The following is a 72,089-nucleotide window of genomic DNA, read 5'->3' on the forward strand; positions in this document are numbered from 1 at the left end:
CGTTGTTAAGTAAAAAGTTTCTCACGTTCTCATCCTTTTTTTTCGCATGCCGACAACAAACAACAAAAGTTTAGCATGAAAATCAAAGAAAAATCGAAAAGTAATAATTATATCGATACACGGCGACGTTGTTGGTGTCAGAGTGATATAATAATGAAAAATTAGGAAGAAGAAAATTTACAAGGAAAAAAAAAGTTTCTTGATTGACTCGCCGCCTACCTACGAAAAAACAACAACAAAAACGAAACATGATTAAAGTAGCAACGTAGAACGACAGAGAGAAAAAGATGGAGAAGAAAATGGATGCGGATAAAAGTGAAGCAACCACGTTATTATACCTTGGTTAGTATTTATCGTTTCTCTAAAAAAAAATTTTTGTTTCAAAATTGATGATTCAAACGGTGATTCAGAGGCAAGGCACGACTTTTTTGTTTACGAATTCCGCGTGTTTCGAACATAATTGAATTTTACGCGTTTTAAATATAAACAAAAAGATTCAAATGTGTGATTAAAGTAAACAAATTGATTTTCCAGACGAATTCATTGTGTGTCGAGTTTCTGGGGTGGATTAAATCACGCAAACGATCTTTTGAAATATTTGTACTTAAAAAATTGGAACGGAAAATTCGATTGAGAAAAGTCGATGACATGAAAATTTTAATTAAAAATTTTTTTTCAATTAATTATATTGAGGAGTTGGTTCGAGAATTTTAATTTTTTGCGAAAAACGAGCTTAAACTCAGAAAAAAATAAATTAAATATTTTTTAAAAATTTGAATGAATGAAAATAAAGAGTTATGAGAAAATAAAAAAAAATTAAAATTAAATTAAAATTTAATAAAAATTTTGACCTATTTCATAAGAAATTATTTAAAATAATTATCTTTAAATCAATTTTGCATTAAATTTCAAGTTAAATCCTCTCCCTAATTTTCAAATATTTTTTAAATATTTTTTTTGGTTAATTTTTTTTAGCCTGCTGATTATAAATGAGAAAATTTTTAAGTTTTAAATATCTTCAAAAAAATTTTCTGAATAAAAATTTTGGTTTTTGAGAATTTAATGAACTATTTTCAAATAAAATTAACATTTAAATCCCTATTTCAAGTCAATTTTTTTTTATACTGTGAATGGGCAGAATTTTTTATTATTTTTCGACATGTCTTCGATTGAAATGAGGGTTAGTGTTCTCGATTAGGCTTGTCATCCTGAACAAAAAATATTCGGCTTTTTCAAACAAATTTTGCTTAATGAGTCCTTAAAAATCTGATTTTTTGTCAATTTTTCTATAAATCGAAACCAAAACGAAATTCTTATCAATATAAAATAACACCTAAATGACCTTTAAATCCATAAACAAACATTTCGACACAATTTTTGTCCCATTTTTCAAGTTAAGACTCCATAAATTTGAATAAACGTCACAATTGAACCTTAAAATATCATTTCTCGAACCTTCATTATGCGAGAAAAAAAAATGAAAAATTCGATCTAATGACAAATTCCTCTCAGCACTTTATGAATTTAATAATAATGATGATGTTCTACCTGCTGTTGCCTCACAAATAACTCTTCTTTCTCATTTTTTTTTTTATTTTCATGAAGTCATGAAACAAAGCCTCCCTTTTCGTTTCTTTTCTTTTACGACCCTTTTGAATACAAATTTATCTGTTTTTAATTATGTGTTTCAATTTCCTCCGTCTTCCTTTCTCTTCTTGTCTTGTCTGTTTTTATTTGTATTCATTATCCGTTCTTGCTTCAGCGTTCGCGTGTTTTTTTTTTCTTTTTCGTACAAACAAAGAGGCAAACAAACAAACACAACACATGTACACCTAATTTTTCATTTTAATTTTCCCCTTCTTCAAGCAGCGTCGCTTCTTTTGTTTTTTTTTGCTGCTTTCACTCCTCAGCATCCGAATGTACTTATTCTAATTTCATCGTTTTTTCTTTCTCATTCATATATTATTGTAAACTTAACATAGAGCGAGATGTCTGTAAATGGGGCTGCGAACAACAAAAACCTGTCGCGAACAAAAAAATTATACACTAAAATGGCTCACTTTATCATTTTTTATTTTTCCTGTGTTGAGTTTTTGGATTACCTTTTGAGTTATATTTGAATGTCGTGGCATTTATACCCCTTTTTGCGTTTTTTTACAGAAAAAAAAAATTTTTTTAACGTCTGTCTGGTTGAAATTTTTTTAAAATAAAAAAAAATTAAAAATAAAAAAAAAATTTTAAAATGTGCATTGGGTTAAAAATTAAAATTGTGCTTTGGAATAAAAATTTTAAAAATAAACAAATTTGGGATAAAAATATGATAAAAAAATTTAATTTGAATTAATTTTTTATTAAATTGTCATTTTTTTCATTTAAAATAAAAAAAAAATTATAATGTGCATTGGGTCAAAAATTTAAATTGTGCTTTGGGATAAAAATTTTTCTTTAAATCTTAAAATATGATAAAAAAAATAATTTTTTATTAAATTGTCATTTTTTTAAATTAAAATTGAAAGAAATTTTAAAATGTGCATTGGGTCAAAAATTTAAATTGGCCTTTGTGATGAAATTTTCTCTCATAAATTGAAGTTTTGCACAAAAATTGAAAACTTAGATAATCATAATTTAAAAAAATAAAAAAAATTAAAAATATTCTTAAAAATTTTGATTTAAAATTAAAATAAATTCTGAGAAAAATATTCAAAATGCGCCTTGGGCTTTTTCCACAACGATAACTTTCTACAAATTTTTTCCCCGTGTTTTTCACGACAAATTTAGTAAAACAACAGCGTTTTATTACTCGCGAATTTTTTTGTATCGAAGAAAAAAGGCGGAAAATGACATGACGCGGTGTGTTGCGAAGAATTAAACGCTACACATTTGAATGTTTTTGCACTAAAGACGGATTATTCGCCTCCTTGACAGCCATAAAGATATTAAGAGCTCGTTTTTTCTTCTTCTTCAGTCTCTTTTTGTTCTTTCGCAATTTTTTTATTGCTTTTTCCGCACATTTTTTGCTTTAATACGGCACTCTTTAATGTCATTTTGTGCCTTTTACGAGCGGTTTTGTCGGTCAACCGAACATTTTAATCAAAGGACAGTAAACAACTAACAACACAGGTAAATTAAAAACGGATTACAGAAGAAAAAAGTTTTGACCGCAATTTTTTCTGCCATCGTGTGTGTGTGGTATGTGTTCAATTTGTTTACGGTTCAACTAATAATGATGACCGTAAATGACTTAACTACGAGTGTATTATCATAAGCTATTCTTCCTCCGATACGAATAGAGAGGCAAAAAAAAAGGGAAAAAGGTCCGTTTTTTGTTACATTTCTACATCCCACGACGACTTCCTGTGAACTTTTTGTCATAAACAAATTTGATGCGACGTTTCCATCCATAAAATTATTCAAATATCACGAGAGCGGAAACAAAATCTCCTCATATGCGGAAAAATTTCTCCGTTTCTCCGCTCCAAACACGAAAAATAACGAAAAACTTTTCCCTCTAAAGGTATTTTCTTGAATGAATATAATAAAATTATTATCATCTCAAGACGTGTGCCGTGTTTGCTTTCTTGCGAAACACACGCGGAAAAAGTGTCACACCGAAGTAGACAGCAAAAATATTGTTTGCTCGTAGCTCCATGTCGTCTTCGTAATATGATTATTGTCATTGCTTTTAAAACGGCACAACGAGAAATTCTCATGATGATGTCATATCGCGTTTCCAGTCTCGCTGTTGTTATCATCCAACCAATTTGTTAGACACATCAAAAAAATATAAAAAAAAGCAAAAAGGGGGCTTGTCAGTTGCATAACGCTCATCTGACATGTCGTGACAAAGTAATTTTGGGTGAAAATAAACCTTGAAGAGGCTTAACCGTATTATTTTTCGGCCTCTCGTGGGAGTTTTGAGTGATGTCAAGTTCTGATGCGCCGCGTTGAGGGACCATGGCGACACGTTTTTATGGAAAATTTGGGTTTTAGCGAAGGATTTTATCAGAAAAAGGCGTTTTTGGTTGAAAAAGATTCAATTTTGACAGAAATTTAAAGAAATTGTATGAAAATTCGTCTTTTTGGATCAGAAAATTAAATTAAAAATAATTTTTTGAGCTTTTTAGACAAAAGACAAGAATTTAAAATTCAATTTTCGCTTTTAATTTTTGAAAAGTATTAAATTTTTCGTTTCAGTAGACTTCAAAAAGAGTAATTTATGAATTTTATTTTAATTCAAAAGATAAAAAATGAATATTTAATGCAATTTTAATATTTTTGAAAATTAAAGCTCTTCATAAAATATTAATTTCTTTTATTTTTAACGCATTTAACAGAGCAATTTTTAAATTAAAAAGAAAATTGAAGATTTTGTCATTAATTTTTGTTATTTCTTGACAGAAAATATTTTGAAACTTAAAATTATGGAATTTTTCTTTAAATTTACAATTTTAAAATTTTTCACTGAATGATTTTTGACCCAATTTCTTAATTTTTTTCTTCACAGATTGATTTTTTGACATTTTTTATCCTTTGAGAAAAAAACTAAAGACAATTTCTGCTAATTTTCGTTATTTTCGAAAATAAATTCTATTTTATGAGACCTGAAGCTCGTCACAGAACAATTTTTAGTCAAATTATCAATCAAAAAAATCCTAAAGGCAATTTCAATCAATTTTCCTCTTTTCAAATGAAGCTCAAAGTCAAATCTCTGTCAAACGAACCTCTATTGCTCCGTTTTGAATATTCAAAAACATATTTTTTGCTCTACCGCACACATTTATATCAATTTTTTTAGTAATTTTATATTTTCGCCCCAAAGGAAGCATTCGAACGCGTACACACGACGCGCCATACAAACAATGTTGACCTTATTAAAATCCTCTATCCACTCTGTCGATGTCGTGAACGTCATAATATCGATGAAAATGATGATGGCACAGTGTCCTACATTCTCTCTCGTTCTCCCCACGCTCGTAGCCCGAAAAAAGCAACATATTTGTTTCTTGTCGCATCCCTCCAGCAAAACAAACGAACGAAGCGCAAAAAAAAGAGAATATTTTAAAAATTCCCAAATGTGCTGTTTAACTCGGAATCGAGGCACAACACAAACATTTTGCGCTTCAGCCGCATCAGCGTTATTATTTTTAATGCATCGACGTTGGTCTGAGCTTTCATGTAAAACGGCGATGTGTGGACTCTTTTTAATGCTAATGAATAAAAAAAAAATTTTAATGCAAAATACGGTTTGCTCATGCAAATGATATCATAATCATGTCACTTTTTAGTCGACGTCGTCGTCGCATGTCGATGTTACAAAATAATCAAATTGTGTTTTTATCGTTACATCACGCCGCGGCGTACACGAGCGGGCGACAGTTATTATTACATAAAAAAAGGTAAATTAATTTTTAAATATCTCTCTCGCATCAGAGCCTGTTTCATGTCCTGTTATTATTTGTCGCGCGCTGCGAGTGTGGGTTTACATGTGCGTGTAATTAATTAATGAAGTTACAAATTTTCCATTTTATTGGAAATTATTGAGTTTTGCTTCATTATTGTCGATATTTTTTCACTCGTGAAATGAATTGTGTCACGGAAAATTAAGAGAAAATTATAAAATGTTGTCATTGAATTTCCACAGAGGACATTTAACAATTTTATTTACATGATTTTTTAATATTTTTTTCAACCCAATGCATATTTTTATGTTTTTTACCCAATGAAAATTTTTAATTTTCAAAAAATTTTATTTTTAATACTAAAATTCTTATTTTTTTAATTTTTATTTCAATATTTTGAAATTTCGCCCCAATGCACATTTTATATTTTTGACCTATCGTACAAATTAAATTTTTCGTCCCAATGAACATTTTTAATATGAATAATTAAAATTATTTCTCAAAGTCCTCAGACAATTTATAAATTTTCATCCCATTTTACATTAAAAATTTTTAGAATTTTATTTCTTTTTAAGTTTTTAACTCGAATTTTATTTTAAATTTTCAATATTTTAGGTGAATGCAAATTTTTGACCCATTTCGAAAATTTATTTAATTTATTTTTAATTTTAAAATTTTATTTAAAATTTTAATTTTAAAATTTTATTTATTTTTTTTTTATTTGATTTTAATTTATTTTAATTTAATTAATTAATCAATTTATTAATTTTTTTTATAATTTTATTTTTAAAATTTTTATTTATTTTTTAACCCATTTTGAAAATTTATTTTTAACTTTAAAATTTTATTTATTTAATTATTTTTATTTGATTTTAATTTATTTTAATTTAATTAATTAATTAATTTATTTTTTTTTAATTTTTATTTTTAAAATTTTTATTTATTTATTTTTTTTTCAATATCTTTAAGAATTAATAAAAACAAAAAATTTTCAAAGTGCGATAAAATAAAAAGTAGAACGTCGCCCATTCACACTTGACTTCCGCGCCGCTATCTTCCAGACAATTATTTAAAATTAAAATAATGATGATGATAATGACATAATTTCTCTTCTACTCTTTTTAGTTTTGTTTTGTTTTATCTTTCGACTCGTGCTCATGTCGGATCTTTCATTTTATGTCAACAACAACTCTCCTCTTTTCGTCTCTTCTTTGTGCGTTATTTACATTTTTTCATGCCACTGGAGGCATTTTCCATTCCAAAAACGCCAGACGCTTCGAAAAAACACACAAATTACACAATTTTTCATTATTTTTTATGCATGAACGACTTCAACACGAGCAATGCCAAAAATAAAAAAAAAACATAAACGTGCACAGTACGAACAAAAACCGCAATAAAACTTAATTTTAATCCCTTGAATGTACGAGCTGAGCTATCGTATGCATTAATATGACATTTGCTGGACAAGCTACGAGCTAATTTTACTTTTTTTTTTTGTTTCGCGATGAGATGAAACAGAGAGGAAAGAGAAAAAAAAAAGATAATTCGTCATGTTTTTGTGTGTCAATGACATTTTTGAAGCTTTAAATTTTTTTTTACAATTCTTTAAAATAAAAAGAAGTAAAAAAAAATATCCAGTTGAAAAATGACTAACAAAAAATAAAATTCAAGTGAAATCATTTGAGAAATGAAAAATGTATTAAATGAGGGAAAAAAACGAACTGCACACAAAAAAAAACATAATTTTTTGATGAATTTCATTCAAATTTTGTACGAATAAAATATTCATAATGAATGCTGAAGAAACGATGTTTTTCGGTGTGTTTTTTTGTCCGTTTCATTAGAGCAGAAGTAGTATGGATGTTTTTTTATGACCCTCAAATAAAAATATTTCATTTTTATTGACAAACGACGGAACGTTTGATTTAGCACATGGCATGTTTTTGTGATCTTCTTCAAATTTCTCGAATAAAAAGAAGATTTTGTACAAACCAGATGTTTATTTAAAAGAAGTTTCGCAAATTTTAGGGAAATTTTCCCAAAAATTCACCTTTTTTAAGAAGAATTTATCTAACTAAGCTATTTTAGAGCACTTTTCGTGTCGTTCCCTAAACATTTCCTAACGCACTAAGTGCAGAAACCCTTAAAAACTAAAGAGGATCACAAATCCTGTTACGAAAAAAAAAACTTATGATTAATTCCCTGTACGAAAAGTGCTCAATTATGAAATATCTGACTTATTTTCTAAAGATTTTAGATCTTACCAAACAATTTCCGATTTCCGTGTCATATTTGTCTCCTTCCAAGTCCTTTACGAAGCACGGCTGTAAAAAAATACCTCCTTACGACTCGAAAAAATCGTAAGGAGTTGAGTTTTAATAATGTTTTTCACAATTTAATAACTTACCGAACTTTTTTCACTCCAAATCCAAGTTTTCCTTGATTTTTCAGCTATTTTTCGCCAATTTTCTTCCTTCTAATTGTCTCTGCTCCCAAATGCCTCGTGTTAAAAATGGCGCGTTCTGATCTGACATTTCATTAGTTCCATCTTTCGCCGCAAGAGTGCTGAAATTTGACAGAAAAGTTGAATTAGCAAAGGAAAATTCATAAAACCGAAATTCAAATTTCTTGTTTTTTTAAGAAAAGAAAAATTTATTGCTGCAAATGCCCCGAAAACGAAAAACTTTTAATCAAAAGTTCTTAATTTTGATGCAAATTACCTCATGAACTTCATGCTCATCATCATCTTCATTATTCATTTTTATATTTTTTTGAAAATTTTCATCATCATCATCTCTCATGACGGCACATTCATCATAAAATCAGGAAATGTTAGACAATTTACCACACACGAAGCCACAAAATGTACCGAAGAATTTTTTTTCATGCAAAATAAAACATTAAAATTTAATCATATAATTTTTTAAGCTCTTGCATCGGAAAAAGTTTCATATTACGCTTCGATTCATGGACCAACTCACAAGAGATATCAAATATTTCCGTTTTCCGCGTACGTGATCGGTTCGTCGATAAGAGCTGCGCTTAATGAGATCCCAACGAGAATTCCATGCGGTTTGTGGAAAAATTCCATGTAACTTTTTAAGTTTGTTTTATGGCCAAAAACGTGACACTGTGAAGAAAAAAATTTAGTTTGGACCGAACATCTGGCATTGGCGCGCGAAACATCTTCAAGTGACGACAAAATAATCCTCCTTTGCAAATATTTACTGTTGACACAAATATTTACCGAATAATTAGACGAAATTATCTCCTTTCTTTGTCTCGTGAGCTTTGAAAATTCTTAATGGGACTCATTCCATCCAAGTCAACTAAGTGACATGGCAAAGCTGCGAAAAGGAAGAAAAAAATCAACTTTTGAATCATTCATAAATAATACAATAACAAAACAAAACAACCAACAGCAAAAAAAAAGTTGAGGCAGACAAGGAAACGAGAACTCGAGAAAATAAATGATAAAAAAACTTTTTTTTTGTTGTTTGTTTGTGTGAGATGTTTGTTTTGTTTTGTGTTCGTTGTAAAAGCCTGTTTTCAGATTTTGCGAACATTTTAGGTCATTTCAATTTTTTTCAAGCATTTTATTCCTCGTCTTTAAATCTAAAGAAATAAATAAAAATAAATTAAATAAAAAAAAATTAATTATTTAAAAAAAAAAAAATTTTCAAATTAAATTTTAACTAAAATAAAATAATTTTTTTAAAAAAAATTTTAATAAAATTTAAAATTTTAAGACACAATATAAAAAAATTATTTTAAATAAAATTTTTAAAAATTAAAAAAATATTTTATTATTACTTTAATTATTATTAAATTATTATTTTTTATTTATCAAAATTAATTAATAAAAAATAAAATTTTTAATAAAAAAAATTATTAAAATAAAAATTAATTTTAAACAAAATTTAAAAAATTTTTTCTATATTAATTTTTATTTAATTTTTTATTTAATTAAATTTTAAAATTTTTAAACAAAATTTTAAAAAATTATTTAGGAATTTTTATTTAATATTTTTTTTTTTTTTACTTGAAAAAAAAAATATTTTAATATTTTTAATTTTAAAAGATAAGAAAAATTATTTTCAAACTTTTAAAGGACGAAATGTAAAAAAAAAATTGAAATAAATTTAATAAGTCTTACGTAAAAAAATTTCACCCATGTCAACGAATCGAAATTGTATTAAATGAACGATGATTGATGACTTTGTCAATTTCCACTCGCAAAGTCAACGTAATTGTCTCAATTACTCGCTCCAACTAACTTGCTGCCGTGTTAAACGAGAACTTTCTGTCAAAAAAAGAAAAATACGAAAAATATAAATTGCTCTTAATAAATAAATATTTTATCAAAAAAGCAGTTATTACGTCAACGATACTGCTAAGTAGTCGACAAAACCTTTTTAATATTTATTTCTCCTTAAAATGCTAAAAAAGGGATCGCATTGCATGTAAGACACCGGATAAATCGGCAACATTTTTCAGTTTTTCAGACAATTAATCTTCTTTTGCCGAGCCACATACAAAATTTAAAGGCTTTACGAGAAACACGTGTTCAAACGATACGCTTTTGGGTCCCGAAAAAAAATTTTCTTTGATAGACAAGACATTTATGAATAAATGAATGAAGAAAAAAAAACGGATACGGAAGGAAAACGTAAGATGTGAACGTAAGAAGATTGATTAGTTGGGAGATACTTACAACTCAAAGTCTCATTAAATTGTCAAAGAATCCCATTTTTTTCGGCATAATGTTCAGTTAATGAGGTTCTAACCGCATCGTATTACTTTCCATTCAATAAAAATAAAAAAAATGAGAGAAAATGGAAAAAAAATGAAAACCCATCAAAAACAAATAATTTTTTATGAAAATTAAAATAACACGAAAAATAATGGAAAATGAATGAAAATGGCCACAATAAAATTGAAAAGAATGAAAAAGAGAAAAAAAAACAAAGAATCAAAATGAAATTCAATGCCTCGAAGTTTTTGCGGTCCCATGTTTCGTTGTGTTTTGTCTCGAGCCTTATGCGCGTGCTTCGATTCGGGAGCTAAAAAGGAAAAGGAGTGATAGAATCTGACGTGAAATGAACGAGTAGCATTTTAATGCGTTCAGTTAGAATTTTTCTCACAGTTTTATCTTTTTTTTTTGGCTTATGTGCTTTTAAGAGCAAAAATTTGAAAATTTTGAGGTTAGTTTTAAAAGATCAAGGATTTTTTTAAATTTTTCATGGCATAGTCTTCATTTAAATGATTTTCAGAGCATTTTTAGGCAACTAATATCCTTTTTTATTGATATTTCCATAAAAATTTATTAAAATATTGTTTTGAAAATTTCGCGCTGATCAGCTGATCGTATGTTGACATTTCGTTTTATGAAATTTTGAGGTTAGAAATTTTTTTGTTTACAATTTTTAGGGAGTTTCAGCAACTCAAACATTAAAAATCCGTCAAAAATCTTATAAAATCCGATAAAAAATTTACGCCAACGATTTTTCGTTTAAGCTTCTACTCATTTATTTACGTTTGTTTTGCATTCCACGCACATTCATAAATCTCTGATAAAATGCGCCCACGTTCGTTCTTCTCTTCTCTATCTCATCATCAAGATATTTTTTTCCGTTCTTTTTTTTTGCTTTTTTTGAATACATTCAAACATATTCGCAGCATTTGTCATGAATTTACCTACAAAATGAAAAAAAAAACGTAAAACTTTTTTTTTGCTGGAGAATGCATCAAGGCAACAAAAAAGGGACCCATCATCGTCATGACATGAGAAGAAACGTTGATTCAATTTTGTGTGTAATGAAAACATTTTTATTTATTTCGGAATTGAGACAGATAACACAAGAATTTTTTCCGTGCTGCGCTAAAATGGATGTCATCTTCCTTGTTTATTTTATTTATTTTTTGTGTCTCTTGTGAATATTTTTTTTTTTGTGTAAATAGAAAACAAGACAAACATTTATTGATATATTGTCTCAAGCTCAGCTTTTTATCCCTTATCCTTTTTGTTTGGATTAAATTTCGCAAAAAAAAAATTGAAATAGGGGAACAAGGCGTCTCCATTTCGAACCGCATATTGTCATCATCATCAAAGATCATAAAAACATTATTTTATTACTTTCTCTCCCTTTTTTTTCTTTTTGTTCTGAATAACCGCCGCCGCACACATCGTAAAATACAGAAGCTTCTACTTTATTACTAAATTAAAAGGTCACTTTTTGTTCGCCATGACAGCGAAGAAATTTTTTTAAAAAAGCGCTATTAAGAGACATTTTTATAGATTTTTAGATAAAAAAGAAGAGATAACGTCCATTAATGAATAGAATGGAAGAAAAAACTCTCGCACGCTCTTCAATGAATGAAAATAAATGATAAAAAAAATAAATTCAATTTATTTTATTTATTGGAAAATAATGAAATTTACACAAAAATAAACGTGTTACCGTAAACCGCACAAAAAAAAATTACACGAGCCACACGCAAAAATGGGGACCAACAAGGTAGGAAGATAAAAAAAAGTTAATTCCACAGATTTTACCAACAACTGTCAGTCACTCAATTAAATATGTCGCATTTCGCTTCGTTTTGCTCGGTTTTGTAATTTTATGGTGAACAGGGACGTGCTTTTCGTATTTTGTGGAATAGATTTTTACATCAAATTTTTAGTTTGATAAAAATTTCAAAATTTTTTAACAAAAATATGAAAATTTTGTTAAAGTAAGATGCTTGGTTTGAATTAATTGGAAAAAATTAAAAAAATAAATTTTTTAAAAATTAAAATTTTTTTAATAATTTAATTTTTTTTCTCGAATTATTTTCGAATTTTATTTTTTTTTAATTAAAATTTTTTTTTTTTTTAAAATTTAAAAACAATTTTTTTTTAAATTAAAATTTCTTTAAAAATAATTTTTTTTAAATTAAATTCTTTAAAAATATATTTTTTTTTTAATAATTTTTTAATTTAAAATATATGAAAATTTTGCAGAAGTAAAATGCTTGGTTTAATTTAATTGGAATAAAAATTAAAATTATATTTTTTTTAAATTAAATTTTTTCGATTTTTTTTTTTTTAATTAAAATTTGTTAAAAATAATTTATTTAATATAATTTTTTTTTTAAATATTTTTTTTTTAATTTATTTATTTATTTTAATATTTAAAAAAATAATTACTTAATTTTTACCTTGAAAAAATAATTTTTTTTATCCTTGCTGCGATGAATTTCAACCATTTTTAACATCTCTGCTTTTGACCAATTTAATTTTTTTTGCACTGTAAACTGTAAAATGCATCCCGTTAGACGTAAAACATCATTTTATGCCATTTTGTAAACGCCCTGCAAGTAATTCATTATCGCACATCGTGGGTAGTGCGAAAATGTGTGTCGCCGCGCAAAAAGCACGCACAAATCAAATTAAAAATACTTTTCCATGTTGCCATCGAAACGCGTGTGTTGATCTTCGTCACGTTAAAAAATATCAATTAATGAACATTTTTATCAACTTCGTGTTGAGTGCTGACTGCTGAACAATAAAAAAATAAAAATGTCGCAGTTAATTAACGAACGTTGTTGTTGTTGTTGTGTGGCACGACGACGACGACAATAATCATAAAAAAAGTAGCGATAATAAAAGCTTTTAATCACTGAAGAAGTTAATGCGAACAAGATTAGCAATTATAAGAGTAAGTAATATTAATAATAAAAGGGATCGGAATTAATGGACTGAGCGGCGAGCTACTTACGTTCCTTTAATTAATGGCTTGTTAAATTAAAGAGTTTCGGAATCCAGACATAAATTAATGAAATTTATATTCTACGCCTCTCAAATCTTCCCTTCGTAACTTTTTTTTTCTTGCATCCCGCACTCACACGTGTTTCGTTGCACTGCAAAAAAAAAAGAAAAATAAGAAAAAATTATAAAAATAGCAACTACTACCAACAAGGACAAAAGTAATTTCCAACTTATTCCATTTCCAACGTTGGTTTGGTCGGTTTATTGAGAGAGAAAGAGAGTTGTTATCCGCCTACACGACAAACGGCGAACAAAGAAAGGCAAAAAAAAATACAAATAATAAACAATCATCAGAGTTATTCTCAGTCACTGTCTTGTTCTTTTTCTTCTTCATGTGACTTGTAAGTTGCTCTTGTAGAAAAGTAGCAAAAAAAATCATATTAGTTGAGTTAGGGATTGTTTATTAACACTCTCGGAGCTCAAGATAGTTTTTATTTTTTGTTGTTTTGTTAAAGAAAATGTCACAACTTTTCCTTCATGTTATTTTTTCCGAATAGATCTGTGAAAAAAAATATTTAATAAATTTTTCAAACTTACTCTCAAGTTTTTGCTTCAAAATTCATTAATTTATTGTTTTTCCTATCAATTATTTTATTAGTAAAAATTATTATTTAATTAAAAATGGCGCAATGATCAGCTGATCATGTTTTGACATTTCATTAGTTCCATCTTTTTTCGCAAGAGGGCCTTTTTTGATAAATTTTTAACTTTTTGTAATTTTTTTTTTTCATTTTCTTCAATATTTTAGGTATTTATCAATAAAAAAATCTAATTTAAAGTACTGAAATTCCTTAACATTAACATGAATCAAAATTTGAAAATTAATTTTAATTTTTTTTTTAATTAATTAAAAAATAATTTAAAATTAATTTATAAATTAATTTATATTTAATTTAATGTATTTATTTAATTTTTTTAAAATAATAATTAATTAGTTTATAAATAATAATTTAAATATAAAAATTTATAAATTAAATTAATTTAAATACTTTAGATATTTATTAAACAAAAATCCTATTTGAAGGACCTTCTGAAGTTTATTTTAAAAAAAATAAATAAAAATCGAAAATTTCGAAAATTAATTTATGAAATAAATTAAATATTTATATAATAAAATTTATAAAAATTAATTAAATTAAAATAAAATAATTTATTGAATAAATAAATTTTATTAATTAATTTTTAAAAATTTAAAATTTACTGTTTTTTGTTTTTAAACAATTATAAATTTTTAATTAAAAAAAAAAAATTTTTTTTTAATATCAAATTAATTAATTTAATTTAATTATTTTTTTTAAATTTCATTTAATTTGTTTTAAAAATAAATGTCAAAAAATCATAAACATTCAAAATGTTATTGAAAAAATTAATTTTGCCTTATTTTCTCACAAAACAACAACTTTCAAACCATTTTCCGCAATTGTCGGGTCACATATGCAAGAATTCCGAGATATAACAAGCCTACTTAAATCTAACGCCCAACGAAAGAAACAAAGAAAGGCAGTACTATCTTCATTGCAAAGTTAATATAAACGCTTCCTTTCGTTTAAAATTTTATTTTTACACAAGTCATGACAACTATCATAGTTTTGTCTCTTACTTTCTTTCTTTACAAGCAACTTTTGTATGGTTTGTCGGTTTGTCGCATCGTGCTGTGTTGCTGTTATCTTATCCATTTTTGTTATGGAGACAAGGACGTGCATCGTCATGAAAAGTTAAAAGAGAGCAAAGAAAAAAAAGTTTCATTTTCAAAATTGATTCGAAATGAAGGAAATAAAGCAAAGAAAAAAAAACTGTCTGGATCAACCAGCGACACCCTAAAAGTTAAGGAAATGATTGTCTGGCAGGAAAACGAACGCAAGTAACGTCGAATGATAAAAATAATGGAATCGTGTCGTGTCTTTCTTCAGCACGGAACGAACGAAGCGAACGGATAAAGTAGTCAATAAAGTACATACAGCGCCATAATAATAATATTTCTCGAGGAGAAATGAATTGAAAGCCTTTCGTATACGTCGTGCGTCGGGCATAATAACAATACAATAACACAAAATAGCTGATTCCATAAGAGAAATTTACAGACTGTTATCTTCAGTTTTATTACCATCGTTCGTAGTTTTCGCTCTGCCTTGTTTGCCTCCGTCGATGTCGGCTTATGTAATACTACGAGCGATTATTACGTGTGTGCGTTGCATCTCCTGCGCTTCGTTTTCTGCATCAGAACAAAATTGATAGTGTCAACGTGTGTGAGTGAACGACGTACTGAAGGAAAAAAAAAGAGGAAACACGAGGAAATGTTCAGAATTGTGAATATAGGTGACCCACTTTTGTTACTTGCCTTTAGTTTTTAAAGTACTTGTCTTTTATAAGGGTTGTTAAATGGCTTTTTTGTCGTTTTTGTGGTTGAAAAATGCTTGACTGCGACTTGAGAGCACAAAGATATTCGAGACTTTTTGACATTTTGAAAGTTTTAACAGCGAATTTGAGTCGATTGAGGATGAAATTGAAGAGAAAACTTTTCACTATAATTTTTAAACAATTTTTTTTACTGTTTGCTGTTGAGATTTTTATTTTTTTTTTAGTGAAAATTGATAATTTTTGAATTATTTCAAGCAACTAATGTTGTTAAAAAATTGAAATTGTAGACAAAAAATTTTTAACGGATTTTTTTTTTGAATTGACAGATGTCAAATTTTATAATTTTTCAAGTATTAATTTTTTTTTAGTGAATGTTGATAAATTTGATTTGATTTTATGCAAATTTAATGTAAAATTATGCAAAAAAATTTCATAAAAATTTTTAACGGATTTTTTTTTTGAATTGACAGATGTCAAATTTTATAATTTTTTATCTATTTTATGGCCAATTTCAAACTTTTTGTTTAAAAAAATTTCATAAAATGCAAAAATGAACTATTTTTTCTTTAAAAAAACTTTAAAACAGTTCAATCTTCAAATAAAAAGTCATGAAAATTGTTCATAAAGTTCAATTGAGGTTATGTTTCTTTAAAAATTTAATATTTTTCTTTGCATTTTTCCTCCAAGCACGACAAAATGCATTAAAACTCATCGTTCTTTGCATATTTTTCTAAACTTTACATAATTTCAACATCACTCGAACGTCGTCTGACACAAAAAATATGCAAATTTTCCTTTTGTGTGAATTTTTCCTTCTCTGCTCAAACAACTTACTTTAATAAATAAAAACGTTAACGTCTCTTAGTTACCTTTTTTTTCCTTCCATTCTTTACTTTTTTTTACCTTCTTTAATTTTTCATTCCTTTCGTTTTCCTCTCCGTAAAATGTTGTCTTGGAGACAATTTCCTCATCTTTGCACAAAAAATTTTCGAGTAATTTTTAATGACTTACTTATCAAATCAAAATCAAGCAACGAGAGAGAGATAAAAAAAATCACGAGTTCATTACGTTGACAATGTCCAAATTTTTCACGCATCCGGAGATTTTCTGTCTCGTCAGCAGCAGCACGTTATTCGATCGATCAAATTGATTTGTCAATTCATCTTGTTTTGTTTTTGTTTTTGTCTCACACTGTCTGCGAGTTTTGTTGGAATTTTTTCAAAAGTCATTGACAAGTTGTGTAATTTTTGTTTGTTCAGATGAGATGAGGATGAGAATGACTTTCATTAAATTCTGATATCTGAATTTTCGCTCCTCGTAAATAATAGGAACAAAAATGATGAACAACAAATTTGATAACACAAAAAAAAAACTCATGAATATATATGGCAGAAATCATTACATAAGGTCCAATGCTTTTATCCTCTTATTACTGAATAAACAAGGTATGAGGCAAGGGCAATTTAGGAAAATGTTTCAAATTTCATTTAAGTTTTTTCTTTAATTTTTTTAAAATTTCTTATAAAAAAATTTTAAATCGAATCTAATATTTGTATTAAAATTTTAATATTTATATTAAAATAAAATTTTTGATAATTTGAATTAGCAAAAATGCGATTCTCAAATTTCGGTTTAAAATTTTTTTATAAGAATTTTAAGAAAAAAAATTATTTTTATTAATTTATTATTTAATTTTTTTAATTTTTTTTTCATTTAAAAAGCTTTTAAAAATTTTAATTTTCAAAAAAAAAAAAAAATTTAAAAAAAATGTTTTTCAATATAAATTTAATTCTTCAAATTCAGAACGAATAATTAATAACCAAAAATAAAAAATTTAAGTAATTTTTACTTTAATTTTAAAAAATTTTAAATCGATTAATTTTTTAAATTTTTTTGCTTATTAAAATTTATCATTTTCAAAAATTTAAATAAAAACTTGAAATTTGAAACTCAAATAAGAATCAAATAAAAATTTGTGAATCGCCTTTAGCTAATTCAAACTTTTCAACTATTTTTGTAACATGAAACATTTTTCCTCATCGCATCGTCTTCTTGTAGAAAAATACCAATTTTAAAATAAACTAAACATGAATAAGCTGTCTCTTCACTCGTTCGTTACTTGCCTGTCTGTTTTTGTGGTAGTAACTAGTTTTGCTATTCGAACAATAGACACAATTTCCGCACGTATTTAGTTTAAAAAAACAGCAAAAGGTACGAAGAGCAGCAAATTCCTATGTAAACATTCAGGTTTTTGTCGATTTTTGTACAATAACACTATCTCGATATAATTCACCTTTTTAATGCTCTTTATCTATATTGTAAGCCCTTTTGCTCCCACACTTCCAATGCATGGCACTAAAAAGGTATGAAAGGAAAATTTTAATCGAAATCTCGAATCTATTTAAAATTTATTGAAACAACTTTTTAACAAATTGAAATTAAATTGTGTTTTATCGGAGCTCAGTTTGCTGCTACAGAGAAGGACATTAAAGGGATTTACTTTGATTTACGTCTTTCCGTTGTCTTTGATCGTTTTCAAAGGAAATCTTGAGTTGGTTCATTTCTTCTCGCATTTCGCGCATGATTTTCAGCAGACCTTCTTCCAAAAATTTGAAATTATTTTCGAGTTCAAGGACTCGATTGATGAGTCTTTCTTGATATTTTTGCATAATTCGGGTGTCTTTTAACAATTTTTCAGCTTTTTCTGCCAAAGGAGCTCTTAAAATGTCTTGAAACGCTCGTTGTTCGTCGTTCAAGCAACTTGAGGCATTCACAAAAGTCACGTCAAAATTTCTTTCTTTCCGTAAATCCATCGACGGGGATTCCAAAATAGTTATATTTGCATCACGAAAGGCTTTAAAGGCATTTTCCAACTCCAAACAGTTCAAATGCGTGTCAGTAATGTCAATTTCCCGCAAATTTTGCACTAAAAACTCGACATCTAACTCGATCAAGGGATTTTCCGTGAGTGACAAGTGTTCAAGTGCGCGGTTTCGTCTCAGCAAATCCTTCGCCACGAAATGTCGTAAGCGATTACGAGACAAATCCAGATGCCGTAACCTGATTAACGCATCAAAAATGCCGACTGGCAACGTTGCGATGTCATTCGATGACAGCACGAGAATTTCTAACGCCGAATTTGCGTGAAAAACGTTGACATTCAGCATTTTCAACTCATTTCTGCTTAAATTGAGTGTTTTAAGATGATGACAACTGATGAAAACGTCTGTCAACTCGCGAATTTTTAAGGAAGTTGCTCGTAATTCGGTGATATTTCGATCATAGAAGCAAATATCGATGTTCAAAACGGGATTTGTTGCTTTTATAACACACGATGAGCGATTTTCCGATGAACATTCAATGCTGTAAGGATCGCCGCATCTTCCAACGACCAAATTTGCAATGAAAACAATTAAAACTGAAAGCGGTGACATGTTTTTGAGGCCCGATCTGCAACGTCAAACTACTAAACTTGAACTAAAATTCAAACTATCGAACGATTCTCGGGCAGTTCGTGTGCATTTTAATCTAAAATTTCAGATAAGAGTTTCCTGCATAGTAAATTCTCTTAAAAAATTATCGTCTCCGGGTAACAAGAGCGTCTTTTTGTGATGCCATGTCACGAAATTCATTAATTTTCTGCCGGATCATGTTTCGTATCAAAAAGCAAAATGAGAAAGAGAGGAGAGTCGAATGTCGAGCACACAATTTAATAATCCACTTTCGAGTTATTTATTTATTCAGAGAAGAGTGTGTCTCTTTCATCAAATTCATATCTAATAACAAGCACACTCTCAACGCGACAAACTTTTTGAAACATACAGTGACATGCTTGACATCTCTCATAGTCCGTGTCGCATGTTTGATACTGAAGTTTTCACAAAATTTGCATTTTTTTAAATGAAAAATGCGATTTTACAACTTTTTGTCTGTCTGTAAAAAAAAATTTATTGAGAAAAAATTATTAAAAAAATTTAAAAGATTAAATTAAATTAAATTAAATTATTTCAATTAAAAATTAATTAAAAAATATTTAATAAAAATTCTTTTTAAATTTAAAAATTAAAAAAAAAAAATAAAAAAAAATTAAAAAAAATTCATTAAAATGATAAAAATTCAAAAAATATAATATAAAATAATATTTAAAAAAAAATAAAAAAAATATTTGAAAATTAAAAAAAATATTTAAAAATTGAAAAAAAAAATTAAAAATAAAAAAATAAAATAAATTAAAAATTTATCTAAAAAATTAAAATTTAATTAAAATAAAAAAAATTTATTAAAATATATTTTTTTAATTTAAATTAATTAAATTGAGAATTGATAAAAAAAATCTTGAGGAAAATTAAAAATAAAAATAAAATTATTTAAAAAATATTAAAAATTTATTTAAAAAAATTAAATTAAATTATTAAAATAACTGAAAAATTATTTTAAAAAAAATAAATTAAACTGAACATTAAAAAAATAATGTTAAAATTAAATAAAAAAAATTATTTAAAAAATTTTAAATAATTAAATTAAATTAATAAGAAATTTAAAACAAAATATATGAAAAAAAAGTAAAAATATTTTGTGATTTTTAAGAAACAGATTTCATTACAAAAAAAAAAGAAGAAAATCTTACCAAAACTTAAAAATAATGCCAATACTCAGTTACTTCGTGAGATGATTTCCCAATTTAATCTAAAAAAAAGAAAAATTAATTTTTAAAATTAAAATGCGCTCAAATTTAATTTTATCGAAAACTGATAAAAATCTCGTTTTAAATGTCGTTTGCTCCTTCCTGTGACACACCGAATGAAGAAATGAAAATCAATTTTTCACATCACATGACCAAAGTGTGATTTTACACCTGCAAAACGATTTTTGGGCTACAACTTTCTGCCATGGCATGCAAATAAAACGTATTTGCAGGAAATTGTCGTGCACACACAAATCATAACTGTCGCTCCTCCGCATACACACACACACAAAGTTACATTATTGCAAAGCGAGAGAACATTTGGTGTCAGTCTGTCGACTGAGCTCATCCGGTTTTTTCATTTTTCTCGTGTGTAAATAATTTTCATGCGAGATAAAGTTCCTTTTTCGGTCTGTATCGGTCTCTTTTGCGGTGTAAATCAATTAGAGAGGATTATTTATGACGCAACTTTTCTGTACTTTTCGAAGCTAATGGCACATTTCTCCCTCGTTTTTAGGGTAGATTAAACACAGATTTATATTTTTTTTCTGGCTTCTTATTGCTTCTAATCTTATTGCTGCTAATTGAATATCTGTGTAATATTTTTGACCTCTTTGCGAAGAATCATAATTGGAAAAGACATGACAGAACGAGAGACACAGACAAGTTCGATGTTCAATTGTGAAATTAATCCTCTTTGGATTTTGTCGCTTGTTCGATGTAAATTCATGTACAAAGCACGATGAAATTGTCGGAAGTGTCTCTCAATGCTGGAAAGTTGATAGACGATGACAAAATTAGATTGAATTTGAATCAAATTTAAACATTTTATGCTCGAGAGATGCTTGGATGATTGATTTTTAGCTCAAAAAGTGATGAAAGTAAGTTCTTGTAGCCAATTTTTTGAATGAAAAATATTTTTTTATTCATTTTAGAATGTCATCGTATGAAAAATTGGCAAATATTATACAAAAACTTTCAAATTAGGAGCTTTTTTGTAAAAAAAAATATTTTGATTTAAAATGCTTGATTTGGATTAATTGAAGTAATTTATCTGAAAATAAAAAAAAATTAAAGAAAAATTATTTTTTAATAATTTTGAAAATAAATTAAAAAAAAAAAAAATTAAAAATTTAAAAAAAAAAATTATTGAAAAAATTAAATTTAAATTAATTAATAAAAATGTCTTTTAAGCTTCTTCTTCTTTTTAAGGAATCCAAATTCATCTGAAAAACGAAAAAAATTAATTACTAAAACTAAATTAAAATAAATTAATAAAATAATGTTAAAGAAATTTTCAAAAAAAAAAAAAAATAATAATAATAAAAAATAAATAAAATAAAAAATTATTTTTTGAAAATTAAAAAATTATTTAAAAAATAAAATTAATTGAATCAATTAAATAAAAAATTTGAAATTTTTTTTTTAAATTTACCTGAGAAGGTGAGAAGAGAAAAAAATTAAAGAAAATTTATTTTTTATTTATTTAATAAAATTTAAAAAAAATAAATATTTATTTTTAAAAATTATTAAAAAAAAATTAAATAAAAGTAAATCAAAAATTAAAAAAAAATATGAATAAAAGTTAAGTTACAGAAGTTGTTTAAAAAAAAAAATTAAAAAAAATATATTTTGAAATATGAAACTCTTATCTGAAAGATGAGCACTTTTCATGTCAAACCATCTTCAAAATTCATCAAAAACTTTTTGAACAACAATTAAATTTAATGCAATGCCGCAAAAACTCGAGACAAAAGCTCTTTCGCATGAAAGAACTCAGCTCCAGAAAGTTTCCTTTGTCATGAGAAAACTCCTTGTTAAAACATTTTCTTCTATTTTTCATATCCGCACCATAAAATACTTTCTTTTCCAATAATTTCCTTTTGCAACAAATTTTGCCTTTTATCATCGGCTGCTTTTGCACGAGAAGACGAAGACGAAAAATGCCTCGAGGTATCGAGTGTACGTGAGACGTAATTGAAAAATCTTTTATAATCCGTTCACGTTAAATATTATGAATAAATTAACATGAAACCGAGGAAAGTTTAAAGAAAAAAAAATTTGTCTCACAATTAATTTTTCTAAACAATTTTTTTCTTGCTTTTTGTGAAAAACACAACAATAACACCTCTTCTCATGAAATTTATTGCCGAGAGAGAGAAGAGAAAAAAGTTGAAAATTGCGGTTGATCCTTAAAATTAACAACTTTGTACCCTTTTAAGCCACAACAAGACCGTAATTACATAATTTCCCGAACAAAGTGACTTATGATTGTTGATAATATTAATGATAATGCCGCCTTTGTTGTGCACCGCACTGCCTTTAATCCCTTTTTTCACTATTGTTTCGCTAACAGAGTGCGGGAGAGATCATATAATGAAACCCAACAATTATTAATATTTTAATATTAGAAGTTTTCACACCTTTCCCACAGAAATTTTCCTCATAAAGCGCTTTTGTGATGATTTTCGGACCAAAGATGACCCGAAAAATGTAAAGTTGCATAATTAAAACTCATTTTTGGTCCTCTTGAACCCTTTTTTGACCGAAAAACAATGTCAAAAGTCATTTTTTGCCACAAAATTATTATTTTAAGAACAGAGATAATGATGTTAAGAACCGCTAATTAGCATAACAAGCCAACGTCAACACTCCAAAAGTCACTGATATTATGTTATTATTATAAGAGGGAATTTTAAATTATAATTTTGTGATGTCTGTCTCTCATCTCTTCTGACTTGAAAACTTTTTTTGGAAGCACGGGAGTGAAATTTCTCCTGCAGATTATTATAAAAGTCATGAAACGACACTAATTTTATTGTTATTAAGCTTGAAATTTGTTGAACTCCTTTGTTCCAGTTTTGTCTCCCACAAAAATTTTTTATAATTTTTTTCACAAAAGTCAGGAACAGAGGAAAAGTTTTGTTGATGAAAGTTGAAAAGTGTTTATTATTCAACTTTTATCATCATTATCGTGCCATCGCTTTATCTCGACTCGTCTCGGGCAATGCAAGGAGAAAGATAAATTCCGTCTATTCCGTTTTTGATGGTGACTAATAAATATAAAAAAGTACTGCTGATATTTATATTTCCAAAAGTTACTCCAGCGTGTTGATGGGAAAGCTATAATGATAATTATTTTATTATTAAAACAAATTTTGATGGATTATGTTCAGTTCAGTGTGTTTACCTAAATTGTGTTACGGCATCGGATTAAAAGGGCGTTGAAATAGTTTTCGGAGTGAAAATGGATTAAATGGTTCAACAGAGGCATTTAAAATTGTTTTGTTTTGTGTTTGTTGATGTTTGTAGATTATGAATAAATAGTTTTAATTAGCAAATAATAACAAATTTATAAAGTTTTGTTGTAAATTTCGGAATTGTTTGTGTTTTGGGGCATTGTTTAAGGCAGAAATTGGTTTATTGTGGCTTTTTGAACTGAAAAAGTTGTTTTAAGTTAATTTTTTTTTGCTAAAATTTTTTTTTAAATAAACAAAAATATTTTTTTTTTTCATTTATTAATTTTTTAAATTTATTATTTTTTTAAATTTATTAAATTTTAAAATTTATTTTTTAAAAAAATTTTAAAAAAATATCCGATGAAAAAAATATTTAATAAATATTAATTTCAACAAAAAAAAAAAAATTTAAAAAAAAATTTAAAATATTTTTTTTTAAACTTTATAAAAAAATTTTAAAATATTTTAAAATGAATGATATTAAAATAATTTTTATACAAACTTAAAATAAAAAAAATAAATTAAAATTTTAATTAATGTACATTTAGTTTAAAAAATTCTTTAAATTATTTAAAAAATAAAAAAAAAAATTTCTAAAAATATCTTAATTTTCAAAAAAAAAAATTAAAATTTAATTTATATTTTTAAAAAAAATTTTTAAAATTTTATAAAAATAAAAATAAATTATAAAAATTAAAAAATTTTATTTAAAATTTGAATAAATTTTAATTAAAAATTTTATATTATTAATTTAAAAAAAATACAAATAATATTTAAAATAATTTTTTTGTCTAAAAATAAATTATTTATTTTAATTAAATTAAATTTTTAAATAATAAAAATAATAATTCTATAAAATAAATTTAAAATTTTAATTAAAAAACTAATTTTTAAATTAAAAAAAATTCGCCAAATTTTTCGAATCGCAAAAAAAAAAAGTTATTTTAACTTTTAAAAATTTTTCAACAAAAAATATTTATTTTTAAAATCAGCAAAACTAATTTTCTTTTTACACTTTCTTCTCATTTTAGGTAAGTTCACTGCATAATCCGACAACAAAAACCTCAAAAATGGAACGACAATTCCGAACAACAGTTACAACAATTCATCTCATTTTCACCATAAATAAATATCCGAATAATGACACACATGTCGACCGACAAACGTGTTCATTGAGACGCAAAAAGAAAGAAAATGCAATACATTACAATCGAATTGTCGACCAACATCATCCGTTTAAGAGCGAGAGAGAAGTCTTTACAAACAATACAACAACGCAAAATACATAAAAAAAACGAGCAAAATGTAACGTATCTCGGTTACTAATGTGATAAAATTGTTTTTAGATCTTTTGTGTATTTTACGAGGCTTTTCTTCGTCGCAAGACATTATATACACATTAAACGATAAAAAGAAAGACATTAAATGGAACATATTTTTTGTTGCTGTGAATAACTTTGTAACGGTAAAAAAGCCGCTTGTCACATGTGACACAAAAAACGAGGATGAGTTGCGGCGCGTCATTCGATATCTGGCAATAAATCACACGAAAATTTGCAAAAATATAAAAAAAAAGTTTAAAAGAGGTCGTTAAAAAAAGTTGCGAAAGTATCGTATTTTTGACAAAATTTTATATCCCAATGCAAATTTAAAATACTTGACCCCAATTAACATTTAAATTTTTTTATCCCAATGCATATTTTTCAAGTTTCGTTTTTATGAACTTTAATTTTTAAAATTTTATTTCGCTTAAAAATTTTTGCCCAGTTTACATTTCAAAAAATTTAACCACGTGACTTTTTTCTTTAATTTATTTTAATATTTAAATCCCAGTTTACATTTTAAAATTTTGTCCCAATGCAAATTTTTAAAGTTTCAATTTTGTGAAGTTAAACTTTTTTCAATTTTATTTGAATTAAATTTTTGCCCAATGCACATTTTAAAAAATTTAACCACGTGACATATAAATTTCAATCCCAGTTTACATTTAAAAATTTTGTCCCAATGCACATTTTATTTTTTTATAATTGAATTTTTATTTTTTTGAAAATTTTTGAAGTCATGACTTTTAATTATTCGATAAAAATTTTTCAGTTAGTTAACTTTTGCTGAAATTTATTGAATTCAGAATCATTTCCGCGCACCATTGCATCGCCAAATTCTAACGCCGCCCGTCGCAGCAGCAGCAGCAAAAAAGTTAAACAATGTGCAATAAAATAAATAAATAAATGTGCACGAGAGTAAAAATTAACAACTCTCGCACCGAAAATAATATAATAATAAAAATAAATAAATAATTGAAACAGCAGCGGTAATATATCCGAATATGAGGGACGATAAAATGAAATTGTGTATTTGTGTGTCCAAAACAAATTGCTGTGATTGCTTTATCGCATACGCCAGAGCGCGTTGTGCGATTTATTGCTAAATGTGCGCTGCAAGCAACACACGCTGGGCGGCACAAATAACAAACACAATAATAAAGTATCAACGGGATTTTCGGTTCGTTCTCTGTCGTTCGTGCCTTTATAATTTATTTTACACAAAATTTTAATTGACAAAATTATTTTGGCAAACAACGTGCCGATGATTTATATTCCGCTGCTACAAAAGAGGAAGCGAACGAGCAAAGGTAGCTGCCAAAAAATTTTTGACTCGACGAGTATCAAATGACGAGTGTATCACTAACAAAATTACGATGACGAACCAAAACAACAAAAATGCCCGAAAAAAAAACAAAAACAGGTGTTTTGTCTTGTTTATTTTTTATTTATTATTTTTTTTTTTTTCGTTAAAGGTATGAAAAGTCGAGTCAAAAAGAGTCAGAAATTGTTGTTGAATGCACCTGTTGCCCCCCTTTCGAGCGAAATGAGGACGAAAAACGACAGAAAAGCTATTATTATTGCATCAAGGGTGATATGGCAACGTTTTCGGACAACATACGTTGTTGCTTTCAAAACAAGTTGTTGTGGTTTCATGTCACTTACTACTTACAAAGTAACAAATAATCACTGTCAAACGGAGTAATTGGCATTTAATGAGACTTTTAATCAGATATTTGAAAATTCTTTGATGAATCGTTGCACAAGCGAAGGCAATTTTTTAAATTTTGAACCCAAAACTTGAAATTTTACTTCATATTTAATGATTTTGAATGAATTTTTAGGATTTTAAAATCATTTTTTGATAAATTTTTAAATTTAAAACAAAAACTTTTCATTTCTGAGATAAAATCCATCAAAAATGTTCATTAAAAATATAAAAACAAACTTTATTGCAATTAAATTGTTTAAAAGTTTATTTGAGATACTCAAAACTTTTGTTTTAATCAAGTCTAAACCGTAAAATTTACTTTTCATCAAGAGAAATATGTCAGTAGAGTCTAAAAACAAAAAGTTTTTCTCTTTCAAAGCTGCAAATTTTTCAGCAATTAGCACTCTTTGCAGTCATTTAATACTTTTAATGCTCTTTTGAATGCACTTTTTTAATTGAAATCAGGAAATTTGGCATAAAAATGTTTTTTCATGCTCAAAATTGTAAAAAATTTCGTGTTGAGTACAAATAAATTAACATTTCATGAATTTTTTTATTAAAAATATTTTTTTAAACAAAATTAAATTTTAATTTAAAATAAATTAATTTTTTTTGAACTTTAATAAAATTAAATATTGAAATTTAATTATTTTTTAAAGTAAATAAAAAAAATGAAATAAAATTTTTATAAATAAAAATTCAAATTTTTAAAATTTAAAAATTTTCTATAAAAGTTTTAATTATATTTTATTTTTTTTTTTATTATTTTATTTTTTAATTTCATTTAATATTAATTATTTTTATTTAAATTAAATTTTATTTTTTTATATAAAAAATAAATAAAAATTTTTGAATTTGTTTTTTAAAATTTTTAAAGAAAAATTTAAATTAATATTTAAAAAATTTCTTTAACCTTCAATTTTAAGTTTTTCTTCAATTTCCAATTTTAATTAAATAAAATAAAAATTTAATTAAAATTAGTTATGAAATTTAATAATTTTTTAAAATTAATTTAAAAATAAATAAATAAAAATAAAAAAATTTCGAATATTAATAAAACTAAATTATTTTTCGAAGAATTAAAATTAAAAAAAAAATTAACATTATTGATTATTTTTAAATTAAAAGAAATTTCTAAAAATTAAAAAAAAAATAAAATTTAACTCCTTATAAAAATTTAATGTATACCCATGACATGAGTGATGAAAACTTCGACAAATCACACAAAAACACTCAAAAAAAAACATTTGAATTAATTTCCCGTTCATTTCTTTAATTTCTTCTAATAACCTTTTAAAGACTTTCGCTCTCTTTCTCCATATTCTCTACGTTTGATTGTTCGAAAACGTCTCGAAATGAAATTCAAATCGCGTGCCTTAACCAAATTATATTCAAAACGATGCTCGTTATGTGTTTTTATGATAGACCTTTTAACATTCTCACATTAGAGCCATTTATCGTTAGTTTTATTTGTCCAAGTTATTCAAAGGATTCATTTTTTCAGACTTTATTTTAATAAAATGTTGAACGTCTCTCGTAAAAATATCATTTTATGTCGTTTTTTTATTAAAATCGTCTGTGACTGTTTCTTATCTTGTCAAACGTTGCCCGATGAACAAAGAAAATCACACAAATTTCAGTAAATCACGTAATGTTCAATTAACCACATTCATCCGATATTGACGTTACTTTGATTGTCTTGTCTTCTTTCGACACGAATTACGTCGCTCATGACGATGATACGTTCCCTTGAACTTGCCAACACAAAGAAATAACATCTGTTTTGGTGTTTTTCCAAGCGTTAATTGAAATGTTGCTACGGCACTTACTTTCGCCAATATACGCAAACAATGCTCTCTCTTCGCAAAGAAGGCTTTTTAACATTCATTGTTATCATTATTATTAACATTATTGTTTCAATTTTTCCCCCGTACGAGATACGTCTCGAGTTATTAACTGGAGTGACTGCATCAGATTGTTCTCGTTCGTTCGTTCGTTCGACGAAGGAAGGAGGGAGAATGAACTGAAGTTTATTTAATTAAATATCAAGTGAGTGCATGGGACGGTGAAATGGAATATGTGAGCACTTATTTGCTTACATTTTTTTTTCGTATTTTAGTGGAAAAAGAAAACTTTTGTTGCTTTTTTTCGGTTCAAACTTCAGAAAATGACCTGGATCAGCATTACAAACATTCGTGTGAAGTAAAAGTAAAGCACATCATTAAGTCTGCTTTGTTCCATTTTTGAAGCACGTTCGGGTTTTTTAGAGGAAAATTCATTTTCTTCGTTTTTTGATGTCTTTTAGAGAGTTAACATTCGATATTCAGCTAAAAAAGAGAAAAAAAATAATTAGAATTTTTTTTTAAAAAATTTTCAAAATTAAAAAAATATAATTTTATTTAAAAACGTTCTTCAAAATGCTCAAAAATATTTTTTAAAAATTTGGAAGATTTTCTAAATTAAATTTTAAAATTTTTTATAAAAAAAATAATTAAAGAAAAATTTTATGAATTTAAAAAAGTATTGAAAATTAATTTTTTTTTAAAAATTATTTAAAATTTTTTATTATTTAAATTAAATTAATTATTATGAAATAGTTTTATTTAAATTAATTAAATAATTTTATTTAAATTAATTTTTAAAAATATATAAATCTTGTCGACGTCTAAGAGTTTTTTGCTTTTTAAACTTCTAAAATTTTATTTGAAAAAAAAAAAGTAAAAAAATATGAAAATGTACAAAAATTTGAAATGGCTGAAAAATTTGAAAATTTAAAAAAAAATAATGAAAATGGTTTTTTTATATTTTTACAAAAAAAAAATAAATTTTTTGTCCTAAAAAATTTCGTGTTTCAATTCTTTTTTAAAAATAATTCAGAAAATTATTTAAATATTTTTTTAAAAATATTTTCATATCTTCAAATCTTTATTTGATGAATTTTGAGATTATTTTTTTTAAATTTTAAATGAAATTTTTTTTTGTTTTCGAGTCTTGAGTTTTTTTTTAATTTTCATTTTTTTGCAAAAATTTTTGAAAAATAGAAAATTTGAGAATTTTGTCTGTGAAGTTCAAAAAAAAATTATAAAAAATTAAAATTTAAGAAAATCTAAAAATGCGTTTAAATCATTTTTCACCCATAACCTGACGATTCATTTTCACGAAAGATAATTTTTTGTGGTAACCAACCTCTTTCGATCCATTTAATATTCGTTTCATTCACCGACAACTGCCAAGTAGAAAAAAATGCCGAGATGATGATAAAAAATGATTCTTACATGTTTTATTTTTGCTCTTCTCCCTTTTTTTTCACTCATTTCACTTGCGTCTCAACCATTTCAAATGGAAATAAAAGGTACCTAAAGCTTTTCACCTCGTTTTTTTTTTCTTGCACATCATTCCCTCTTCGTCTACTTTACTTTTTACTTTTACATCAATTTCTACTATGTACGTCTCTTTCATTATTATTATTATTTGAATCATCTTTATTCAATATAAATTCAAATGATGATTCAAAAGACGTCGAAAGTGCCGTAAGGGGATTTATTTGCACAATCGGATGTTTTTTGTGTGTCATCTCGTGAGAAAAGACGAACTCATAAATTTTTCTTTAAATTTTAAAAATTTGAATCTTTGACATTATTTACAGTTCGAGCTACTCGGAGAGAGAAATCGAATTTGACAAAACAAACAAACAATTGAAGAGTAACACAAACATTTTTCTCATTTCAACACTTTTTCGTCCTTTTTTCCATCGAAATCGAATATTTCTTTGCACCGACTTCCTTATCAAAACATTATTTAAAAGGTTTCGAAAGTTTTATCGACATTTCGACGTGAGATACGAGGCGCACGCCACCCGCTAGCAGCGAAATTCTGCGGAAATGTTCATTCATTAAGTAGTTAGATGGGGATTACATTACAGAAAAACACTCTGATAACAATCGAAACAGCAGCGGCATCATTAACAACGATATTTAACGGTAAAATAATGAGTTTCTTCAAGGTGCGAGACGCATATCACTCGAAATGAACGACTACAGGACAAAGTTTTCCCTTTATTTGAGTTCATTATTGCCATTTGCAATCCAAATTTGGCTCAAAATGACGAAATAATTAACTCAAAGCCACTAAATTTACGTGTCTTGATGAAAATCTTGCGATGATTTTTCACTATTTTTCGTCTATCGTTGAAATTTATCTGAAAAAATCTTTCAATATCGATAAAAGCGAAAAAAGTAGACAAAAGAGACTAATAAAGACAACCACATTTCATTTGCTTCTTATCGTTCGAAACTTTTTTTTTTGTATAAAATCCTCCCATGAGATTTCAAATCGAACAAAAAATCGACGTGTGACAATTTTTCGGGCTCCAATTTGATATTTTTCCAATGCAAGTGGTTTCTTTATCCGTCTTTTCTCGATAATAATCATCTGGATTTGGATTCGGTTACAGAGATTACGAAACTTGTCTCGGCAATAAATGTCGTTCGTTTAAAATGTCACGAGATCTGACCTTAATCCTTTTTCGTTTCTTCCAATTTTTTTTTTCGCTTCACTGAACATTTCAATGATGACGAATGACATCAATTTGAGATAAAAATGTGAAAGGTAGACAGACCATCGAGAAAAAAAAATCTTTCTTGTTAATTCTCTGGGCAGACAGTTCAATTCATTCATTGTGAGTGACAGAATTAACTTTTATTGCGACTTTTTTGCTGCCTAAATTTACCAAAGACGAGATAAAAGTTGTTCTTTACTTCAATACAAGCAAATAAAGCAGACAGTGACACACACACGTCGTTCTCGGGTCATTCGCATTTTATTGATAAAAATGACACAATAGATAAATTTCACATGTGTTTGTTCCCTTTTTCGCATTTTCACACAAAAAAAAATTGGAGGAAAATGCGAACCACAAACAAATGGAAGGATGGTAATAACCTTTTATCTCTGAGTATCATGTCCGGTTGGGAGAAGGATATTTATAAATAAAGTTGGTTCAAAGACCTTTCGACGGATGCGGTGACGATATACGATGACGTTGATACACATAATATAATGGATTGTTATAAATTCCGACGTTCGACACATACATAAATAGAAAAATATCGAATTTTTCCTCGTGTATCGAAATGTCATCGCCGGAAATCGAGGAAATCGTTCTTTGCTTATTCTACATTTGATGCGTGCTCGATTCACATTCTTCATTTTTCAGAGTCAGATGGGTTTTTTTCGAAAAGTTTTATGCTTGGTTTGAATTAATTGGAATAAAATTGATGGAAAACTTCATGAATCCGTAATTGAAACCTAAAAAGATAAAGAAAAGTCATTAAAATTCTTGATAATAAAATAATTGAATGAAGAAAAACAATTGTTAGTTATAAAAATTTAAATTTCTTCAATTGATGATTTTTTTAAAAAAATAAAACTATTTTTTTTTATCTTTCACACTTTCAACAATCACATTTTCCATCGGTTGCCCAATAAAACTCTTAAGGTAAGGTAAACCGTGAATAACTTTTATCTCTTATTTTATGAAGTCGTAACCGTAAATCCTCATGGGATCATCATTTTTATTATATTTCTCGATATTATTACAGTTTCCATGAACTAGCGCCCGTCACGACAGAATAAGAGAGTGATAATAAGCTGAAACGAGTTATAGATTTAAATGTCTTTTGATTGTTTTGTGACTTCTCTCCTCGCTCATGATGGCAGAATAAAAGGCACAAAACAACAGAAAATTGAAAAGAAATGTTCCGAGCAGCATCTGTTCTCATTCAGTTTTATTTTATTTCATTCACCGAAAATTGTCGAGGGAACGGAAATTTACAAGTTTTTCCATCAAATGGAAGGAATGAATGAAGTTGAATGAAAGCATGGCAATTTATAAATAATATAAAAAAAAGTTAACTTTTGGGACCCAAATTGGTTCAAAATCTGTCAAAGACAGTGCGCCATTGTGGCAAAAACAATTTTTCTTCGCAAGCTCCATGCGAGATGAGATAATCACAAAAAGGTCGACAGTTTCTCTAATTTATAATAATCAAGATTTATGATAGATGATGTTTTTTTTTCGTTTCTCTTCGTTTCACGAATAAATTTTCGAAAAAGACTCAATGTATCGTAAAAACAATTACCTGTCGTCTCCATTGTCAATTTTTCTTTCGCGCGTTAAAAGTTATGGGATTTTCATTGCGAAACAAATATAAAAAAGATAAAATTTTTCGGAAGATTTTTCATTGTTCTCGGATGAATAAATGATGCATCGTCATCAACTTGATTTACGACAATTTGAATTTTCGGGCATTGGTAGGTTTATTGACGATATAAAAAAGTTCACATTGCATAATGTTGTAAATGGAAAATTGTAAAACAACAAAAGTAATAAAAAATTTTGAATTTCTATGAATTTTTTGTATTAAAAAAAGTTGATTTTTCGACTTTGACGCCATGTTTTGATCTTTCAATCCTAACCTAAAAAATTTTTGTTTTACTTACCTTAAAAATTGTTGAAATTTTCCTTATTTGAGTTACTTATATTGTTCTCTCTGTCTAAATTTATATCATTTCCGTGAAAGAAAAGTTAAAAAAAATTCAAGACATGAAAATCGTAAGAAATTGAAAATTTAAAATTTTTAATTGAATATTTTGATACTTACGAGTCTACCAAATTCTAAATTTTACTTGATTTTTAAGTTTTAGTCGTCAATTTTTTTCAAAATCTTCCTTCAAATCAAATTTTTATGCTGTTTTAACTTTAAAAAACAGAAAATTGTACGAAATTTATCAATTTTCGCTTTTGCTTTAAAACCTCGTGGCTTAAAATGACATTTTTGACAGTTCAATGTTTACATTTGAATTAGCAAAAAAGCAATTTTTTAAAATAACCTCAAAATTTTACGCAATCAAACAAGTTTTCAAAGAAATTTCCATAATTACCCAATTTTTCATCTCCTAATCGACTAACTGGTTGAAATTGTATCTCCATCAACTGTAATTAAGGTACCTCGTTAAACATTTAAATTCGTCTCTCCTGTTTACTTTCACTCCGAATATCAACAATGCATAAATTTACAGGATAACAAATTTTAAATTGCAGATTTCTGTCATTATTACATTAAATATTCATTTTAAATATTTAATTTAAGACTTGAACAGGAAATTTCCAACAAACAATCACTTTTCTTCAAAAAAAAAACTTGATGAAGTCAAGCACGTCGAAGAAATTTTGTGCAAACACCGCAAATCCCTCAACTGGCGGGAAAAAAGGGGAGAAATCCCATTAAAATCTCATTCTGAGGTGTTTTATTCGCATTTAATTTGTTTTTATCGTCGTTCCCAGATTTATGCGCGCGAATTTAAACCTGATTGAACAAAATCAATGCTGTAACTTGCCATACGAGGAATTTTGTTAGTCAGACAAAACATCGCAAATATACAAAAAAAAAAACGTAAAAAAATTCGATAGAGGTAAAAAAAAAAGAAAAAAACGAAGGAACATTGATTGAGTTCAATAACAGTAAAAATAAAGCTAAGCCGAATAAATGTGAAAATATATTGAAATGTTTCCCAAATGGGCTCGTCTGTTGCGGAGTGAGTGAATTGGATCGCAAAAATAGCAGGGTAGGAGAGCACGGAACGCAATGAGTTTGCAAATAAGGAAGCAATAAAAACCACAAAAATTTATTCGGATTTTATAGGTTAATTTACGAAATTGGTTAATTTTTGATCATCGAACAAAAAAACTTGAAGACAGAAGTTTTTGCTTTTAATTGAGGGAAAATTTATCATTTTTAGCAAATTTTGTCAAATAACTCGTGACATTTACGTTTTTTTTTTCTTGCCTCAAGCTCAAATTATGAGTCGTAATTCGAGAGATAATAATAAATTTCTTCCCTTTTTCCTTTTAAGAATTTTATACAATTTTTATAATAATTTTGCCCTACAAAATTTGTTCGTGAGAGGTAATCTCGAAAACTATACGTCTCAGAGTATATGTTTCATGGAGAAAAATGTTAGTTATGACGAGCTCGATGTTTTTCGCGAAAAAAATCTCAGCACTTTGAACTTTTTTGTTTTAATTCACAAAAAAAAATATTAAAAAAAAAATATTAAAAAAAAAATATTAAAAAAATTTAAAAAAAAATATTTAAAGAATTATTATTAATAAAAATTAAAATATTAAGAAAATATTTTGAAAATATAAAAAAAATAGAAAAAAAAACATTTTTGAGGTTTTAACATCTAAAACCATTTTTATATTTTTTTAATATTATTTTTTTTTATTTCCTTTTTTTCCGCTTTTCTTTGGAATTCCAATCCAAATCCAAATGTTTATCCTCTTATGACATCAAAAGGTAGCCTTTTAAAACGATTATTATGTATGAGAAAGTTTGTGTGAGCGAACAACAAAGAGTTTCGTGCTCGCAACATGCAACAGGTAGTCTGTAAAAGAACAATAGACTAAATTAGATTCAACTTTATTATAGCGACGTCTCTTTATATATTTTTTTTTAAATCAACCGAAGTTACTATTGGCGACACAGCTGGAGCATTTTTGGCATTATTTGTCCATTTATGGTTTAAAAAAAGTACGCAACGTACAAAAATAGCAAAAAAATATCTCTTTTCCGAGTTATTTATTAACTGTAATTTGTCACGCGAACTTGACTTATGATAAGACGTAAAAAAATTGGAATTGATCAAACATTCGTCGATAAGAAAAAATGTTTTTGTTTACGATTTTTGCCGTTTTTACAGTTTTTTGAAGGAAAAAATGTGAAATTTTTTATAAATTTGCTTGGTTTGGATTAATTTTAATTGATTTTTTTCTTTTTTCTTTCAGGGGACCATGGGCGTGAAGACGCTCCTCACTCACAAAGTCAGCAGCAAAGCCAACAATCACGTCGAGATTCGGATCCGGAAGAGGATCATTTGCTTCACGAGCGACATCACACAAACAATAGTCGAAATTTGCCGCCTCCCTCGTCGCCAATTAGCCCGTGCGCGGAATTAGCATCCGTTCGTGAGGAAGTTCTCGGCGAGCAAAGTAGTTGTAGTGACTTAGGCGAAGAATTTGTCGAAGAACCGGCGGAGCACGAAGAGGAGCTTCAGACAAACTCAGATAATAAGAGCAGCAACTTTAATTCTAACCTTTGTACGGAAACAAGTAACAATAACAATAGTAATAAGGAAGAGAAAAATAGCGGTGAAGTCGTTGGCGAATCAAACGTCGTTGTCGTCGAGACACCAAACACAAAGAAGAAAAATAAGAAATCGTCGAGTTGTAAGGCGACATTCGGAGCCAACGGCGGCAGTAAGAAGACTAAAAAATCTAGCGGTAGTTTTTTTCGTCGGAATCGACGGCATTCCCTCTCCGATGTATGGCAGACGACGCTCAACATAACGACAGTCATGAGTACAGCGGCAACTCCCGAGGTAGCTGCGTTATCGGCAGCTGCCCAAACGAACATAAATGGCGGAGCGTCGGGCATCAGCGGAGGCGAACCCAAAACGCCCGGAAGCACAGTTGGCGTTCCCGCGCCAACAGCTCCCAAACGTCCTGTGCGACGCGGCGGAAAACCCCAGCCTGATCGCCCGCAACGCGCGTTATTTTGTCTCACACTCAAAAATCCCATTAGGAAGTTATGCATCGCCATCGTGGAATGGAAACCCTTCGAGTATCTCATTTTGCTGACAATTTTCGCCAATTGTGTTGCCTTAGCGGTTTTTACTCCATATCCAAACAGTGACTCGAATCAAACAAATGCACATTTGGTAAGCTTCAATTTTTTTTATCTCAACTTTTTAATCCAAGAATTGCGATTGAGACACAAGTAAACACATGAATCAATCTTTTAAGTCCATTAAAAGCACGAAAAAAGATGAAAGATGGAGCAATTACAAACAAACTAATGATGAAAAATACTTTTTTTTATCGCACGTTTGAATTTTATCCAGCGACGACGTTCAATCCAATTGAATCCTTTATTATTTCCGCTGCGTTATCGATTTCTTTCCTCAATTGCGAGCTAAAAAAACAAAAGGTCATTTCAATGTGTGAAAATTTTTCACTTTCTAAACTTATTTTTTTTCGAAAATTTTAATTAAGAAAAAAATATTTAAATTTTAAATAATTGGAAGGTTTAAAAATTTTTCAAAAACTTTCAAATATTTAAAACTTTTCATCTCTTTTCATTCATTTTTTTTTTTTCAATTTTATTATTTTTTTTTATTCATTTTAATTTAAATTTTTTTTTACATAATTTTGATACATTAAATATTTTTAAATTTAATCATTTAAAATTTTAAAAAAAATAATTTTTTATTTATAATATTTTTTGAAAAAAAAATTTCATATTTTTAATTTTTAAATAATTAATTTTAATTTTTTTATAATACTAATTATAAAAATAATAATGTATGAAAAAATAAATTTAAAAAATTTATGTAAAATATGAGGAATTTAAAATTCATTAAAATTTTTAAAAAAGTTAAAATACGTACATATATAAAAAAATTTATTTTGTTAAAAAATATTTCAAATAATTTTTTTTAATAATAATAAATTAATAAAAATTTTAAATATTTTAATTTAAAAATTTAAATAATAAAAAATTTTCAATAATTAAACTTTTTTTAAAAATATATAAAAATTTTTTAAAAACATTAAAATTCAAAAAAATAAAAAAAAATGTAAAATATGAAAATTTAAATTTCATAAAAAATTTTAAAAATTTAATTTGCTCAAAATTTTTAAAAATTATTTTTTTCTTTTTTAATGAAAAAAAATCTTTAAACAAAGGAAAACATTTTCTATAATTGCCTTTGCCTTTATTCTCGACTTGTTTTCAACTTATCAAGCTCATAAAAGTTGAGAGAGCATTTAATTTATTACAGAGTGAATGCACATGACGTCGCCACACAAATAAGAGGATGATGGCATAAATCAATTTTTTTCTGTAATTTCTGCGAAAAAAAATGTATTTTTAAGCCCGCTTCATCATCTCGGAATGTGTCTTTCTCGTCGCAATGATTGGATTCTTTTTTCGTAGTTAAATGAACAAATTAAACATTTTTCTTCATTTTCTCCAATTTTTTTTTTTTACAGGAAAAAATAGAATATATATTTTTAGTGATATTCACAGCGGAATGTATTATGAAAATTATAGCGTATGGCTTTGTAATGCATCAAGGTGCGTATCTGCGGAACACATGGAATTTTCTCGATTTTACGATTGTCGTGATTGGGTAAGAAACATTCAAAATTTTTACCTTAAATGAAGTCTAAAAAATTTTTTTTTTTGTTCGCAGCATGCTCAGTACGGCGCTTTCGAACCTCATGAAGGAGGGTTTCGACGTGAAGGCGCTCCGAGCGTTCCGTGTGTTGCGTCCCCTCCGATTAGTTTCCGGTGTACCTAGTTTACAAGTTGTTCTAAATTCAATTTTACGTGCCATGGTGCCTTTGTTACACATCGCTCTGCTCGTTATTTTTGTCATTATCATTTATGCCATTATTGGGCTGGAGTTGTTTTCGGGCAAATTGCATAAAGCGTGCTTCACGATCGATACTGACGAGTTGGTAGACGATCCGAATCCGTGTGGCGGCGCATATTCCTGCAACGAAGGCGAAGTGTGCAAAATGTATTGGGAAGGACCGAATTTTGGCATCACGAATTTCGATAATTTTGGTTTGGCGATGTTGACGGTCTTTCAATGCATTACGCTTGAGGGATGGACTGATATGTTATATTATGTAAGTTTCTTTTTTAACTAAAAAACTTTAAATTTAAAATTTTATTTTTTAAAGAATTTTTAAAAAATCTGAAAATCAAAAAAATAAAAAAAAAATTAATTAATTAATTAAATTAAATAAAAATAAAAAATTAATCTTTTAAATTTAAAATAAAAAAAAATTTAATTTAAATCTTAAAGAATATATTTTTGAAAAAAATAATATTAAAAAAAATAAATAAATATTTGAAAATATTAATAAATAAAAAAAAATTAGATTAAGTTAAATAAATAAATAAAATTTAAAAAAAAAATTAATTCATACAAATTAATTTTTTTGAAGAAATATTAAAATTTTGAATTAAAAAAAAAAAAATATTTTTTATTAATTAATAAAAAAATTTTGATTTAATAATTTGAAAAATTTATATAAATTTTAAAATTTATTCTTTTGAACAAAACATGAAAATTTGGAAAAAAATAAAATTAAAAAAAAATCAAAAAATATATCTTTTGAATAAATTATAAAAAATATTAAAAGAAAAAAAAAATAAAATAAATTTAATTAAATAAATTTAAATTTAAAAAATTCATTAAAAATTTTAAAAATTTTTTTTAAAAAATTAAAAAAAAATTTTAACATGAAAATTTAAAAATTTTTAACACAAATATATTTTTTTAATTTTCAGATCCAAGACGCCATGGGAACAACTTGGCAATGGATATACTTCGTTTCAATGGTTATTTTGGGCGCATTTTTCGTCATGAACTTAATTCTCGGTGTGTTGTCCGGCGAGTTCTCCAAAGAACGTACGAAAGCCAAAAATCGCGGTGACTTCCAAAAATTACGCGAAAAACAACAAATCGAGGAAGATCTTCGCGGCTATCTCGATTGGATCACGCAAGCTGAAGTCATCGAACCCGAAAACGAGAATCCCGTGATGCAAGATGGCAACAAGAAGCAAGTTAATGAGCTCGATTCTTCCGAGCAAATTGGCGAGGAGACAGAAACTGTGCAAGAATCGTGGTTTGCACGCAAGAAAAAAGACATGGATCGTCTGAATCGCCGAATGCGACGCGGATGTCGACGTGCCGTCAAATCGCAAGCCTTTTATTGGTTAATTATCGTTCTGGTCTTCTTGAATACGGGTGTGCTTGCGACAGAGCATTACAAACAGCCTCCGTGGCTCGATGACTTCCAAGAATACACGAACATGTTCTTCGTGGCACTTTTTACGATGGAAATGATCCTGAAAATGTACAGTTTGGGCTTTCAGGGGTATTTCGTGTCACTTTTCAATCGATTTGATTGCTTCGTCGTCATCGGAAGTATCGGAGAAATGGTTCTCACGCACACAAAAGTTATGCCTCCGTTGGGCGTTTCTGTGTTGCGTTGCGTTCGTTTACTGAGAGTCTTCAAAGTTACAAAGTAAGTTTATTTTTTCTGAAAAAAAATAAAATTTTAAAAAACAAATTAAAAAAAAAATTAAAAATAATTTATTCAAAAATAAATTAATTAAAATTTGATTAAAAAAAAATCTAAAAAAATAAAAAAAAATCAAAAATAAATTAATAAAAAAAATTATAAAAATAATTATAAAAATAAATTAATTAAAATATTTAAAAATTAAATTAAAAATTATTTTTTTTTTTTTTAATTCGAAAAAAAAATAATTGAATTTTTTTTTTATTTAAAAATTTTTTTTTTTTTACTTTCAGATATTGGCGCTCTCTGTCAAATTTAGTCGCATCACTGTTAAACTCAATTCAATCAATTGCGTCACTTTTGCTCCTTCTGTTCTTGTTCATTGTGATATTTGCCTTGCTCGGAATGCAAGTTTTTGGCGGAAAGTTCAACTTTAATCCGCTCGTTGACAAGCCTCGACATAATTTTGATAGTTTTTGGCAGAGTTTGCTGACAGTGTTTCAGGTAAATTTCCTAAAATTTAAAAAGAAAATAAAAAAATCAACTTTTAACTCAATTTTAGATCCTCACGGGTGAAGATTGGAACGTCGTGATGTACGATGGCATCCGCGCTTATGGAGGAGTTGCGTCAATTGGCATTATTGCCTGTATTTATTTCATTATTTTGTTTATTTGTGGTAACTGTAAGTAAATTTTTTAAATTTTTTTTGAAGAAATCTTAAAAGAAGTTCTTGAAAATGTAGATATCTTGCTGAATGTCTTCTTGGCTATCGCTGTCGATAACTTGGCAGATGCTGATTCGTTAACGGAAGTCGAGAAAACAGACGAAGAAGAGGAAGGTGCGCAAAAATCTCATAGTCCGACGCCTGTTGAAGGTGCAGAGATGCTCGAAGGGGAACATTTGTAAGTAAAATTTTGAATTTTTGTCATGAAATTCGAAAATTTTTTATTTTTATTTCAAATTTTTGGAAAATTTGTTTAAATAATTTTTTAATTTTTGAATAATTTTTTCATAAAATTTTCTTTAAATAATTTTCTAAATTTTTGATTTTTTTCTAAAAAATTTCAATTTTTTTTAGATCTGACGAAGATTACGACACAAAAGTGCAAATCGACGGCATGGATGAAGGTTACGAAGACGGCGAAGGTGAGCATCCCGACGACGAAGACATGGGAGAAGAGGTCTTGTCGGATGAGGAGGACGACTATAACGAAGATGCGAACGAACACGAACCTGTTTCCGCTCGACCTCGTCGCATGTCGGAAATTAGTATCAAAAATACGAAGAAACCGATTCCGAAAGGGACATCTTTCTTCCTATTTTCCCAAACCAACAGGTAAATTTCACACGGAACATTCACTTTTCCTCTTAGCGATCAACTTTTTATTCCGTATTTCAAATTTTATCAAACTTTTCCTCACTTTTTCCATTTTTTTTCATATTTAGTCGTAACTTTTAGACATTTTTTAAGTATTTTTATCACAAATTTGTCGTCTGTCTTGTCTCAAAACCTATTTTTAAACTTTTTCAAATTCAAACTTTAGAAATTCGTCACGCAATTGCAGCAATCAGCAAAGCCACGTAACGCTAAGTTCAAAGTGAAATGTTCCCTCAAAGCGCATTTACTGATAATTTTTTTTTCTTCTTCATTTTTCTTCCATTTTCACTCATTTTTCACTGAAAATCTGACACTTTTTACACACTTTACACACGAAAATCATTCACATTCAAAAAAAATCGTTCATTCATTAAAAAAAAAATTCGCCACAAAAAAAATCGAAAAAAAAAGTCTATTTAGATGAAGATGGAAATGTGATGTCGGCTTGCCCGCGTCGCGCTTCTACTTCGCACACGGCAAAGCCGACAAAAATCATCCCCATTCCGCCGGTGAATTCGTGCTTCGTCTTTAATCAAACAAACAGGTGACAAAAAGTTGTCTCTTTTCTCTGTGTAAACCATAAATATTTAGTGATTGTCTTTTTTTTTTGTTTTGGAAACAAAAATATTAACTTTGAATGATGAATGTTCAACAAAAAAACACACAAACACAATTTTTTTTAGTTGTTGTTGTTTTTTTCGATGGAAAAAATTTTTACGTTAATTTTATTTATTTAATTATTATTTTTAAATATTTATTTATTTTCATGATTGGTTCGAAAAAACATCGATTCCATCGCAAACAAAAAAAAAACCACAAAACAAAGAAACAGCGAATGCGTTTTCATAACTCTTTATAAATGTTTTTTTTTTGCGTAAATATTTAATAACTGTTGAATTGTCGTGTCGTGATGTCGTTAGCTGCCATGCAAAAATGCACAAAACACGAAAAAATTCCAACAAATAAAAAAAATCATTAAATTCAGATTAAAGTCCCCTTTTTAACTCTTAGATGAATTTAAATTCAAATAATTGGCAATCTGAGCTTACTTTTTTAAATAAATAAATAAATATACTGTAACATTTCCCTTGATCCCTTGCAAGCACATGCATAGCTATGAATTTATGAGAAAATTTTATTTTTTAAAAAATTTTTAGTTTAAAATCTTAAAATTAAATTTTTAAATATTTTTCAATAATTTGTTTAAAAATTTTAGAATTAAAAAATAAAAAAAAATAAATATAAATTTTTTCAAAAACTTGTCAGAAAAATTATTTTTTTAAAATTTTGTCTGAAAAAATAATTAAAAAAAAAATTAAATAAAAAATAAATTTTAAAATTAAAAAAAAAATTGTTTTGGTAAAAATTAATATTTAAAAAAAAATTTCAAACATTATTAAATAAAATTTTATTTTTTTAAATTGCAGAAAAAATTACATTTAAAAAAAATGTTTGGGCTTAAAATTAAATTTTTATTTTTTTTTCAATTAAAATTTATTTTTACAAAATTTGTTAGAAAAAATTAAAAATTAAAAAAAAAACATTTTTTTTTAATATTTATTTTTTTTTATTGTTAAAAAAATATTTTTAATAAAAAAAAACAAATTAAAAAATTTTCTCATAAAATCATACAAAAAACAACATTTGAGAGCAAAGCACTTTTTAGATATTTTTATATAGAATTTTATAGAATAGAAATGTAAGCAATGAGCATCTACTTACCGCAAGGCATTCGTTATAAAATAAAAATAAAATATTTTCATAGAATAGTAATGCTTGAAAATAGCAAAGAAATGAGTTCAAGCTTTGAAGAATGACCAATTAGACGAGATTTTGTAAGAAAAGAGTTCAAGAAATTCGAAAATTGGATAATTTCATGAAAAAAAAATTTTTTTTTGTGAATAAAATTGAAGATCTTAGGCATTTAAAGGAATTTTTGTTTATATAAAGTAAAATTGTAGTAAAATTTTTAAATGATTTTTTTACATAAAAAATTAATTTTAATTAAATTTTATTAATTTTATTTAAATTTTAATTAAAAAAAATTACTATAAAAAAATTAAAATTAAATTATTAAGTAAAAATTTTACTTCATTTTCACTTTTTATAGAACAAAAGTTCATTGAATGACCTCAAAATTAATTTCGTATGGCATAAGAAATCAATTCCAGCAACAATTTCTGATTTAAAATCGACTTCAAGTTAAAAATATTCTGCACTCTGCATTGATTTTTGATTGATGTGGCTTAAAATCTTCATTTCGCAAACAAAATTTCTCAACAAAAAAAAACTTTTTTTTTTCTTCGACTTACTTCTCAAATATTTCAAACTATTTCTACCAATAATGTGTAATAAATAAAATAAAACTTCTCTGTAGATGTAAGCCACTTTTCTTTCGTAGAAACTTTCAAAGCAAATTTTTCAAAAGGAAAAATTTCTCTTCCATGAATTCTTCTGATTTTCCTTCCTTTTTTTGATTCACTTTGACTGTTTGATTTTCGTAATCTTCTTTATTTTTTTTTTCTTCTTCACTTTTTATATTTTTATAAATCTTCACTGTAATTTTTTTTTTGTCGAATGTACATATTTTGTAGTTTGCACAAAATTTGTCGTAAGTTGCATCGTAATTTTTTTATTATTTTTTTTTTTTTGTAGAAATCTTGAAGTCTTCTCTGTGGTTTGAAAAGTAGAAAACAAAAAAAAATTAAACTTGCATCCGAATCATAGAAAAAAATTTTTTAGTTGTAGTTGCGTGTCTATATAAAAAAAAATTGCATTTTCAGATGACTTTAAAAGTAATTTTTGATAAATTTTTAATCGATTTTCTTGAAAATTTTTCAGTTTTCGCGTTTTTTGTCACTGGCTGTGCAATCACAGTGTCTTCGGCAACATGATTTTGCTGTGCATCATGTTCTCGTCTGCCATGTTGGCAGCTGAGGACCCGCTAAATGCGAACTCGGAGAGGAATCTGGTAAGTTTTGTACTGAAAAAGACAAAAATTTGTGTTTAAGTTACGAGTTACGGTGACAAAAACAAGTTTTTGGGGTGATTTTTTGCCTTTTCTTGACTAAAAATATACAAATTTTTTACCCCAAAACTAACAACTAATCGCGCGTTCATCAAATCTGTTCGGGAACAGACACAGGATGTAAGTAAATCAATGTCTTCCAAGCAAAGCACGTCCAAATGTAGACTTTAAATTCGAATTCTAGAAGTAGTTGATGTTGTTGTTGCGAACAAAAAAACCGAACGAACGTAAAATGATCCCACAAGTCATTTGTTTTAATCAAATTTTTGCATCTGTGATAAAAACTAATCTCCTTCTGGTTGTTTCTGTCCTCTGTCTCTCCATTTCTCTTCATTTAAACTCCTTTCCTGTGTTTGTTGTCTCATATGTCCCCTGTCATGTCATCACCAACTGTCTCTGTCCTCCTTTTTCTAAATAGTTGTCTCTCTTGCATTAAAATAGCTCATAGAAAGTTTAAATTACTTGTTTGTGTTTTGTTATAATTACCTGAATCGTGCGTTGCGATACGATTTTATGTCGGCTTGGCAGATACGGATGACGGAAAATAGTAAATTAGCTCACATGATGATAGATTTTTCACATAATGAAGAATTTTCAGTGCAAATTGTAGAAAAAAATTAAATTTTAGATAGAAAAGAGCTTTTTAGAGGCTTTTAACTTAGTTTTTAGTAGATTTTTAATCCTTCCGGAAGAAAATTTGATGAATTTAAGACATTTTTAGGAGCAAAGTAGCTTTTTAGAGGCTTCTTACATAATTTTTTGGTTAATATTAGGTCCTTCTAATATAAAAAATGAAAATTTTTAGACATTAATAGCACTTTAACAGCTTCTTGAACGAGTTTTTGATAAATTCTGATTTTTTTGCGACTAAAAAATACTTTTCCATGTATTTTTTCTACAAAGTTGCTTCTCAAGTTCATTTTCGGATCCTTCTGAAATAAATAATTAAGAAACTTAATATTTTTCAGCAAAAAAAATTAATTATTATTTAATTTTTTGAAAATTTTAGACCTTCAAACCCCTTCAATTGAGAAAAATTACTTATTTGAAACAATTTACCTTAAATTTTTTTAATTTAATTAAATTTTATGAAGCTCAACGTGAAAATTATATGTTTTATTATCAATCAATTGCTAATTTTTTAACATCCAAGATTAAAAATCTTCAAATTTAAGCAATTTTGAACCTAAAAAATACAAAATTATTAAAAAATGCGCTCAAATCCTAAAACTTTAAACTTACTTCATTTTTCTTCAGAAAAAAACAAGATTTTTTAAAATCCCTTTGGGCAACCTTTGTTAATGTTTCTAACAAAAGAACTTTTTTCTCCACGTTTAACATTTTTTCTGCGTTTCTATGTCTCACGCCTCTTCTAACATCTACTTCCGTCACAAACGAGACAATGTTAGTAACTTCTAATTATTTTTTTCCGTACCCGAGAATTATTTTCCCATGAGTCTGCAACCTTCGAAGCATGTTTTACTTGTTGCGCTTCTAATAACTAACAATTTCCCTGAAAAACGAAGAAAAAACGAGCGTTAGAAGAAAATAAAAGTAGAACGCACCGCAATATTAGCTGTAAATTAACCATCCCATAGAGAATTTTTAGAATAAATTTAGAAAAATCTCGTTTTAATTTTTTTTTTAAATAAAAATTAATTTTTTCCTTTAATTTTTTTAGATCCTAAACTACTTTGATTACTTTTTCACGACGATTTTCACCATTGAGCTGCTCTTGAAGGTCATTTCTTACGGATTTGTCTTGCACAAAGGAGCTTTTTGTCGTTCGGCGTTCAATTTACTCGACTTGTTGGTTGTTTGTGTGTCGTTGATTTCCATTTTTTCAAGGTAAGTTTTATGAAATTTCTTTAAAAATTCAATTTTTATAAAAATTTCTCTTAAATTTTAGTTCAAGCGCAATTTCAGTCGTAAAAATTCTTCGTGTGCTGAGAGTTTTACGTCCGCTGCGTGCCATCAATCGTGCCAAAGGCTTAAAGGTAATGTTTATTTTTTCCATTGAAACTCTGAAAAATAAGAAAATTCATGAAAATTTAGAGAAAAACAAAGAATTAGTCACGTTTTCAGGTGTCAACTTAAAAAATAAAAATGCAGGGGCTGAAAAAAAATTCTAAAACACAAAAAAAAAAAATATTTATTAAAAGAGCTCTGTGTCACGCAATGTTAGATAGAAAACAAAAAAAATCACATCACTGTCTAATTGCAATGTTTCTTTATTATTATTATTTCAATTTTTATTTATTTATTTTTTTTTCACTTATTTTTTTTGGATCGAAGATTTTTTTCTTTATCTTTTTTATAGAAGGAATTCGCTTCGAATTAGAATAGACACGATTTTAATTTTTTTATTTCTTTCTTTTCTGAATGATAAACACACGGCACTTTTATTTATTTATTTCTTTATTATTTGAACTTTTTCACATCATTCTATTATATTTTTTACGATTCGGAATTGAATTGAATTATAGTTGGATATGGAAAAAATGTTACTTTTGACGAAATTTTTGATAACAAAAAAAAATATTAAAATTCGATAAACTAAAAAAAAATATAAAAGTTAAAAAATAATTGATTAAAAAATTATTAATAAAAAATTAAATTAAAAAAAAAATGAATTCAATTTAATTTATTTTAATATATATAAAAACTCATAAAATAATTAAAAAAAAAAAATTTAGACTCATAAAATAAAAATCTAAAAAAAAAATATTTTTTAATATATAAAAAATAATTTTGATCAGTCAATTTTTTTTTATTAAATTTAAGTTATGTTTTTTACTTAAAAACACGTGTTTTATAAAACATAACCTCAAAATTGCACAAAAATGTTAATTAAAAATTAATTTAAAATTGAATAAAAAAATTAATTAAAAAAAAGTAAAATAAAAAAAAATAAAAAAAAATTAATTTTAAGCTTTTAGAGTTAAAAATTTAAATATAGGTATTAATGTTTGATTTCAAATAATTGAAAGTCACTTTAATAAAAATCATTCAAAATTAGTTTTTTAAAAAAATTGAGGTTATGTTTTTACTCTCTAACACGTGTTTCATTAAACATAACCTCAAAATTATCATTGTGCAATTTAAAAAAAAATTTAAAATTAAAATCTTGTTTAAAAAAAATAAAAAAAAATAATAAGATCGACTTCAGTTTCGTCAAAATTAACATGATTTCCCGCCAAAAAATGCAAAACCCAAAAATTTAAAATTCACTTTTGTTTTTACAAAATCAACAAAAACCCAAAAAAAAAAATCGACAACAAACAATTTTTTGTTTATTCAATCAAAACAGCATGTAGTGCAGTGTGTAATAGTTGCTGTAAAAACAATCGGAAATATTGTACTTGTAACATGTCTTCTACAATTCATGTTTGCCGTAATTGGAGTACAATTGTACAAGGTAGGACATTTTACCAACAAAAACCAAACCAAAAAAAAAAACGTAAAATCGTCGAGCCGAGCAAGCAAATTTCTGCACTAAAAATTGCAACTTGCTGTGTGTTCCCGCGTGTGACGTGTGTTAATTTTTTTTTCTTTGACTCACAAGCACTTCTTCACAACTTCACAAGTATTTTGAGCGTGTGTGTGTTTTTTTTCACTAATAATCATTATTCAGTATTTGCTAATAAATTAAGTTTCAGCCACAAAATGAGCAAACATGACAATAAATCATCGTCAAATTACGAGTTACCGCTAGAAAACCGCACTGTGTCTCGGCGTTGTAGCAATTTGTGTCATTCACTGTCCGTGTGATATTTCATTTAATTACACCTTTCATTGAACATTTTCGAAACTTTTGAAGCGTCTTCAAGTGAAAAATGATACAGGAGATACAAATATTTTGTTAATTGCAATGAATGAAGATTTGTTTTGCGGTGAGATTTTGTGGTTTTTCGTAAGATTTCTGTAAATTTACACTCTTGAGAGTTGTTTGTGGATGTTAATTGAAGACGAGACAGATTGAATTTCTGAAATTTTAAATTTTTTAGAGAAATTTTTTATATTAAGTTTAATAAATTTGAAGTAATTTTGACACGAAAATTAATTTATTTTAAATAAAAATTCAAATATTTAAAAAAAAAAATAAACAAAAAATAAAATTTTGTATTTTAAAAAATAAAAAAAGTTAAAATTTTATCAAAAAATAATATTTAAGTGTTTTTTAATATAATTTTTTTAATAAATTCATTAATTCAAAATAAATTTTTGATCAATTTTAAGACACAATTTATTTTTTTTAAACAAAAATCATAAAAGTTGAAAATTTTATAAAAAAAATAAAATTTGAGTGATTTAAAAAGCAAATTTTTTTAATCAATAAAAAATAATTTTTTTCATATGTTAATAAATTTTTAAATAGGTAAAATTTAATAAAAAAAAATATTTTTTTAAGCAAAAATCAGAAAAAGTTAGAAAATTAAACGAAAAAGAATCTTTGAAAATCGTAAAACTTTCAAAACTCGCCACGAGAGGGCCAAATAATTTTGAATAAGCAGAAGGAAATTATTTTATCAATTTCATTCGTCTCAAAAATTGAATTAGCGATATTGCGAATTTTTGTATGATGCAAACGCCTGGTTTGTTACTAAAATTGCTTTTTTGCCTCGAGCTTGCCAACTAACAAGAAAAAAAAAATAATTAACATTAAAATAAATCGACGAGAAAACCAGCTAAATAAGCTAAGCCCCTGCATTTTATCATGAAAAACGAAATTTTTTTTCCGAAAAATCAACCAAATTTGCTTTTTTCAGGCAATTTTCAATCAATGAAGAGACCAAAAAAAATTATTTTTTTTTTAGTGTGAAACAATTTTCTTCCTTATTTTTAACCAAAAAATGTTTTCTTTTCTATATTTATCTCTCTTTTTTCCATATAAAAAAAAATATCACTTCGCTTTTAACTCTCAAAAATCATCAAATCCCGTCCCCGATAAAAATAAAAAATAAAACGCCCGCTGCTAAAATAAAAAAAAATGCTAAAACTTTCCAAAACTGTACAAAAAAAAATTATTCAAACAGTATGTAGTAAAGTGTGTGATTGTTGCTATCAAGACAATTGGCAACATTATGTTGGTTACCTATCTACTACAATTTATGTTCGCAGTCATTGGAGTACAGTTATTCAAGGTAATTACTGCTAAAAATCCATTTTTCTCTCTTAAAAATTTAATTAACCGTCGATCGATCTTTTTTTTAAATTTATTCGGTTAATTGGCGTACGAAAAAAATTTAACGGTTAGGACTGATTTCTGAGATTGGCAGGAAAAATCGCTCAAAAAAAATCTTTCTGGATATCTTTAGAGTTAGAAGAGCACAAAATGTCACACAAATCGCAAAATCGCACCAAAAATGCTTTCAAGCTTTAGTTTTTTTTTTCAGTTTGAATTTGATTTGAATTTTGCTTTATTTCAATTTAACCAACAGCTTTCGCTTCAATTTCAAACAAAAAAAAAAAAAAATGTGTGAACATTCAATATTTTTCACTCACTAATATCACTCAAGTTCATTTCCTGCAATTCAAAAGTAATGAAAACGTACCGTAGGACGTACAAAACCACCCAAAAGTTGATTTTTAAGTTTTTTTTTTGCGTGAAATGCTTATTTTTGTATATTTTTGATTTTTTGATATTTTTAAGATTTTTTTTTAATTTTTCAAAATATTAATCATTTTTTTTTTATAAAATGCTCATCAGGGAAAGTTCTTCATGTGCACTGACGGATCAAAAATGACGGAAGAAGAGTGTCAAGGAACGTATATGATCTTCGAGGATGGAAATATTGACAAGCCGAAGTTGCAGGAAAGAGAATGGGAACGATATATTTTCCATTTTGATGATGTAGCGAAAGCTATGTTGACACTTTTCACTGTTTCAACTTTTGAAGGATGGCCTGCGTGAGTTTTTATCTGAAATTATTAAAATTATTAAAATTATTAAAATTATTAAAATTATTAAAATTTTTAAAATTATTAAAATTATTAAAATTATTAAAATTATTAAAATTATTAAAATTATTAAAATTATTAAAATTATTAAAATTATTAAAATTATTAAAATTATTAAAATTAAAATTAAAATTCTCGTAATTTTAGGTTGCTTTACGTCTCGATCGACTCAAACGCCGAAGATCGCGGACCAATTCACAACTTCCGACCCATCGTAGCTGCTTATTACATCATCTACATCATTATCATTGCCTTCTTCATGGTGAACATCTTCGTCGGTTTCGTTATTGTCACGTTCCAAAATGAGGGCGAACAGGAATACAAGAACTGCGATCTCGATAAAAATCAGCGAAATTGCATCGAGTTCGCGCTAAAGGCGAAACCGGTACGGAGATATATCCCAAAGCATCGAATTCAGTATAAAGTTTGGTGGTTCGTGACATCGCAAGCCTTTGAGTACACAATTTTCATCTTGATCATGATAAATACCATTACGCTTGCGATGAAATATTTCCGACAACCAGAATACTATACAGAAATCCTCGATGCTATGAATATGTTCTTTACGGCGGTTTTCGCGCTCGAGTTTGTCTTTAAGCTGGCGGCGTTCCGATTTAAGGTAAATTCTCTCAAAATTATTATTTAACAAAAAAAAAAAATCATGAAAAATTAATTTTTAGAATTATTTCGGCGATGCATGGAACGTTTTCGATTTCATCATCGTTCTTGGGTCCTTCATCGACATTGTTTACTCCGAAGTTGTGAGTAAGGGTCTCGAGGATAATGCCAAAGAAAAGGGTTCGAGCATGGCGGGATTAGTAAAACGCGCTGCGGAAGCAGGACAAGCAGCGACGGGAGGACATAAACCCGGATCGAGCATAATTTCCATCAATTTCTTCCGACTTTTTCGTGTTATGCGTTTGGTAAAGTTGCTCAGCAAAGGCGAAGGTATCCGAACGCTGCTGTGGACCTTTATTAAATCATTTCAAGCTCTTCCGTACGTCGCGTTGCTCATCGTTATGCTGTTCTTCATTTATGCTGTAATTGGAATGCAGGTTAGTTTTCGATTAATTTTTTTTTCTTAATTTTGGAGGAAAAAAAAATTTTAAATAAATATAAAATTAATTTAATAATTAATAATAAATTTTATTTTATTTTAAATTTAAAATTTTATTTAAACTAATTATTATTTAATTGATTTTTATTTTATTAACTTAAACTTTATATTTTTTAAAATCAGTTTTAAAGAAAAGTTTTTTTTCATTTTCATTTAATTTTAATTTAATTTAAATACATATGTTCTTAAATTTTTTTTTTTTTTTTTTTGGATTTCAAAAAAAAATTATTTTAGTCATTTATAAATATTTTTTTTAAATGAAATTTACAAAATATTATAATTTTTAATTTATTTTAATTTTTTTAAGAAATTTTTTTTTCTCAAAAATATTTTTTATTTTAAAATTTCATTTTATTTTAAGAAATTCGATTGATTTTTTTTTTAATTTTTATTTTTTTTTAATTTTTATTTATTTTTATTTTTTTTTTAATTTTTTTTATTTTATTTATTTATTTTTTTTGATATCCAACTTTAATAAAATTATTTTGAATGTTAATTTTTAATAAAATTTATATTTTCAGGTGTTTGGAAAAATTGCCTTAGACGATGATACATCAATTCATCGCAATAATAATTTCCAATCGTTTCCGCAAGCAGTTCTCGTGCTTTTCAGATCCGCAACGGGCGAAGCATGGCAAGATATTATGATGGCTTGTGCTCCGCGAGAAGGAGAAGTTCTGTGTGACGAACGTTCCGACGATTGGCCTCACGAAAAAACGTGCGGTAGTTCATTAGCATATCCGTATTTCATCTCGTTTTACGTTTTGTGTTCATTTTTGGTAAATTTTCAAAATTTTTTTCAATCGAAATTTTCACTAAAATTTATTTTTTTTTAGATTATAAATTTATTTGTCGCCGTTATTATGGATAATTTCGATTATCTGACACGCGATTGGTCAATTCTTGGTCCGCATCATCTTGACGAGTTCATCCGTTTATGGAGCGAATACGATCCCGATGCCAAAGGACGAATAAAACACTTGGATGTCGTAACGCTGCTGCGAAAAATCTCACCGCCCCTCGGTTTTGGCAAACTTTGTCCGCATCGGATGGCGTGCAAGAGACTTGTGAGCATGAACATGCCTCTCAACTCCGACGGCACGGTGTTGTTTAACGCAACGCTTTTTGCCGTCGTGCGCACAAGTCTCAAAATCAAAACTGAGGGCAACATCGACGATGCAAATGCCGAATTGCGCGCCATCATCAAGCAAATTTGGAAGAGAACATCCCCGAAATTGTTGGATCAAGTTGTTCCGCCGCCCGGAGTCGATGACGAAGTGACTGTTGGCAAATTTTACGCGACATTCTTGATTCAAGACTACTTCAGGCGCTTCAAGAAACGCAAGGAAGTCGAATCGCGAGACGACGGCTTCAATTCGACAGTTACGTTAGCAGCTGGTTTACGCACGTTGCACGAAGCAGGTCCCGAATTGAAACGCGCCATCTCCGGAAATCTCGAAGAGCTCGAAGACGAACCTGAACCAATGCATAGAGTGAGTAAATTTGTTCCTCGTGTGAAAATTCCTTACCTCTATCTCTCTTTTTCGTCCTTTCTCTCTTCTTCTGTCTCCGCAAAAACAAAAAAAAATGTCAAATCTCAGCGCAATCACACCCTTTTCGGATCCGTTTGGTCATCCATTCGTCGCAGCAATCAATCCCGTCCACGAACGAAACCCACAAGTAGCAATAACTCGACGAGCCCGCGCATGGGCAACAATTTGAGCCCGATGATGCCCTACAATGGATTTAGTGCAGCAGCCGATTCGCTCGCCGATGGGCTGAATCACATTGCGAAAATTGGCAATTTGGCAGCTCTGAAGGCGAGCAGCGATCGCGGATTGGATACGGGAAGTTTGTATCTCGAACAGCAATCGCAACACGGATCGGAAAATATTCCGATGAGATCGCTGTTCAACGGGCGGAAAATCGCGAGTAAAGATCCGCCGTTATTTGAGTAAGTATTTTTTTTCCTCCTTAAGTCGCACTGAAATTATTTCAAACTTTTTGAAAAATTAAAAAAAAAAATTAAAATTAAAATCAAAATTATGAATATTTCACGTTTTTATCAACTTTTTATATTTTTTCAATTTTCAAGCCTTTCCATAAATTAAATTAAATTTACATAAAACTTTTTTTTTTTGAAAACATTTTTTTTTTAAATTTTATAAATATTTGTTTTAAAAATTTAATTTATTTTTTTCAAAAATTTTTTTAATTTAATTAATAATTAAAATATTTTTATTTATTTATTTTTTTTTTATTTTAAAAATTTTACTTTTTAAAAATTAAAAAAAAATTATTTTTAAGTTAAATGAAACGAAAACATATTTAAAAAAAAATTATCAATTTTTGCAAAAAAAAAATCAGTTTTTTAATTTAAAATCAAATTAATTTAATTTAATTTAAGATCAAGTTAAAAAAAAAATAAAAAAAAAAAATAATAAAAAATATTTTTTTTTTGAGTCAAAAAGTTTGAAATACATTCAAAACGACTTAAAAATCTCTTTAAAACACTTCACTATTTCTTAATTTATTAAAACGACGCCCGACAATCCTCTTCTTCAATTTTTCCGTAAAAAAAAATTTTTTTTTTCAACATTTAAAAATACAATTTCTGACGTGAAAAAAACTTTTGCAGCAATAAAAAGAACCTTAGGAATCGTTTACTTCATCCTCATTACACCGGTAAGGGTGCAAAAAATGACGAAATCGAATTTTTTGTTAATTTTTTTTAAAAAAAGATTTATTTGCGCACCCGTTAATTATTAATTGTGAATGAATTTTGACTAACAATGTTTTATTTTTATTAGAATTTCGCTGAAATTTAAAGTTTTTATTGAATTACAAAAATTTAGATTGCACTGAAATGCGTTTTCGGACTTTTATGTGTGAATTGTTACGAAAAAAAAACGCTTGAAGGAGTTTCTTTTTAGTTTTGCACACGAAATTTACATACACAGACATATCAGATTACCATAAAAAGGGTCCTATTTGCTAATTTTTTTCGAATTTTTCTTGTAAAATTGTAAATAACCGAAAATTTTTCGCAAAAGTCTCCAAGAAAGTCAATACGATGACAGTACCTTAACCGCGAACGAGGCTGACGAAGAAGATGAGGTTGACGAGAACATGCCGAGCACTTCCTATCAGCAACCGCACACACACGCCACGCACATAAAACGTCTTCGCAAGGGTTGCATGTTGCTCAAGAACAGCGAGAGTCACACGACAGACGACTCCATCGATGATTCCGACGGTTCGGGCATCACGACAATGACTTCCATGACAGTTACCGTAATGCCGCCTTCCGCAACTTCCGACTCTCTTGCCGCGAAACGACAACAATTCCGCAATTATCACCGAAATAAACATGCTGCACACTCCCATGCACGTTACAAGGCAGGCACGACGACGTCAAATGTGCACGTTGTCGCTTCCGGTCTCAAAATTGCACAATCACAAGCAATGGCGGTTGCGGGATTTCTTCCCGTGGGCGATTCAAGCACAGAAAAACCTCCGGCGCCCGATGACGATCCAAATAAAAGTTTTAGTTGCAGTGCAGCGACGGGCAGCAAACCAAAAAAGACGAAGAAAACGCGAGAATTTCACAGTTTGGGAAGCGAATCGATGGCAGGCACGGATACAACAAGCTTGGATGCGGCAACAGATGCGCAATCGTTGCACACAATTGCGTCGTCGACAACAACAAATCGCAAACGAGACGTTTTATGACGACAACAGCAACGAGCGTCCTTCCATGGGCGAGGTACTGTCCCAAAAATCTTCCGAAATTGATGTCCAATGTTGTAAAATTATTGTTCTCTCACTGTAAATCTATAAATCTCTCTCTTTAAATGTACTTTGTGTGTACAAAATCGCCATCTTCCTCATGAAATCCTCTTAAAATCTGAAAAAAATGTAAATATTGAATGAAAAAGTTGAAAATCTGCCCAAAAATGTCAAATTTGCATGAACTTTTTAAAATTTTCAATGTAAAAAGGACCCATAGAATATTTTTTTCAAGTAGAAACATTCAAAACTTACCAAAAACACTCACCAACAACCAAAAAAATTCAATATCGACACTTTTTTAATCGAATTGGAACGAAACAACAAAAATTTCGCATGTGAGCTTCCTTTTGTTTGCCTAATTTTCCGATTTCTGATTGTTTTGAGCATGAAAATTTTTGCACATTGCATGTTTTTGGCTTAAAATTAATTTTTTTAATGATTTTTGATAATAATTTACCTTTTTTAATCCCTTCACAGTTGCTGTCGTTGGAGATGATCGCTGTTTCGGCAATGAACGTTTAGTGCAATCTACCCCTGGCAGTCCACAGGATCGACGATCGTCGAATTTTGACATCGTTGGTTCAGCTGAAAGTCTCGTTGGTCGAGTAAGTCGTTCAAAAAATTAAGTTTTTAAAGAATTTTTTACAAAAATTAATTTTTTTTAGGTTCTCGTTGAACAAGGCCTCGGAAAATATTGTGATCCCGATTTTGTGCGGTATACGTCGCGCGAAATGCAGGAAGCGCTCGACATGACGAGCGAAGAAATGGATTATGCAGCTGCTGAATTGCTGCAACGCGAACGCGAAAAAGATTTAGGCAACAATAATCATCATTTGAAACACATGGATCCGCAATTATAGCCAAAAGTTATCTTGTTCATATGACTTTTTGTATAAAGTAGGAAATATTTTTTTCAAATTCTTTTTCTTTTTTGACTTTTTTGTATAAAAAAATATTAAAAATTGTTGTTTAAGAACCAATTTTCTTGTAAAATGAGGAAATTCAGATGAAACGCGATCATTTTTCTCTAACGAAACGCAACAAAAAATAATTTTTGAGCATTTTCCTTGTTGTCCCTTGAAAAAAAAAACAAAAATTTGCTGTTTGAATCTTTTTTTGATGAAAAGAAAACGACTTATAATGACAGACATTTATTTACCATTAAAAAATAATAGAAAAAAAAATTAATTTTAAATTCCTATAAAAATAATTTAAATAAAAAATAATATTTATTTATTTTAATTTAAATAATTTATTAATTAATTATAATTAACATTGAATTGTTTAAAAAAATCCTAAAAAAAATAATTTTAATTTTTTAAAAAAATTTGGTAAAATGGTCACTTCGGATTTTCCCAAAGTCGAGCCATTTTTTTGACTTTTATTTTGTAAATAGTGCTGATTTTTCTGTGTTTCATATTCAGAATAAAAAAAAATAATTTTAAAATAAAGACATGAACATGAAATACAGCAAAAATTTTCAACTATTCATACAAGTTTTAAAACACTTGCCATTAATTTTAAGTTAAATATTTAAAAAAAAAATCAAAAATTTAATTATTTTTTTCGTTGTTATATTTTAATTAAAAATTTAAGGTTTGTTTAAACAGAAAAAATATTAAAAAATTGTTAAAAATATTATAAATAATTAATTAATGATGATCGATGATGAGACAAATCAAATAAAAAAAATGATTATTATTTTTATGATTTTTATTGGTTTTAATTTATTTTTATTTTAATTTTCGAAAAAATGGCGCACGGTAAGTTTTCAAAAAATCTCCATAAAAATACTGTAACTTGAAAAAAAATAGTAAAAATAGGTTTAGAAAAGTTAATTAAATTAATTAATGATAAAAAAGAATGAATTCTAACATGACATTAGAGAAAAATATTTAATGTGATAACATAAAAACTTGAATTAAATATCATGATGAGCGAAGAAAAACATTAGAAACCAATAATTGGTCCCAATTTTCATACGTAGACTTCCATATGGTTTTTTGAAAAGTATAGTTTTAGTCAAAAAGCTGTCTTAAAATTAAAGATTAAGTTAAAATTTATTATAAAAATGTAAAAATTAACGTTTTTATCATGAAAAATTTGAAGGATAAAAACGAACTTTGAGGTTATGTTAGGAGGGGGGATATTTAATTTTTAGGATAAAAATTCAAATTTATTAATTATTTATGCATGTATGATACATCATTTTATGCAAAATTAAAATATAAGTCGATTGATGTATCATACATTCATTAAAAAATTAATAAATAAAAGTTTTCTTAAAAAAATAAAAATTTCCCCCCCCTCTCATAACCTCAAATTCCGTTTCTGCCCTTCGTAACTTCATATTTCAACCTAAAAAATAAGTTTTTTACTTTTTTAAAATCAGCAACTAATCTTTTTTGATTCAAAAAGCTAAAATATACTTTTCAAAAACTCATAGATTTTAGTTTCCTCATATTTTTTGTCATTTTCGCACAAATTTGTAAGACAACCCCAAAGTCTTGAAGAACCAAAAACTCACACAGGTTCCCAACATTTCGTAGATTTGTCTCTTAGTACTTTAGAAATGTAGAAAAACTTTTATATCGCTACTTGCAAACAACATGCCGATAAAAAAAAACACAATTTCCATCCATTTTTGACAAAAAAAGCAACTTTTTTGAAGAATTTTTTTGTGTCAGTTGCCTTGAAAGCGAAAGAGAACAAAACTAAAGCTTTTCTATATTTATAATTTTGTATCATCTGTAGCTCATAGAGTACTTTCAAGCAAATCTCACATCTCCGGCCAATTATCTAACTACATAACTATATATATTGTCCCACCTCTACGACGACAAAAAAAAAGTTACCTATAGAGACAAAAAAAAATTAGAAGTAGCGATCCAGAACAGGCCTAACCTTTCTCCGAGATAAAAAAAAAATTAGCAAGTTTAGTTTAGTGAAAATAATGATCATCATTAGCCTCTGATGTAATTTTTTAAAAAAATATTAAATTAAGCTCAGAATAATAAATAATACAAAAAATATATAACTTAAAATTCTAAAACGAAATGTTAACTTTTTCTTACTAATGAATGTTTATAATAAATATTTAATATAATTAAGTTGAAGAAAAAACCAGAGGCATTGAACCAAAATAAAAATAACAATAATATCCAAAAATAATAGAGAAATAAATTCTAAACGACAAATTCCATCATCATAACGCAGTATTTTTATGGAGTTAACTGTAAAATATTAATGAATTCAACATAATAGCAGCATATTCCTTAAACTTATTATACTCACGACTAACTTACGTATACACAATAATAATAAAAGAAAATTATAATTAAAAACAAATAAAATTGTATAAATCCAGCGGATACTTTTTAAACAGAAAAAAAAACAAAGAAATCTGGATGTGTAATATAATAAAGTCATTTCGTGTCCTTTCACTTTTTATTACGTAAACAAATGTTAAAAATAAATAAAAACATATTTAATCGTACTATTCTTATAAAAATATATACACATTAATACAACATTATATATATTTCTATATATTCAATTCGTTTCAAATTATTTACTAATTAATATATAATTATTATTAATGATTATTAACATATATGATAAAGTAAGAAATGGAGCAAAATATATTCTAATGATTGTTATATAATATAATATTTAATTAAATTCGCGTTTTTTGTATTAAACATGTATGATACGATTTATTTATTTATTTTTAATAATAATAAATAACAATGTTTATAAACAAATTTTATAAAAACAAAAAAAAACATGAAAAATAATAATAAACATGAATGAACGTGTAAATCATATGGGTAAAAAATAAAAAAAAATGTATGGTCGAAACAATGTATAACATTGATACATTGAAAAACATATATTATTAATAATTAATAATAATAAAATTAACATTTAGTCGATGTAGTTAGGAAAATTTATTTATGAATTAATATTATTATTATAATTAAATTAATAATTATAATAACAATACAAGTTAAATCGTATTATTAAAAAAACATATATATGACCAAAAACCAAGATAAATCCAAACGAAATGGCCAAAACATTATTTTAAACTTTAATTTGTTTTAACAAATCCTCCGAAAAAATTTTTAATAATATATATAATTAATTTTTTAAACATCATACATATTTAAATATTAATATAAAATACACATAAATAGCAATATAATATAAAAATTTTTTGTTTAATATTTTTTTCAATACATAATAATGTTAATAATAAAGACCAAACAAAAATAGTAAAAAAATCAAAATTGTCTTGGTTAACTTGATCAAAATTAATTAATAATAAAAAAATGAAGTCGATTTACTTGATGAATAAAAAAAACAAAAAAAAAAGTTAAAATTAAAAATTGATAAATGTGATGAATTATAATGAAAGAAAAGAAAATAGGAAGAAATTTAAAAAAATTGAAATATTAAACAATAATAAAGTGAAAAAAAAATACAAAAAAAAATGAGAAATATATAATCAAAAAAAAAAAATGTTTTTTAATTTAAAAAAAAATTAAATTGAAAATATTAAAAAAAATTTTTTCGATTTCGAATTTTTTCGAACTCAAAATAATTTTCAAAAATTCTCCATTTTGTAAAAATTTACTTGTACCTATCTTTGAAAGATTTTCGAAAAAAGTGTTCGAAAAAACTTATTAAATATTCGAAGTTTTTTAAAAAATTTCTCGAATCAACGAAAGATGTTCGAAAAATATTTCAAACTTTCGAAAAATTTAAAAAAAAAAAAATCTCAAATCATCGAAAGAAGTTCGAAAATCTCTTCAAATTTTCGAAAGTGTTCGAAAAAATTACAAGTTTTTCGAAAAATGCTTCAAAATCCATTTGTTAACAAGGTAAGTTGATTTTTCCCAAACAAGTTGCTAAAATTAATCACGAAAAATCCCGCAACACACAAAAAATGAGCAAATTTCCCGTAAAACCGATCAATATTTATCACATTATTTAATGTCAATCTCCCTCACATTAGATTACAAATAAACAACATTAAATGCAAACAAATCCAAATTAAGTCTCTCATTGCGTTCTGCTACAATTTCAGCTAATGTGTGGTTTGGCGAACGATATATAATGTAGCGCACGCACTTTTGAAGGCAAAAAGACAAATAATTACTTTAGTTCTAATGTCATTTAATGACGACCGACAGAGAGATACGGAGAGAAGAAGTCGTTAATTTGAGTTAATTTGCGACTAAAATCTTTCCGATGTTCGATTATCGTCTTGCTCACCCTTTTGCGTTCCATTTGTATCGAATGTCGGCTCGAATGTTGGTCATTTTATGCGTTAATTTGTAGAGCAAACATCCTTTGCACATCATCAAGCGTTCCCTTTTCACACTTCCTGTCGTTCTCGGTGGCTTTTTGTATCGCAATCGGAGCGAAGAGTGATGAACGACGACGTCGGAAAACTCCTTGGGGCATTGAAACAATATAAAAGTTCGTCCTGTGTGACAAAAAAGGAGTGAAAAATCATCATAAATGCATTCACGAGCGACAATGAGCGACGACACATCATAAAGACTTTAAAAACTTTATGAAGCGGAACGTTTATCTCTCCATTCACGACATGTCATGGTCGATCGATTCTCCGCTCTTCCCTCGAGAACACCTAAAATTGTAAAAAAAAAATAGAATTTAAATTAGAAACACACAAAAATTCGGAAAGAACTCCTTCGGAAAATGAATGACCTGTCAAATCCTTGTCAAATTTCTTTTTTTTTTTGCGAATGTGGGTCGTGCGTCGCCTGAAAATAATGAAAATGAGTGTTAAATTATGTGTTAAAGGTTGTTCAGCAATGCATAAGCTTTTCTCAAAAAAAAAAAAAAAAAAAAATAGAACAAGCTTTAAAACTGTCATCGAGAGTCGCACAAAACACAAAATTCATTCATTTAAAAATGGTTTCACGTCACGATTGGCTGCCCTCGCTTTTCTACTCATACACACGTAAATTTATTTTTCTAGTTAGTTGCGATGAGATGTCAACAATGGATTCATGTGCCTACAGGTAAGTTATTAAAGCGTTATAACAAAACACGCGATTGTCGATATTTTGTGTAGACACGGACTTTAATTGACTTGAGCGCCATTTTGTATTTTTTTTTCTTCTTTTCGTTATTCGTGATTATTTTTATTACACCTTCCTTCGTGATAGTTTATTGATATGTATATTTAACGAACAGGTGAAAACAAAATGAAGGCGTTTTATATAAAAAATGACTTTTTTATGATGTTTCAATTAAATTTATGAATTTTTGTGAATTTTCTTAAAAAATTTTAAATAATTAATTAATTTTATTTTTTTTATTAATATTTAAATAAAATAATTTTTTATAAAAATTCTCTTCAACGAGCTATTTTTGACTAAAAACTTAAAATTTGATTCGAAAAAAAAATTTCTTTACATTTGTCATATTTGAGTTTTTTTTTATTAAAAATCTTGATCGAAAATTAATAAAAAAAAATAAATTAAAAAATAAATAAATAAAAAAAAAAAAATTAAAAATATTATTAAAAATAAAAAAATTATTAAATTATTAAATAATTCAAAAATTATTAAAAATAAAATTAAAAATGAATATTTTTTAATATTTAGATAACTTTCCAAAAAAATAAATGTATACAAGAAAAATCCCAAATTGTTAAAAAATTGACTTTGCTTGATATAAAATCAATTTTTCTGAAAGCCTTGATACTAAAAATATAATTTTCTTACCTCTTTCCGTTCAGCTTGGGAAAAATTTTGTACATGACTTCAACTCAAAATGATCAAAAATCGATTTTGCGATAAATCAACCTTTCTACTTCGTCAAAATTAGTCGATTAATTTAATTTTGTATTCCCCGATTTTTGTTATTCGTCATATCGTTGATTTAAATTTAAATTTTGGTCTCTAAAAAATAATAAAAAATAATTTAAATTAGCAGAAAAGCGACTTTCAAATTTTATACAGAAAATTTTTAAATTGTAATTCTCAACAATTTTTTCAAAAATTTTAGAAATTATTTTAAAAGTTTTTTTTAAACACATATAAGGCAAATCTTAAAAATTTAAATGTAAAAGTTTTATGAAAAAAATAACAATAAAAAAATATAATAAAAAATGAAAAAAAAAAAAAAATAAATTTTTTTTAAAAATAAATTGTAAAATAAATTAAAAATTTTTTGAAATTATTTTTTTTTTTTTTTAAATTATTTTTTATCGTAATTTGATTAAAAAATTTGAATAATTTAATGGAAAAAAAATCTTAAAATGATATAAATTTAAAAATTTGCCATTTTGCTAATTCAAAAATTTCTCCCATACATATTACTTTTTTTCTTGTTTTATTTTCGATGTTTGTGCGTGGTTATAATTTTGTTTGTCTTTTGCTGATATGATGCTTTGCACCTCCTCATTTCCTCCGTTCTTCTAATCACACTTACTTGTTTCTGATTATCTCGCATTTCATCTCATTTCGCTCTCTCTTCTTCACACACGGACTGAATGGAATGATATTAAAAGGCAAATCGTCAAATATTTACTCAATCAATATTGGTTTGATTTCAACGCACGACGACGACGACGACACAATGTTGATGATGATGATGCGAGATATAAAAAAAATTGTTGTTGTTTACTTGTACGAGTTACTTGTCGTCGTGTGTGTGCGCGCGGCACAACAAACTAGAGCACCGAACATAAAAATAAAATAAAAATCACCAAACAAGCATTTACACTTACAACGTTCTCCTTCGTGTTCGTTCGTCGATTCTTCCAATAAATACTTTAATATCTGATAAATTTATTCTGTTTGCGCTTGTAACATTCGTGATTTGTATTCTTCTGAATTATCACCTAATTTCCGGCTTATGATGAATTTCTCTCTCCTACGAAGAAGGATTTGCAGCGCATCTGACCTACTTGAGTCACACTTTTATCGCAACCATCGTCGATCGAGGCCTTATCTTGTCTCTTTCGTTGATAAACTTGATCGTGAAATTGGCTCATGGGCGCTTTAATTGATGTTTCATGTCAAAAGTTTGCCGAAAATTTCCTTTTAAAAGCGTCAAAGTCGTCAAATTTTCTCAGTTTACAAGAATCGTTCGTACAAAAAACTTCTTAAAAATGATTCGCGCTATTTTTTGTCTCCTTTCGTTGTACTTTTTGCAAGTTTCGGGCACTTTTATACGTTGCGGAGGCTCCTCATCGCATCGAAGATTGACATTTTCCAATCCAAAAAAGATTCCAGAGTCGTGTGTGTACAAATTTAAGCCAACTTCGAGCAAAGTTTGTATGATTAAACTGGAATTTAATAAATTTTCGCTCGCACAACCAACAATTGAGCCGTTTCCAAGTTGTGTTGTTGATAAAATGACTGCCGATGGGATTAGTTTATGCGGAGAGAATCCTGGAGAGCATAGTAAGTTTATTAAAATTTGTAGTTTCTTTTTAAATAAATTTGGAATTATTTTCGTTAAATTTTAATAATTAAAAAAATTAAATTAAATTTAAAAATATTTTTTTAATTTTGAATTTTTTATTTAATATCAATATACCTAATTTAAAAAAATATTTAAAAGATTATATTTAAAAAAATTAATTTAATTCAAATTTCATTTAATGAGAATATTTAAAAAAAATTATTTATTTAAAATAGTTTAAAAATTAAATTAATTTAAAATTATATAAATTAAAAAAATATTTAAAAATAAATTTAATTTAAAAATATTAAAATTATTAATTATTAAATTATTAATTATTTAAATTAATTCAATTAAATAATTTAATTTAAAAAATGAATCAATAAACTTTTTATTATTCTTTATTTTTTTTTAAGACATTTTTAAAATCTATTTAATTTTTGTTGAATTTTTTTTTTTAATTGAGAATTTTTATTCAATTAAATTTATAAATTTTTAATAACTTAATTTTAAAAGTTAAAAAAAATAAATATAATTTTGGAATTATTTAATAAAAATTTTTAAATAAAAAAAAATAAATTTTTTATTAAATTGAATTTCTTAAAAAGAATATATATTTTTTTATATTTTTATAAAAAAATCGAATTAAAATTAATTTCTTGATTTACAAAAAAAAAAAATTAAAATTTCAGTTTACCTCTCGTACCCTGACACAAAGTCTCGTTCAATAACTGTAACATTCAACACAATGAATCGCGAAGGAGTTGATCTTAAAGCGCCGGAATGGAATATCAAGATGACCCAAATCGATTGCAATGACAAAGATCTTCCGCCGACACATTGTTTGCAATATTTCACAGCGAGACAAGGCGTCATCGAGTCTTTCAACTATCAATATGGCATCGGACCGTATTTAGGAAACACTTCTTACTCCATTTGCATCAAAAAACCCGAAGCTAAAAGCATCATTCAGTAATTTTTTATTAACAATTCTTCCGAAAAAATAATTTTTAATCGAATTTTCGTTTCAGAATCTCTTCAACTTTCTTTGAAATGTCTTATGCCGAAGACGATTTCAACGGAACAGACACAGATTGTCTTTCTCCTGTTCCTGAACCATCCCAATCCGAAGATTTTCTGCAAATTCCGGGATCTGAACTGTCAAATGGCTTCCGTGTCGAGCGATTTTGCGGGCGAAGTTTGATGGCGAATGCAATAACATCGAAAACCACGGGACCTTTTGTGATGACTTTTAACAGTGACACGCTGTACGACGAGGATAAGCCCGAAAGTGGTTTCAGTCTCTTCTATGAGGTCTTGTAGAGTCAACGATCCGGAAGCAATAATTCATAAAGTCACATTTTTTTAAATTTTTTTTACGATACACGAGCAACATACATGTAAATCAACAGCAACGCTGAAAAAAACATAAAAAATTGTATATTGTTAAAACACATTTATCTACTTATCTTTATGTTGCATGTGATAGTGAATATGTGTGGCATGGAGAATATTCACTACTCATCACTTAAATTTAATAATTTTTATTTTGTAACTACATGATCATGGGCCAGCTCTATGGTTTGTTGCGCGTTTATGAAAATTTTTTGGGGGAGATGGAACGTTATTTGCATAAAAATGTCCAAAAATGGCTTTAAGAGTTGGAAAAAAATTCTTCAAATTGCTAAAAATTTGTCAGAGGGCTCTAATTTATCATTTTTAATCATTTTATAACTCAAAACTGCCAAAAAATTGAAACTGAAAAAAAATTTTTTCTTTGACATAGTTTTGTTTTGAAAACTAAATCAAGAGCAAAAAAACTGTGTCAAAAACTGTGTCAAAGCTATTTTTGTCAAATCTTGCTCCAAATGGATAGAAATTTGTCAGAGGGCTCTAATTTATCATTTTTAATCATTTTATAACTCAAAACTGCCAAAAAATTGAAACTGAAAAAAAATTTTTTCTTTGACATAGTTTTGTTTTGAAAACTAAATCAAGAGCAAAAAAACTGTGTCAAAAACTGTGTCAAAGCTATTTTTGTCAAATCTTGCTCCAAATGGATAGAAATTTGTCAGAGGGCTCTAATTTATCATTTTTAATCATTTTATAACTCAAAACTGCCAAAAAATTGAAACTGAAAAAAAATTTTTTCTTTGACATAGTTTTGTTTTGAAAACTAAATCAAGAGCAAAAAAACTGTGTCAAAAACTGTGTCAAAGCTATTTTTGTCAAATCTTGCTCCAAATGGATAGAAATTTGTCAGAGGGCTCTAATTTATCATTTTTAATCATTTTATAACTCAAAACTGCCAAAAAATTGAAACTGAAAAAAAATTTTTTCTTTGACATAGTTTTGTTTTGAAAACTAAATCAAGAGCAAAAAAACTGTGTCAAAAACTGTGTCAAAGCTATTTTTGTCAAATCTTGCTCCAAATGGATAGAAATTTGTCAGAGGGCTCTAATTTATCATTTTTAATCATTTTATAACTCAAAACTGCCAAAAAATTGAAACTGAAAAAAAATTTTTTCTTTGACATAGTTTTGTTTTGAAAACTAAATCAAGAGCAAAAAAACTGTGTCAAAAACTGTGTCAAAGCTATTTTTGTCAAATCTTGCTCCAAATGGATAGAAATTTGTCAGAGGGCTCTAATTTATCATTTTTAATCATTTTATAACTCAAAACTGCCAAAAAATTGAAACTGAAAAAAAATTTTTTCTTTGACATAGTTTTGCTATTTTTGATCTTGCTCCAAATGGATAGAAATTTGTCAGAGGGCTCTAATTTATCATTTTTAATCATTTTATAACTCAAAACTGCCAAAAAATTGAAACTGAAAAAAAAACATAGTTTTGATTTGTCAAAGCTATTTCAAAAACAAATGGATAGAAATTTGTCAGAGGGCTCTAATTTATCATTTTTAATCATTTTATAACTCAAAACTGCCAAAAAATTCTGAAAAAAAATTTTTTCTTTGCTAGTTTTGATTTAAATCTTGCTCCAAATGGATAGAAATTTGTCAGAGGGCTCTAATTTATCATTTTTAATCATTTTATAACTCAAAACTGCCAAAAAATTGAAACTGAAAAAAAAACATAGTTTTGTTTTATCAAAAAAACTGTGTCAAAAACTGTGTCAAAGCTATTTTTGTCAAATCTTGCTCCAAATGGATAGAAATTTGTCAGAGGGCTCTAATTTATCATTTTTAATCATTTTATAACTCAAAACTGCCAAAAAATTGAAACTGAAAAAAAATTTTTTCTTTGACATAGTTTTGTTTTGAAAACTAAATCAAGAGCAAAAAAACTGTGTCAAAAACTGTGTCAAAGCTATTTTTGTCAAATCTTGCTCCAAATGGATAGAAATTTGTCAGAGGGCTCTAATTTATCATTTTTAATCATTTTATAACTCAAAACTGCCAAAAAATTGAAACTGAAAAAAAATTTTTTCTTTGACATAGTTTTGATTTGAAAACTAAATCAAGAGCAAAAAAACTGTGTCAAAAACTGTGTCAAAGCTATTTTTGTCAAATCTTGCTCCAAATGGATAGAAATTTGTCAGAGGGCTCTAATTTATCATTTTTAATCATTTTATAACTCAAAACTGCCAAAAAATTGAAACTGAAAAAAAATTTTTTCTTTGACATAGTTTTGTTTTGAAAACTAAATCAAGAGCAAAAAAACTGTGTCAAAAACTGTGTCAAAGCTATTTTTGTCAAATCTTGCTCCAAATGGATAGAAATTTGTCAGAGGGCTCTAATTTATCATTTTTAATCATTTTATAACTCAAAACTGCCAAAAAATTGAAACTGAAAAAAAATTTTTTCTTTGACATAGTTTTGTTTTGAAAACTAAATCAAGAGCAAAAAAACTGTGTCAAAAACTGTGTCAAAGCTATTTTTGTCAAATCTTGCTCCAAATGGATAGAAATTTGTCAGAGGGCTCTAATTTATCATTTTTAATCATTTTATAACTCAAAACTGCCAAAAAATTGAAACTGAAAAAAAATTTTTTCTTTGACATAGTTTTGTTTTGAAAACTAAATCAAGAGCAAAAAAACTGTGTCAAAAACTGTGTCAAAGCTATTTTTGTCAAATCTTGCTCCAAATGGATAGAAATTTGTCAGAGGGCTCTAATTTATCATTTTTAATCATTTTATAACTCAAAACTGCCAAAAAATTGAAACTGAAAAAAAATTTTTTCTTTGACATAGTTTTGTTTTGAAAACTAAATCAAGAGCAAAAAAACTGTGTCAAAAACTGTGTCAAAGCTATTTTTGTCAAATCTTGCTCCAAATGGATAGAAATTTGTCAGAGGGCTCTAATTTATCATTTTTAATCATTTTATAACTCAAAACTGCCAAAAAATTGAAACTGAAAAAAAATTTTTTCTTTGACATAGTTTTGTTTTGAAAACTAAATCAAGAGCAAAAAAACTGTGTCAAAAACTGTGTCAAAGCTATTTTTGTCAAATCTTGCTCCAAATGGATAGAAATTTGTCAGAGGGCTCTAATTTATCATTTTTAATCATTTTATAACTCAAAACTGCCAAAAAATTGAAACTGAAAAAAAATTTTTTCTTTGACATAGTTTTGTTTTGAAAACTAAATCAAGAGCAAAAAAACTGTGTCAAAAACTGTGTCAAAGCTATTTTTGTCAAATCTTGCTCCAAATGGATAGAAATTTGTCAGAGGGCTCTAATTTATCATTTTTAATCATTTTATAACTCAAAACTGCCAAAAAATTGAAACTGAAAAAAAATTTTTTCTTTGACATAGTTTTGTTTTGAAAACTAAATCAAGAGCAAAAAAACTGTGTCAAAAACTGTGTCAAAGCTATTTTTGTCAAATCTTGCTCCAAATGGATAGAAATTTGTCAGAGGGCTCTAATTTATCATTTTTAATCATTTTATAACTCAAAACTGCCAAAAAATTGAAACTGAAAAAAAATTTTTTCTTTGACATAGTTTTGTTTTGAAAACTAAATCAAGAGCAAAAAAACTGTGTCAAAAACTGTGTCAAAGCTATTTTTGTCAAATCTTGCTCCAAATGGATAGAAATTTGTCAGAGGGCTCTAATTTATCATTTTTAATCATTTTATAACTCAAAACTGCCAAAAAATTGAAACTGAAAAAAAATTTTTTCTTTGACATAGTTTTGTTTTAAAAACTAAATCAAGAGCAAAAAAACTGTGTCAAAAACTGTGTCAAAGCTATTTTTGTCAAATCTTGCTCCAAATGGATAGAAATTTGTCAGAGGGCTCTAATTTATCATTTTTAATCATTTTATAACTCAAAACTGCCAAAAAATTGAAACTGAAAAAAAATTTTTTCTTTGACATAGTTTTGTTTTGAAAACTAAATCAAGAGCAAAAAAACTGTGTCAAAAACTGTGTCAAAGCTATTTTTGTCAAATCTTGCTCCAAATGGATAGAAATTTGTCAGAGGGCTCTAATTTATCATTTTTAATCATTTTATAACTCAAAACTGCCAAAAAATTGAAACTGAAAAAAAATTTTTTCTTTGACATAGTTTTGATTTGAAAACTAAATCAAGAGCAAAAAAACTGTGTCAAAAACTGTGTCAAAGCTATTTTGTCAAATCTTGCTCCAAATGGATAGAAATTTGTCAAAGGGCTCTAATTTATCATTTTTAATCATTTTATAACTCAAAACTGCCAAAAAATTGAAACTGAAAAAAAAATTTTTCTTTGACATAGTTTTGTTTTGAAAACTATATTAAAAACGAAATTTTTTGGCTTCTTAATTCTTCAAAGGAACAAAACAAAATTTATTCGAAATGTTAACATTTTTGATAAAGATGTACGGAAAAACTTAAAAATTATCTAAAATTTTACATTTTTCTTAATAATTTTTTAAAAAACTTACCAAAACTCGAACTTTTCATCTCCCCCTCAAAGCAATTTCAGACATTTTTTCATAACAGCATCGTGTTAAACATATATCCAGCGACACACAGACACACCAAGCGACGACAGACGATAAAGCTCTGTTGTAATAATTTTACATTTTCAATTCTCCGGTTTTGTCGAAATATGAAAAAAATACATTTAACTCGACACAACATGGTTCCTGCCTCTGGTCGGGTCATCATTTCACATATTTAAATAATTTTACAATATATATCGACATGGACAACTAACTAACCGCACAAACACACTCGAGCGTCGTCGTACGGAGGCAAGTATCGGTCTCATTGTTATTTATTTATTTGAATTTAAACAAAACCATTTATTATATTTAAAACAATTTGCACAGATCTTCGCAAAGTATCTCTCTCTCTCTCTTTCTGTCGCTCATTTTCGTTTCGTGCACGAAAAAAGCATCTTCTGACGTTCAAAGAAAACGAACAACTTGCTTTACTTTTGCCTTGAATGTTTGTTCTTTCGCATGCATGCGAAACGGGTCGAAAATGGTCGAAGAAGGAATATTTCTGTTGTTTATGTGTTTGCCCTTTTCACCTCGTTCTCCGTTCTCCGTCGTCGTCGTCGTCCTCGAGCTACTATGCAAATGCAATAAGTGCCAGCCATGCACAACGCTGTCGTCCTCGCTGTTTTATGGGCAAAATGGACATTCCATACTCTTGTGTGTCATGAAAATATGGTAGGAGGCAACACACAACACAATTGATGACAATATTTTAATGAGAGTTTGCACACAGATACAAAGTCTGGCACAAAAAAAGCGACATTTACAACAAAAACAGACCTAAATTGTATCGACGATGCAGTAACTGACCATTTTTTGTGTGAATTTTGTATGAGATTGTGTCGAATTTTTGACTTTATTTGAGTTTTTTCGAAGTTTTTGATGAAAATTTCTCGTGAAAAGTGGAAAAATTTTAATCAAAGTTGAAGGCGGGAAGATACAAAGTCACAAATTGTTAGCAATCAACAGACAAGACAGCAGGAGAGATATAGGCAATAACTGATGATTTCACTCTGTAATGAAAAGAGAGGTAAATTTATAAATTTTTTATATTTTTTAGAAATTATCTTAAAATATGTTCTCAAAATTTGAAAAATATTTTTTGATCAAAAAAAAATAAAAATAAAATAAAAAATAATTACTAAAATTAAAATTAAAAAAAATAAATTTAAAATACTTTTATTTAAAATTTTAAAATATTTCAAAAAAATTGAAAATTATTTTAAAATAAAGAAAAATATTTATTAAAATTAATATTTTAAAAAATGATGTAAAAAATTGTCTAAATATTTTTTTATAAATAATTTTTTTTATTAAATTATTTCAAATTTCGAATGAAACAAATTTTAAAAAAATTAAAAAAAAATTTTTTAAAATTAAAAAAAAATTTAAAAAATTTAAAATAAAAAACATAATTTATTTAAACTAATATCAATTTGAATTAAAATTTGAAATAATTTTAAATCTAAAAAATTATAAAAAATACATATTTTGATTTTTTTTAAATTCTTTTTTTTAAGTAATTTTTTGTTTTAAACTTATTATAATTAATTGGAAATTAAAAACTAATAAATCAGTTAATTTGTTAAAAAAAAAATTGTCATTTTAATTAATTTTTTATTTTATTATCTACTTTATTTTTTTTTTATTTTTAATTTAAAAAACAATTTTAAAAAAACAAACAATTAATTTTTTAAATTAAAATAATTAAAAAAAAAATTTCAAAATAATTTTTTTTCTTTAAAATTATTTTAAATTTCGTATGAAACTAATTTTCAAAAATTTAATAAAAATTTAATAATTATTTAAAATAAAAAAAATTAATTAATTTAAATTAAAACGATGTGTAAGAATTAAAAAAATATTTAAAAATAAAAATGTCAATAAAAAAATTAATTAAAATAAAAAAAAAAAATAAATAAATAAATTTGTAAAATATTTTAAAATTATTTTTATTAATTATATTTTATTTTTTTCAGAAGAAAAAAGTGTTTGAAAATAAAAACAAAAAAAAAATTATCAATTCAAACCTTAAAAATTTCAGCTCCAAATATCGTCAAATTTGAAATTTTTCTTACCGCTGTGCATTTCAAAAACATAAAATACACACAGACACAAACATTTACATTACAGTCCGAATGGGAATGCAAGTGACACAGATATGCTTTTTGTTTCTACATTCTCACCCAAAAATTTTCTAAAACGGAAACACAGAGACCAGAAACCGCCCTCATAAATGTTAACAATATAATCTTGCATATTGCTTGCACATTGCGAACGAGACAACGACTCGACACGCATATTTTGTAAATCCAGCCGAATGGAGAGTAGTCATAAGAGGAACATTTAATTTTTTTGTTGCTGTGTGTTCTGTTTATGCTGGTTTCGTGCTCGTTTGACAATGCAACAACACGAATTGCGTTGCATTACTCAAATTTAATAATCTAAAGCGAAATGAAATGACAAAAGCTTGAATGTTGTAATCCAATTAATTTCCGGATGCTATTTTGTGATGAGTTTTATATTAATGTGGTTGGGAATCGACTTGCTTGGCGTTTCAAATTGCACGGAATTTGATTGAAAATTCATGTGAGAAGCTTTAATCGCATTTCGCGGGATTTTCCGTGCAAAAGTGACGCAAAGACAATGAAAATATGGCTCTTGGCAAAAAAAAATGCAAAAAGCTTGAGACTGCAAACAATAACAACGCGCAGATAAACGACGAAGAGCAA

At 27.0% G+C, this 72,089-nt stretch overlaps 2 protein-coding genes across 2 annotated transcripts; both read left to right on the plus strand.

Moving 5' to 3' along the window:
- Positions 1-286: 286 nt before the first annotated feature.
- On the plus strand, positions 287-55,996 carry LOC134829459 (muscle calcium channel subunit alpha-1). The gene is made up of 22 exons (XM_063842528.1): positions 287-342; positions 35,375-36,306; positions 37,640-37,779; positions 37,843-38,284; positions 38,952-39,691; positions 39,982-40,192; positions 40,251-40,371; positions 40,432-40,591; positions 40,768-41,025; positions 43,909-44,047; positions 45,777-45,943; positions 46,005-46,092; positions 49,132-49,239; positions 49,806-50,005; positions 50,204-50,675; positions 50,737-51,111; positions 51,695-51,952; positions 52,010-52,666; positions 52,775-53,127; positions 53,812-53,858; positions 55,443-55,570; positions 55,631-55,996. Exons 1-22 carry the CDS (start codon positions 288-290, stop codon positions 55,823-55,825), a joined length of 6,246 nt encoding a protein of 2,081 aa, XP_063698598.1. The 5' UTR covers position 287; the 3' UTR covers positions 55,826-55,996.
- A 7,124-nt stretch (positions 55,997-63,120) lies between these two features.
- On the plus strand, positions 63,121-64,739 carry LOC134832601 (uncharacterized). Its single transcript, XM_063846683.1, has 3 exons — positions 63,121-63,415; positions 64,109-64,388; positions 64,448-64,739. Exons 1-3 carry the CDS (start codon positions 63,121-63,123, stop codon positions 64,737-64,739), a joined length of 867 nt encoding a protein of 288 aa, XP_063702753.1.
- The last annotated feature ends 7,350 nt before the right edge of the window (positions 64,740-72,089 follow it).

The sequence above is a fragment of the Culicoides brevitarsis genome, chromosome 2, assembly GCF_036172545.1.
Source record: "Culicoides brevitarsis isolate CSIRO-B50_1 chromosome 2, AGI_CSIRO_Cbre_v1, whole genome shotgun sequence".
NCBI lineage: Eukaryota > Metazoa > Arthropoda > Insecta > Diptera > Ceratopogonidae > Culicoides > Culicoides brevitarsis.

Excerpts from the sequence above, each read along its gene's own strand:
- LOC134829459 (XM_063842528.1), top strand. The coding sequence starts at position 288 with ATGGAGAAGAAAATGGATGCGGATAAAAGTGAAGCAACCACGTTATTA. Across the intron at positions 40,193-40,250 it reads GTTTGCTGACAGTGTTTCAG|ATCCTCACGGGTGAAGATTG; the intron begins GTAAATTTCCTA and ends ACTCAATTTTAG. Across the intron at positions 40,372-40,431 it reads TTTGTTTATTTGTGGTAACT|ATATCTTGCTGAATGTCTTC; the intron begins GTAAGTAAATTT and ends TTGAAAATGTAG.
- LOC134832601 (XM_063846683.1), top strand. The coding sequence starts at position 63,121 with ATGATTCGCGCTATTTTTTGTCTCCTTTCGTTGTACTTTTTGCAAGTT. Across the intron at positions 63,416-64,108 it reads AGAGAATCCTGGAGAGCATA|TTTACCTCTCGTACCCTGAC; the intron begins GTAAGTTTATTA and ends TTAAAATTTCAG. Across the intron at positions 64,389-64,447 it reads GAAGCTAAAAGCATCATTCA|AATCTCTTCAACTTTCTTTG; the intron begins GTAATTTTTTAT and ends TTTTCGTTTCAG.